This window comes from Camelus dromedarius, chromosome 12 (assembly GCF_036321535.1).
Source record: "Camelus dromedarius isolate mCamDro1 chromosome 12, mCamDro1.pat, whole genome shotgun sequence".
NCBI lineage: Eukaryota > Metazoa > Chordata > Mammalia > Artiodactyla > Camelidae > Camelus > Camelus dromedarius.
The window spans coordinates 12517620-12589708 of NC_087447.1; the positions used below are offsets into that span (position 1 = coordinate 12517620).

At 38.3% G+C, this 72089-nt stretch overlaps 6 protein-coding genes and 1 pseudogene across 6 annotated transcripts; 4 read left to right on the forward strand and 3 right to left on the reverse strand.

Moving 5' to 3' along the window:
- The first annotated feature begins 4364 nt into the window (after window positions 1-4364).
- On the forward strand, window positions 4365-5315 carry LOC105090058 (olfactory receptor 9G19). Its single transcript, XM_010981248.3, has one exon. It carries the CDS (start codon window positions 4365-4367, stop codon window positions 5313-5315), a length of 951 nt encoding a protein of 316 aa, XP_010979550.1.
- An 8751-nt stretch (window positions 5316-14066) lies between these two features.
- On the forward strand, window positions 14067-15020 carry LOC105090059 (olfactory receptor 9G4). The gene has a single exon (XM_010981249.2). The coding sequence runs from the start codon at window positions 14082-14084 to the stop codon at window positions 15018-15020; it is 939 nt and encodes a 312-aa protein (XP_010979551.2). The 5' UTR covers window positions 14067-14081.
- A 1767-nt stretch (window positions 15021-16787) lies between these two features.
- On the reverse strand, window positions 16788-17716 carry LOC105090060 (olfactory receptor 9G19-like; annotated as a pseudogene).
- A 10163-nt stretch (window positions 17717-27879) lies between these two features.
- Window positions 27880-28797, reverse strand: LOC105090028 (olfactory receptor 9G19). The gene has a single exon (XM_010981219.1). The coding sequence runs from the start codon at window positions 28795-28797 to the stop codon at window positions 27880-27882; it is 918 nt and encodes a 305-aa protein (XP_010979521.1).
- A 15758-nt stretch (window positions 28798-44555) lies between these two features.
- Window positions 44556-45488, forward strand: LOC105090029 (putative olfactory receptor 2B8). Its single transcript, XM_064491826.1, has one exon. The coding sequence runs from the start codon at window positions 44556-44558 to the stop codon at window positions 45486-45488; it is 933 nt and encodes a 310-aa protein (XP_064347896.1).
- Window positions 45489-52981: 7493 nt separating this feature from the next.
- LOC105090030 (olfactory receptor 5AR1) lies at window positions 52982-53914 on the reverse strand. Its single transcript, XM_010981221.3, has one exon. The coding sequence runs from the start codon at window positions 53912-53914 to the stop codon at window positions 52982-52984; it is 933 nt and encodes a 310-aa protein (XP_010979523.3).
- A 13564-nt stretch (window positions 53915-67478) lies between these two features.
- On the forward strand, window positions 67479-68432 carry LOC105090031 (olfactory receptor 5AP2). The gene has a single exon (XM_010981222.3). It carries the CDS (start codon window positions 67479-67481, stop codon window positions 68430-68432), a length of 954 nt encoding a protein of 317 aa, XP_010979524.3.
- The last annotated feature ends 3657 nt before the right edge of the window (window positions 68433-72089 follow it).

Genomic DNA, 72089 nt, shown 5'->3' on the forward strand with positions numbered 1-72089 from the left:
GAGTAGCTCATGGAGATCTTTGCTTTCAGCAGCATATCCCAGCGGGATGCTCAGGTTTATATTTTCTCCCAGTGTTGTTGCCTTTGGAAATAGGATTTTTGTGGCATGAATAGAAGGCACTTTTATTCTAAGTTAATGTGAGAAAATCTGGAATTGAGTTGAAATTCAAATGAAGTAACTATCTATGTTCATGTGGTAAGTACTATGTTAATAATTAACCAGGTCTAAAAGGTCAATAGATCACCATATGGACAAAACCAAAACACTTCTCAATATAACCCAACCATAACATAATTCTACTTCATGAAATACAATAAGGTTTTCTCTCCTGTGATTATATTTGGTGGAGAAAGCTGAAATGTTTCCAAATGTCTTTTATTCCGTTCTTATCCTCCTTTTCAGTGAAACAGACAATTAGATGTGTACTTGATAGATGTTTTCAGTCTCATAAACTTTCTGTAGTTACGTGTAGCTCTCTCTGTGGCCCACTGCTTCCCCTCTTGTTATCTTGCCGCAAACTTAGCTGTCCTTAGAGTTGGTCAGAGTATGGAAATACTGGTATGGGTCAATATTTTCATGACTCTGAAATATTTCTTTTTCTATGTTAAGAAGTGCTTGGGATAGGAGCTCTTTAAGAGAAGGAGTACAATTTTATCTCCATTAATCTATATCTATTTATCTCTATGTCTCTATCTCTATATATTTATCTATCCATATCTATTTCAATATATAATATATCTCTGTAGTTATATTTCTATCTATATAGGTCACTTTTTTAACACCTAAGATTTGCATATAAAATATAGATATAGATAGATAGGTAGATTTTATATATAGCTATGTCCTTGGGGTCATACTGTACTATTATAATTAATATATAACTCAATTAAGTATCTGATTAAAGTATCAAACAGAATGACTCAGACGGCAAGTGCTTCAAGCCTGGAGAGGATTGAGAGATCACTAAGAGATCAGCTCCTTTTGGATGACCACTCCTAGAAGCATCTACCTCTTAAAAAGTTCTCCCGTTGAAGGGAGATGTTTGAGAGATGAAGAGGAGAGATCTTTTGTAGGGAGAAGGTCTCTGGGTGTCTCTTGAATCTAACAAGGCATGCAGACAGTCTATGAATGAATGGCAAGTAAAGGTAGCTCAGAAAAACTCTTTTTGGTGTCTACATATGTAAGACTACTATTCAATATATTATATTATTCATTACATTTTAATCATTCTCTTTAAAAGGATCCTTGGGAGAAATGATTCCGAAGTTGGTATCAAGAACAGCAACCTTTTGGTTGATCTGCTTGTCTTTTGAATGCTACTAATTGTGTATATGGGCTACTAGAAAGTTTCGAATCAGATATGTGTCTTGTGCAGAGCTGTGGGTAGGACCTGATGGTGTGCAGTAAGTTTTATCCTTGCCTCCACACTATGTCTGGAGCTTGTTTTTCTTTGTCCATTTTTAAAATTTACCCTATTTATCTGTGCCCTGTGTCTTGCATTAAGACATCTTCAACCCTTTTTTACTTGTAAAAGCATTGATAGATATGCAGTACAGGTAAACATTCACATGTATGTCTATTTCATATTTTAATACCTGTAGAGGAAAATGAGAGAGATTAGGGAAGAAATGTCTTTTGCAGTTTACATTCCCAATTGTAATTCTGCAAGTGAGCTCAGCATTTTCCCAGCTTGCATAAAAGCCATGCATTAAAGAAGAGGGGGGTTTCTGCACGAGACCACGTGAAACTAGGGAGACGTAGCATCCATACAATTGGAAATCCTTGGAAGATAAAGTACATAGAACTGAATGACAAGTTACAGAGGTGAAGACATCATGAATTTACAGAGAATGCAATATATAGTTTTAACTTCCAGTTTTCAAAGTGCATAATCACATTGGTGATCTCATAAAAGTCTCACTGAACTAAGCAAGGTAGGTGAGAAGATAATGTTTTATAGGTTATAATTTTATTTAAAATTGACAGCAGCTGACTCAGATCAGAACCTGTGTCTGTTGATTCTTGATCTTAAGCTGCTTCTGGGAATGTGCTTCATTTAAAAAAGATCTTAGCCCCTGACAGCCTTGAAAGTCTAAGATTTTGAAACATTACTTCTTCCAGTCCTCTTTGGCTCATTATGAATCATTTCTACTTTGATAATAAATGTAGCATTGGTATTTATTTTAAAGCTAAAAGTTATAGATTCCATCCTTTAAAAAGATAAGTTCCAAGAGAGAAATCTTTATTTTTCTAGCTTAATTTTAAGTCTATCACTTAAAAAGAATATTTTTTTTCTCCTCAAGCATAAGAGCTTTTGAAAGCGTTGGATCTAATAGCAGAAATATTATATTTGGAACCCTGACAATCATAATTTACTCCTTTTTTGATTGTGCTGGGTCCCTGTGGGTTGTAACATAGACAGGGAGAGATGGTGCTTCCTCCATTGCAGGCAACATTCCAGTCTCCTGCTTCTAATTTTGAAGGAAAGAAGATGATTAGAGGTTGAATTCCATACATTGTGTATTAACAAACTGCCATAAACTTGGTGGCTTAAAGCAACAAAAATTTATTCTCTTACAGTTCTGGAAGTCAGAACTCAGTATCACTGGGCTAAAACCAAGTTGTTGGCAGGATCACACTCTACCCAGAGGCTCTACAGGAGAATCCTTTTCTTCCCTCTCAAGCTTTCTGTGGGGGCTGGCATTCCTTGTGGTTGTGTCACCTAGTCTCTGTGTCTGTGGTCACACTGCTTCCTTCTCTGGTGTCTGAAGTCAGAACTCCCTCTCCCTTCTTCTTACAGGGATATTTACAGTTGTATTTAGGGCTCATGCTGATAATCTTCCTATCTCAAAACTCTTATTTTTTAACTTAATAACTCTTTCTCCATTAAGTAACAGCCCCAGGTTCCAGGAATTAGGAAAATACCGACTTGAAAAGATACTTGCACCCTAGTGTTCACAACAGTACTGTTTAGCCATGATATGGAAACACCCCAAGTGCCCATCAAAAGATGAATTGATAAAGATGTGTACACATGCTCACGTGCGTACACACACACACACACACAATGGAATACTACTCAACCATAAAAAAGAATGAAATTCTACCATTTGTGGCAATGTAGATGGACCTAGAGGATATTATACTTGGTGAACTAAGTCAGACAGAGAGATACAAATACTGTATGAGATCACTTATATGTGGAATTTAAAAAATAATACAAGCGAATATATATGCAAAACAGAAATAGACTCACAGGTACAGGAAAAAAGCTGGTGGTTACCAACAGGGAAAAGGAAGGAGAAGGGGCAAATTAGGGTTATGAGATTGAGACACAAACTACTACATATAAAATAGATTATCAACAAGGATATATTATACAGCACAGAGAATTATAGCAAATGTCTTGTAATGACTTTCAATAGAGTATAAACTGTAAAAGTACTGAGTCACTATACTGTACATCTTAAATTAATATAACATTGTAAATCAATTGTACTTCAATTTAAAAAAAGAATTTGAATATCTTTATGGATCATATACAGCCTATCATATTCCCCTAAGTCATTCAGTTTGGCCAGTTTTATTTTATTTTATTTTATTTTATTTTATTTTATTTTATTTTATTTTATTTTATTTTATTTTATTTTAAACTTTGATTCTATAAGCAATTCAACCACATTTTGAACACAATTATCCACGGATTAATATTTTTGCTTCCTTTCAGCATACATTTGAGTGTCATACTGGTGGCTATGGTCTCAAATTCCTATAATCTAAGAAAATCTATTATCAAGTTACACATTCTTTTGACTTTATGTATAGATGTCTTCTTGACTTTGTGGAGAAAATTTTGAATAAAATGTAAGTGTTGCCTTCAAGGAAATTATAGTAAATGTACTTCCAAGGATATTCCAGAATATGGTTAGAATAATAAAAGTATGCTTCTCCGTGTAATTCTCTAGTAAAGACAAAAGATTCAAGGATGTGAAGAGAAAACAAAGTCCCTTTTTCATATTTTCCACGTGGTCCCCGATCACCCTAAGTGCAAACAGAAGAAAAGATGAACAAGTCACCATCTCTCAAAAGGAAGACAATTAGATTAAAAATACATGCTTGACACATACTATGTTCTGTGCATAATGACTATATCTTTCAGGACAGCATAGAATAATCCCCAGTTATCCAACAAAAATGATACGCAGCTCAGTATTAACGTGTGCTATAATGAACAATGTTTCTGCATCAGTTGAGTTCTTCAATGATCTAAAATGGAAATGATGGGGAGCTGACATACCTGTATCTTAAGTCATGACATGCTGACTAATCTTTCCACAGAAAGGAACCAAAGAGACCCAAAATCGATGGACGGGAGAAATTCCACCACAGTGAAGGAGTTCATACTTTTAGGGTTCACGACAGATCCATGGTTACAGAGAGCTCTCTTTTGCATCTTCCTCATCATTTATATCTTCAGTCTCTTGGGGAACATCACCCTGATTTCTCTGATCTGTGCTGATTCTCAGCTCCATACGCCCATGTATTTCTTCATTGGAAACCTTTCGTTCCTGGATCTCTGGTATGCTTCTGTCTATGCCCCCCAAATCCTGATAACCTGCATTTCTGATGACAAAAGCATCTCCTTTGCTGGCTGTGCAGCTCAGTTCTTCTTCTCAGCTGGACTGGCCTACAGTGAGTGTTATCTGTTGGCCGCCATGGCTTATGACCGCTATGTGGCCATCTCCAACCCCTTGCTTTATTCCCAGGTGATGTCCCCACGGTTATGTGCCAGTCTCATTGCAGCTTCATACTTCTGTGGCTTTCTGAACTCAGCCATCATCACCAGTGAAACATTTACCCTGAGCTTCTGTGGGGACAGCCTCATTGATGATTTCTTCTGTGATCTGCCTCCGCTTGTCAAGTTGGCTTGTGATGTGGAGGAGAGTTACCAGGCGGTGCTCTATTTTATACTTGCCTCCAATGTCATCACTCCCTCTGTGCTCATCCTGGCCTCCTATTTCTTCATCATTGCTGCCGTCCTGAAGATCCGCTCCACCCAAGGCCGCCTCAAGGCCTTCTCCACCTGTGGCTCTCACCTGACAGCTGTCACCTTGTACTACGGTTCCATTCTCTTCATTTACTCCCGGCCAAGTACTAGCTATGCCCTGGAAAGGGATAAAGTGGTGTCGGTGTTCTACACGGTGGTGATTCCCATGTTGAATCCCTTGATCTATAGCTTAAGAAATAAAGACGTTAAAGGTGCCCTGAGGAAAATGTTAGATAGAGCCACGTTTCCCAGACAGAGGCTTTGGTAAACAAAGTCTGTATTATTATTATTAATTATTATTATTAACTATTATTGTTATCATTTTATTTTATTTTATTTTTTTACAGATAGTCTTTATGTCATTGATAAGAGATTGTGGTCTCAGAAATAAATAAAATAAGAAAAGCTGGAAAACTGCTATGCATACTAGCTGGGAATAGATTCTATTGTAGTGCTGTGATTCTGAGAAAGTTGAAGAGTTGAAAGTGTTTTTGTTTTTTTTTTCAATTTTTAAAATTACTTGACCGTTTGTAAGCTGCTTGTAAGTACAACATTTTAATCTCTAATATGGAATACTAATTCTGGTTATGGAATCACGCTCATGTTTAGATGGATGAAATGGCTTGCTTCTAATCAAGCAATTCATGGGTGAGAAGACAAGGATGCAAACCCAGGGCTTCTGGCTCCAGAGGCATGTAGTTATTTGTTAGGAGGGATAGCTACTTAAGAGGTCATAAGTGAACTACCTACTGTAAAATGCCCTGCAAAATACATTTATTTTCTCTTTTCTTATTTTCACATTTTTGCTTGCTATAATGCAGAGATTTCCTTGACAATGTATGTAGGGAAGAACAAACATCTTTAGAGTCACTGCAGGATTCCAATAAAATAATATTTTCACCAAGAATTAAAAGAACCAAGGGTAAAAGAAGAACTGCTTTATGAAACAGACAGAAATGGACATATAGATAGAGATAGATGAGCAGAGGGACAGACTTCGAAAAGCTTTACATCAAAGAGAGGATTCAGAGTGAAACTCTCTATGAGCTAAACCAATCATTGATACAAGGCCATATGAATGTTTGGATTCCTTTGTTCAGTTTTATGTATGACTGAATGAAAAATTAAAGAATATGTTCATGGGTCACATTTCCTAATTCGAGTAGTCTCTATACATATAAAACGTGGAGTTTACCAACATAAACGCCCTGGTGCTGATAAGCTGTACATCATTTTGCTAAGGTGGCCATAACAAAACGCCGCAGGCTGGTGTCGTAAACAGAGGAAATCTTCTCCTCACGGTTCTGGAGGCTAAATGACCAAGATCCGGGTGCCATCAGGGCTGATCTGTTTTGATGCCTCTCCCCGTTGCACGCACACGGCCACCTACTGGCTTGATCCTCACAGGGTCTGTTTTCTGTACACAAGCATCCCTGGTATTTCTCTGTGTGTCCAAATTTCCGATTTTTTTTTTGTAAAGACACCACTCAGATTGGATTAGGGCTCATCCTAACCACTTCGTTTTAAGTCAGTTACCATTGTAAAGGCTCTGTCCCCAGATGCAGTCACCTCCCAAGGCACTGGAGGTTAGGGCTTTGACATGAGGATTTTGGAGGGTTACAATTGAGGCTGTAGCACCAAGGGTTGATAGGAGTTTCCTGAAAAGTGAGACAGGGAAGCATAGCCTGGACAGAGAGAGGCGCATATGGCAGGGAAAAACCTTGTAGATCACCAGGTAATTCCTAGGAAAGTCTAATTAGCACAATTTGGAGTTTCTATTGTCAGATACATGTGACTACATGTATGATTACACTGTGACTTACGTCCACGTTGCGAGTCCACTTTTAATGAAATACTCCTCATTTCATCATAGCCTAATTCCTATATTATCCCCATAATCCAAATGAACTTTAATTGTGTCTTTGGAGACTGAGATGTCTGTTTCTGGGCTGTTCTGTGGGAGGGGTCCCAAAGGGCTGCTGAGGAAATACATATATTGGGTCCAACAGGGCAGCCCAAGACATCAGAGGAGAGGGCAGAGGGTGTCACTTCCCAGAGTGTCCTTCCTGACCAAGGGTAAGCAGCTGGGCTCTGGGGCAGCTAAGTGGTTTGGCTTCTCTGCGATCTGAGTTGTGACCTCAGACAGTCTGACCTGGCTCTCAAAGGGTTATTCTTATGCCAAACACACACACACACACACACACACACACACACACACACACACACACACACAGAGTCTTCTAAAGAGAATTCCATTAATGATATATATAACCCTCACCTAGAATTCAAATTCAATCTGGTAGTTAACCCTAGGACATCATACACTTCCTTACACAGTGGAGAAAACAAGAGGACAAAAATGGTGACATGCTTTTTGACTAGTGGTTCTGGTCCTCTGAGCTGTCCAAGCTGCTAGAGTGTCATATCTTCACTTCTTGGTACTGATTTTCTGGTACTAGAGGGACACGCTCTTCCCTAGAATTTTAAGTGCTCCAGTGAAGGGAGCAAGGAGCAGAGTTCCTGCAGGGGACACACGACTTGAGACGTCATTCTATACAAGATGCTTTAGCATGACTGGCTCTGACATCTTCTTTGTCATTTATTTTATTCACTTTTTAATTCCAATTCATTTCAAATTCAGGAATTATTTTAGCCCATCTTCCCGTCTTAGTGGTTATGAGTCCTCTCTGTTATTTACTCTCCCTTCTTATTAGTGTATTGGCGATGTCATACACTGACCAGGAGCGTCCACTTGACGGAAGGTTTGTCCTGAACAGTTGGAGCTAGGATAGACGTAGATGATACTTCGGGGAAAACCAGCCTCAAATGATAAAAGTAATTGCCCATTAATTAAGTTTAGAAATATTAATTAAGTGCCAATTGGATGTTAGGAACAGTTTTATACTTTGGGATTCAGCAGTCAGCAAAGCAAAGAAATCTTTTTGCTCTGTAGTTAATGCATTCTAGTGGGGAAAAACATACAACTTAATAAACAAGAGTTAGAAGATGACTGTAGGTCTTGTGGAAAATAGAGCAGGGTCTGAGCAGAATAATAAAGATGGGGATGGTTGGTGGGAAGAGGATATGGAATTTAAAATAGAGTGATAAGAATGGGCAGAAATGTCAGAAAATGACATTTGATTGGGACTTACAAGAACTGAGAGTGTGAGCCTGGCAAATATCCGGGGAAGAGTGTCTCAGGGGAACAGACAGTTCAAATATCTTTGATGCTGGGGCAGAGCTGCTGTTTTTGAGAAACAGAAAGTCAGCAAGGCTGGAAGAGAAGGACTTGTAGGTAATAGAGGGTTTGTTCATAGAGGAACTTGAGGCCACTGTATGGAATTTGACTTTAACTTAGAATAAATTAATAGATTTGTAGGGTTGTTTTAAGAGCAGGAGTGACATGACTTACTTTTTGTTTGTGTGTTTGTAAAGGACTGCATGGACTATTGAAAATAGACTACAGAGGAATGAGCATACAGACCAGCTAGTAGGATTTTGCAATATTCTTGGCAAAAATGGTGGTAGTTTGGACCACGGTTGTATCAGTGGAGATGATGAAAAGTGCTAAGATTCAGGATATGTTCTGAAGGTAAGGGGCACCAGGATTTCTTGGAAGTTTGAAGAGAAGATGGGAGAAAAAGAGAGTTGATTCATTCCCAATTTGTGGCTTGAGAAACAAGAAGAGTAAAATTTCTTACTTAATATGAGAAATGAGCAGATAGATCAATTTGGGGGACTGAAGATTAGGAGTTCAGATGTAAATGTGTCAAGTTAGAAGTATTTATTACTTATCTCTTATAGTTATAGAATGTAAGCCCTGAAAAACTTGGGCATCTTATAGTGGTAGAAATTTTAATTGCAAATCATAACCACAAAATTTATGGATAGATTTTTGGGGATTTGTTGAACCATCTAAAATTTTGTTGTGTTTAAGCCTATGTGCAGTTTTGGATGTCGGGGAGAAGATGTATTGCTTTTGTGAGGTTTTCAAAGAGATCCAGCAGTAGAAAAATTTCAGAACAATTAATGATTTTCCTGGCAAATAGGTTAAGGTATGTACACAGCTCAGATGATTGATTTTTATGGAAACAAGGATGACAATGCAAATCATGGTGTTAAAATAAGATACACTTCCTCTCTCACTTCAACAAAGATGCCTGATGTCTCCAAAGATATATGCATGTATGAGGGTCGTTAATCTCTTCCACACACTGTATTGTTGGAGGTGAGGTTATCTATTCTTATATTTATGGTAGATTCTCTAAGAGGCTTTAACAAACTGAAGTCATAGAAGGTGAGTGCTGGAAAGGGATCAATCGCTTTGGCATGTGGGTGAGACTGTGTTCCAGGGAAGACAGGTGGCACTCTTAAAAGCATACAGGTTTGTAGCTGCTAATCCCATACTTCTAACAGATAAGCAATAAGGATTTACTGTATAGCACAGGAAATTACAATGAATATCTTGTAATAACCTATAATGGAATCTAATCAGAAAAAAATCACTAAATCTCTATGCTGTACACCTGAAAACAATACTGTAAAGCAACTACACTTCAATAAAAAAGAAAAAAAAAAAAGAAACCACACACACACACACACACACAGGTGATTAACTCTGTCCCTGTCACAGGACTCCTCAGTCCAAGGCAAATCAGATTTGCACTTCCAAGCCTGTCAATTTTTTGTGAAATGCATGTAAGTAGGTGATCAAAAAAAAAAAATTTTAACTTTCAGGATTGTAGAAAGATTATGAAGGACACTGTTATTCTGGCCTAAATGGTCTCTTGGTGGAAACTTGGCTTTATTTTTTCTTGAGCTCAGATTTTAAAAATAAATCAAGTGTAATTCATATTTCTCAGAATAAAAATAACTGCCATAAGTTAGGTATACTTTCTGGTGACACACAGGGCCAAGCATGTTACGTCCACAGCTCTGATAGTTCTCTTACTTTTTTTAAAGGTGAAGAAGTGTGGGTTGGGGGCTGTTAAGGACTTTCCCAAGGTGACAGATCTACCAAGGGATGGGATCAGGATTTGAACTCAGGTGCCCTTTCAATTGTGCGGTCATGCGAGGCTGCATATCCCAGCCCCGTCAGCTCTCAGCTAGGGTTGTTGCTATGTCTGTGTTTAGCCATAAGGTCAGTGAGGGCTGGATTATGAAGAATGGAATGGCCCCACTCCCATGTCAGAGGTCCAGCTTGCTGTTAGCTGGGGTCTCAAAAAGGATGCAGCCGCAAGTGTCATCATTCAGCAAGCAAACTGAGGCTTATTTACATCGTGGTAGCAGAATTCCAAAAGTGAGAAGAGAAGCTTGCAGTGTCTTTTGAGATCCAGGCCTGGCATCTGCATGGTGCTGCCTATGTTGTAAACTGGTGGCCAAAACAAGCCACAAGGTCATTCCAAATGGAAAAGTAGCATAACAGAATTTACCCTTGATATCATGAAATCACTGAAGAATTGCAGTCACTTAAGAAGTACGTATTATGTAGATCATTGGTTTGTGGTTAATTTATCACTTTTTCTTTTAAATATTAGAGGTTTGGTACCAAATATAATGTGATTAATTTGTGATACAATTAAGTTTCACACGGAAGTCAGAATGATGACTACGATTCAGGCTTTTAATAGAATGTTCTAAGACATATCAGTTTTATTTATCCACTCTTCAAGATTTTGTAGTGTCTTGTAGTTTTCTTACCAAAGTACACAGGGGATGCTTTCATTACCAACCAATCCTTTGAAAGGATCTTGTCTTTAATATTTTTCTAGTATAAAGTTAAATTACTGTATAAATACACATTCCTGGTTAGAAGAGAAATTGAGATTGAGAATCTTTGAGTCTTTTTTATCAGGATAAGTTCCTGGTTTACATAATTCCTTGTAATTCAGTGAGTTTGAATACCTCTTTCCTACCTTTATCAGAAACTGGCCTCAACAGGTCATAGAGAATGAAGGATTTCGGAGAAGTTCTATATGTAAGAGGGAATTTTTCTTCTCTTTTATTTTTTTCTTAATTTAGCTATTTTTTTAATTTTAAAAAATTTAGTTGAAATGTAGTCAATTTACAATGTTGTGTCAATTTCTGATGTACAGCAAAATGTTTCAGTCATACATGTACATACATATATTCATTTTCATTATTTTTCATTATAAGTTACTATAAGATATTGAATGTAGTTCCCAGTGCTATACAGTATAAACTTGTTGTTTATTTTATATATAGTTGTTTTATATAGTAGTTAGTATCTACAAATCCCAAATTCCCAGTTTATCCCTCCCCACCACCATAGTAACCATAAGTTTGTTTATTATGTCTGTGAGTCTGTTTCTGTTTTATAAATAAATTAATTTGTGTCTTTTTTTTTTTAAAGATTCCACATATGAGTGATATCATATGGTATTTTTCTTTCTCTTTCTGGCTTACTTCACTTAGAATGATGATCTCCAGATCTATCCATGTTGCTGCAAATGGCATTATTTCATTTTTTATGGCTGACTAGTATTCCATTATGTAAATATACCACAACTTCTTTATCCAGTCATCTGCTGATGGACACTTAGGCTGTTTCCATGTCTTGGCTATTGTGACTAGTGCTGCTATGAACTTTGGGGTGCATGTGTCTTTTCAAATTAGAGTTCCCTCTGGATATACACACAGGAGTGGGATTGCTGGATCACATGGTAAATCTATTTCTAGTTTTTAAAGAAATCTCCATACTGTTTTCCATAATGGCTGCACCAAACTACATTCCCACCAATTTTCCTCTCTTTTAATCCATTCTCTGATCTGAGGTAAGAGTAAACCTTGAAAATGTTAATGAGCTTGTGTTCCTTTCTCATAATGGTGGTGACTACCGTTTGTGCTGGTTTAAAGGCCAAAATCCCTAATCTGGCTTCCAGTGAATTTTGTGAGCTGATAACTCTATGGCTTTATTCTGGTTCCTCTCTCTGTGCCATCTTTATTTAGCCCCTGTCAGCATCTTCAACTCTCCAGACTCTCTCATGTGAGGGACCTGATACATGCTTTTCCTTCTCATGGAAATGCTCTCCCTTCTCATTATCCCCAACAATGGGCTGTATTGCACTCATTTTTCAGATCAAATTTATACATCTTTTCTTCTGAGAAGACTTTAAGCTTAGATATATATGCACAAAAACCCAGAACATTAATTTTTTTCAGTTCTTTGTCTCTTTAAGTCAGTAGTCTACTACTAATACAGTAATAATTGGCTCTGTCCAGCTACTTTAGGTCCCCCCCCCCAAATTATATTGCATTAAAAATGAGCTTCATAAGTTCTAGATTTTTAAAAAATTCCTTAGACAAGTGATAACATAGCAGAGATGGTTTATAGTAACCATTGAGGTGGTGTCCATGACCCACCATTTTATCTGCTACCAATATAATAACCAAAAATTCCTGCCAAGATAATTCTACTCAAGCTTGAGCATATTCAGAAGGAAGTTGTACAAATAAATAACAACATAGTACTATAACTGGGGAGCTCCCAGGGTGTGTGTGGGAACCAATCATGTGAGTGATATAGTTTGGTGGAAGTTCTAGTAGGTGAAAAAAAGTGGTGAGGAGGGCGTTTGTAAAGGTTTACATTAAAGCCATTTCTAGAACCTTGGATGTATGACTAGAGCATCTGTGCTTCGTGCGTTCATGAGACAAGATCCATCAGATACTATAAAGAAACGGAATGGTCCTCTTTAACCACAGTGTCATCAATCAAGTCACATCCTCTCTGAACCTATTAGCTACATTTGAAAGGTTAGGATACCCAATCTTTGAAAGATATCTCACGAAGTAACAAGTGAAGACAATAGACCTTGAGGTAGGAAACTTGGATTTGCATTCTAGTTATAACATTGTTTCTAGCTTAGCTCAAAGAGAAGTGTTTTAATATTTAAATAAATCATAATCTTCTTAATTTTAGTTTGCCCTCGCTGCATCTCTACCTGGGGGGAAGTAAGCTGGTCACTGGGGCATTAGCACTAATTCTATAGTGTTTGACATTAGATACCTTCTCTTAGCTTCTCTCTGAGAGCCCTGCAAGTTCAAGATATAAATTTTGAAGGATTCATGGTTTCTCAATTTATCTTTAACACCAAAAATTTGGTTCTTCCTAATATTCACCACCTACTATATCAAAAAATGCTTAAACCATATATACAATATATATGTATACATATATAAATCTCATGTCAACTAGAGAAAATATGGAATAAAAACAGTTTAAAAAAAAAGCTATTTTCATAGGTGAAGAAATTCAGGTTGTCAGAGGATTATAGGATTGCCTTAATTGGGGAACAGGAGAAAAAATACATTTACAAATAAGAGAGGCAAGCGGCTTAACAGTTGAGAGCACATATTTTTGATAAAGAAAGTTCTGGGTCCAAATACCGGCTCTGCTGTTGACTAGTACTGGGAACTTGGAAATGTTTCTTAAATTACGTGAGGATTATAATAATACTTACCATATACGTTGTGGAAAGAATTAAGTGGTTAAGTATAGAACTGAGGATACTCTCTGAGCACAGTGAGTCATGTCTGTACTAGTCTGTTTGTATTAACGGTGGCAGGGGTGGAACAGTAAACTGGCATTTGTGAAGTACCAGCACGTGCCTGACATGTCAACACTCGCTGACACACACGGGACACTCACATGTTTGGGTGCTCACCGTGGGCCTGACGTTTGGCTGGATGCTTTCCTTTATGTCTCCTTAACTCCATCAGACAATCTGTCATAGCTCATCATTTTTCTCACCTGCTGGACGAAACTAAGGGACTTGTCCTGCATGAAACAATTAGTAAGAAACAATTAGTAAGTAAAAGCCCTAATTCCAAAATCAGATCCCAACTCCCATTCCGGTGGTCTTTCCAAGTCACAGACTGAATTTTTTTATCTTTTTATCTAGACAGGAAGGGGTTCATGAATTGTTGACTTGAGCCATATACCTTTATTTCTTTCAAAACAAAAATCACTAAATTTTTTTTTCATGACTGTTATCAGGCCTTCCCCTCTGTGAACATGGAAATAGGAAATCGCACCATCCTGACTGAGTTCATCTTACTGGGTCTCTCTTCAGACCCCCAGTGGCAGCTGATTTTATTTGGAATATTCCTGGTGCTCTACTTGATCACCTTGTCAGGGAACATGACCCTAGTTATCTTGATCTGTGTCAATTCCCGCCTGCACACACCTATGTATTTTTTCATTGGCAATCTGTCTTTTTTGGATTTCTGGTACACATCTGTGTATACTCCCAAAATCCTGGCCAATTGTGTCTCAGAAGATAAGCGCATTTCCCTGGCTGGGTGTGGAGCCCAGTTGTTCTTTTCCTGTGTTGTGGCTTACACTGAGTGCCATCTCCTAGCGGCCATGGCCTATGACCGCCACGCAGCCATCTGTAACCCGCTACTCTACTCAAGCACTATGTCCAGCTCTCTCTGTACCACACTCGTTGCTGGCTCCTACACAGGAGGCTTCTTGAATGCCATCGCCCATGCCGCCAACACCTTTCGCCTGAGTTTCTGTGGCAAAAATATCATCGACCACTTCTTCTGTGATGCACCGCCATTGGTGAAAATGTCCTGTACAGATACCCAGGTCTATGAAAAGGTCCTCCTGGGAGTGGTGGGCTTCACTGTCCTCTCCAACATTCTTGCCATCCTGATTTCCTATTTCAACATCCTCCTGGCTATTCTGAGGATCCGCACGGCCTCAGGAAGGCGCAAAGCCTTCTCCACCTGTGCGTCACACCTCATCTCGGTCATGCTCTTCTATGGATCCTTGCTCTTCATGTATTCAAGGCCAAGTTCCACCTACTCCCTGGGGAAGGACAAAGTGGCTGCCCTGTTCTACACTGTGGTCAACCCACTGCTCAACCCTCTCATCTATAGCCTGAGAAACAAAGATGTCAAGGAGGCCTTCTGGAAAGCAACACAGATCAGAAGTCGCCAGAGATGAAGGTTATCTTTTGGCAGCACGCTCTCATTGCACTTTCCATGTTACAAACATGTTTGTAAGTGTCGCAACATTTCAAGTAAATGCAACAGGTTATACTTAAAAGATGAAACATTGATCAAACCATTTTTAATTATTTATTATTATTTTGTTGTGATTAAACTATTTTAAATCCATAATATCGAGCTGTTTGATGTTCTACAGTATTGTGTTTTGCTTCTTGGCAGTACTAGATTTTCATAAAAATTATCAGCTTGATTATCTGTGAGAGGTTTTAGAAAGAGAAAAAGAGGAATTGGTTGGGTTTTGTGCATATAGTTTGACTTTCAATCTTAGCAGATTTTGTTGTGTGGGGAAAAGATTGGAATGGCTAAATGTCAGGAAATTTTCAAGATTTTCTGCATATTTATTTTCAGCAAGGAATCCCTCTATATTCTTTCATAAAACTCTAACTGAGTATGTAGAAAATGCCTTTGTAAATTTGTATCTTCTGTATCAGTTTAACATTAGGCAAAAATATTTGAGTTGTTTAAATTGAAAACAAACAAACAATTAAACACCTTTCTAAATCTATGGAGGGACGTGTCTCTAGGATGGTGTATCACCCTGCAAGCAGGATTTGTCACAGAGAAGGGGTATGCCACACTCTTCCTCATTTCATACACCACGTGTTCTCCATGAAGGAAAGTAACATCAGGTGGAACTAACAGAAGCCAACCTACCAACCCACCCACCAACAAAACCCCCACTATATTCTAAACTCAGTGCTTTTTTGTCCTACCAGAAGATTAAATATATATGTATATTTAATATTATATCTATTTACTTATTTTTTATTTGCTTGTTTTTTGGGGTTATTTTTGTGTTTGTTGGGGGATGAGGAGAGGCAATTAGGTTTATTTATTTACTTATTATTTTAATGGAGGTACTGGGGCTTGAACCTAGGACCTCGTGCATGTTAACCATGTACTCACCACTCAGCTATATCCTACCACCTCCTACCAGAAGATTTTAAGTACAAAGAAACCTAAAGCTCCATATTCAGTATATGGCAAGTCTAGTTGGGATTTTTTCCCATACTTTTTATAACACTGCTAATTAGAGATTATTAGTTACACATGATGAATGACTAGCTGGTGCCTAAGAAGTCAAAACTTTGTTATTGAAATATTATAGTCATTGTTGTAATGATCACATACATAGAACTCATTTAAATTAAAAGTACAAAGCAAAAAATTGTGCCCACTCCACTCTTTGCACTAGCTCTGATGTTTCTGATCTTTCATTTGCATTCATTAAATAACACATCACTGCCGTCTCTGTTTTCAGCACAACATTATTAACATTCCTTTTTCTTCGACTTCCACAGAAGTTCTGTAAGTACTGGACAAGAAGGATTAGGGATGTATTCCTCAAATCTCCAGAATCAACTTAACTTTTTTTTCATATTCTCATAAATCCAATAAAGTAGAGAAAATAAATTGGGTCCACTTAGAAAAAGAAAAGTAAAATTTAATTTTTTGGGATCCCAGATAGAATATATACACTTCTATTTTGCATTGAACCTAATACTACATTAAAAAAAAAACTATATTAATATTAAAATGAATCAGTATATTATAGATTATAATTGTCACTAAAGCAAAAACTAATAAAAACAAAATCTTTTTCAAACAGGTGTTTTATTAATGCCTCTCCCCAGGCCTCTCCTGAAGCAGTCTATTTGCACTGAGCACTGGTTTGGGAAATATCCGTAGCTTAGACTTTGCATTATGTTACCCTGAAGAGTTTCTTCAGAGCTTATTTCACGTCTTTATTCCTCAGACTGTAGATCATGGGGTTCAGCGTGGGGAACAGCACAGTGTAAAATGTGGACACCAATTTGTCCCTCTCGAGGGAATAGCTGGAACTTGGGCGAGAGTAGATGTAGAGAATGGAGCCACAGTACAAGCCATAGTACAAGAGACCAGGTGGGAGGAGCAGGTGGAGAAGGCTTTGAGGCGGCCCTGGGTGGAGCAGATCCTCAGGATGGCAGCGATGATGAAGAGATAGGAGGCCAGGATGAGCACAGCGGGGGTGATGACGTTGGAGGCCAGGAGGAAGTACAGCACATCCTGGAAGGTCTCCTTCACATCACATGCTAACTTCACCAGGGGTGGGACATCACAGAAAAAGTCATCAATAACATTGTCACCACAAAAACTCAAAGTGAATGTGTTGCTGGTGAGTATTATTGCATTGACAAAACCTCCAGTGTAGGAGTAGACAAGCAAGCAGAGGCACCGTCTCCTTGACATGGCCTGAGCATAGAGCAGGGGGTTGGAGATGGCCACATAGCGGTCATAAGCCATGGCAGCCAACAGGTAACACTCACTGTATGCCAGCCCGGCAGAGAAGAAGAACTGAGCTGCACACCCTGCAAAGGAGATGCTCTTGTCTTCAGAGCTGCAGGTCATCAGGATCTTTGGAGTGTAGACAGAGGAATACCAGAAATCTAAAAAAGACAGATTCCCAATGAAAAAGTACATGGGTGTGTGCAGCCGTGAGTCATTACAGATCAACACCATGAGAGTGGTATTTCCTACCAGGGTCACAGAGTAGACAGCAAGGAACACCACAGAGAGGACCACCTGCATCACAGGGTTTGTTGTGAAGCCCACCAGGATGAACTCAGTGACCGTGTGATTGCTTCTCTCCATGGTTTAAAGAGACCTCACCTACAAATGAAAGAGTGAGATGTTTACCGCAACCAGTACCAAAGGAGGTCATTCTCTGTTACAAACCTGTGAGATATGATCAAGGCCTTGGTTATTGGAGTAAGGAAGATCTGAGCAGGAATCTTGGCTGGGTTAGGCAAGTGATGGAAGCTTTCTGAGCCACAACTTATTTATGTCATTAAAATGCATTTAGTAGTAGGAGGCCTTAAGGCTGTTTGGCCATTTATTCTTGTATTTAAAAACATTTCTTGAGCCCTTGGTGCTGTCTAGGCATTGGAATACAGAAGTGAGGTTGATAAGGTTGACCCTTACTGAGTCTTCATTTGGAAGGGAGAGATACATAATAAATAAACAAGAAAGTATAGAAATATTTTTAGTTAATGTTAGATGATATTAAGAAAGTAAAACTGGCTCATGAAGTGAAGAGGAACTGGGAGTGGAGCTAATTAAATTCAAATACTGAGGGAAAAATGTCTATTTCCCATTTCCAAGCTACAAATGAACAAGTAGTTCAAAGCCCATGAGATGTGGGAGAGGACCCGTGGTTTAGAAGGTGGTGACACATGAAGGGTGGTAGAATATGCCATCCCAATATGCCACTTTGGCATAAGAATTATTTTAAGCTAATGGCATTAAAAAAAATTAAACAGTAGATACCCAAGTACAGTGTGATCTCCCCTTTGCTTTCTGAAAATAAGAAATAAAACTCTTAGGTGAGAGCTGCCCTCCTAATACCAGGAGAAGAGAAACATTCTCATTATCAAAGACAGGAAGCTGAGACCAAAAGAATTCTGCACAAAGAGTTTTTGTTAAAATAATTCTTTTTTTCTTTTTCATCCATGTTGTAGCATGTATCATTATTTAATTCTTTTTTATTGCCTAACAATATTCCTCTATGTAGATACACTATATTTTGTTTACCCATTCATCAATTGATAGGTATTTAATTTTTTCTTCTTTCTGGCAATGATGAACAATGCTGCTATGAACGAATCTTGAGTAGACATCCAGGAGCAGAATTGCATAGTCACATGGTAAATGTGTATTTAACATTTTTAAGAACTGCCAGACTGTCTTTCACATTAGCTGTACCATTTTTCAATCCCACCAGCATGGTGTGAGGGTTCTAATTTTTTCTTAATTTTCACCAAAACCAGTTGTCTGCCTTTGTAATATTAGCAATGCAAGTGTGTCTGAAGTGTTAAAATACTGTGATTTTGATTTACATTTTCCTAATGACTAGTAATGTTGATCATTTTTTCATATGTTTATTGGCTATTTGTTTTTCTTCTTTGGAATAATATCTATTCAAATCTTTGACCCATTTTTAATTAGGTTTTTTGTCTTTTTATTGTTAAATTGTAAGAGTTCTTATATATTCTGGAGACAAGTCTCTTATCAGACATATGACTTGCAAATATTATCTCCCATTCTTTGGATTATCTTTTTACTTTCTTGGTGATGTACTTTCATGAACAAAGGGTTTTAAATTTGATAAAGTCCAATCTATGTATTTTTTTCCTTGCTTGCTTTTGGTGTCTTATCTAAGAAATAATCTAGCCCAATAGCCTAAACCTGTGGTCACAAAGATTTGCTCTTTTTCTTCTGAGATTTTTATAGTTTTAGTTCTTAAATGTAGACCTATGATCCATTTTGAGTTATTTCCTGTAGTGTGAGGTTGGAAATCAATCTCATTATTCTGAGTGTAAATATCTAGTTGTTTCAACACCATTTGTTGAAAAGACTATTCTTTCCCAACTGAATTGTCTTGGCACCCTTGTCAAAAATCAGTTGATTATTGTTTTGGTTTCTTGTTGTCCCTGTAACAAGTTACTTCATACTCAGTGGCTCAAAATAATACAAATATGTTACCTTATAGTTCTTTAGGATTAGAATTTGGACTCAACCTGGGTCCAACAGGGCTGATATCAAGATGTCGGCAGGGCTGTGTTCCTATCTGGAGACTCTCAGGGAGAACCCTTTCCTTGACTTTCAGCTTCTAGACACTGCCCACATTCCATGGATCGTGATCCCTCTCCTCCATCTTTAAAGTCAGCACCAGCATGTCTCTATGACCATTCTTTAACAGTCACATCTCCCTCGGACTCCTTCTGCCTCCTTTTCAACTTTTAAGGATCCTTGTGATTATGTTAGGTCCAGCCTATAGTCCAGTATAATCTATTTTAAAGTCACTTGATTAGCAACCTTATTTTCCACTTCCCTTGTAACCAAATGTATTCACATGTTCCAGGGATTAGAATGTGAACGTTTTGGAAGGCATTATCCTACCTACCAAAACCACAAATGTAGCAGTTTTTTGTTTTTTTGTTTTTCCTGGACTCTCCATTCTACTCCACTGATCTTTATGTCTGTCCTTATATCAATGCCTCTTACTGTAGCTTGTAGTAAGTTTTGAAATTGAGATGTGTGAACCCTTCAGCTTTGTCCTTCCTTTTAAAACAATTCTTACCTTCCTTTCGCCTACACATACATTCTTAGTTACTGTTTCACAATTGCTTCTCTTTGTTCAACTTGTAGAAATCATTTAGATTTTGCCACTTCTTTGGGTCTTTATTTCTTCATGAGGGCTTCCCTGTGATATAAAACTTATATTACATAAATTTGTATGCTTTTCTCTTGTCTTATGTCAGTCTAATTTTCAGGCCCAGACCCTAAAGTAAAAATTTGCCTCCTCTGCACAGTTTTCCTCCACAATCATAGAGGAAATTCTCTCCTCAGTTATTCTGCAGGAGCCTTTGACACATTTATCATAAATCCCAGAGAGAGAATCAAACTGAGCATTAGAGTGAACTGTCACAGTGGAGACCTGCAAATTAATCCATCTGGTTATGGCAAGTAAAAAGAAATAAGTTATTTAGGTCTTTTGGAGTCTAAAAGCCCAGGATTTAGCACTGCTTTCCAGTTTTTATAACTAGCCATGTACAATTCTAAAAAAGACATATCCCAATTTGATACCATCTGTAGTGGTAGTTCTCAGTTCTATCACAGTCACAAATTTCCACTTTACAACAAGCATCTTTTAATGCTTCTTTTATAGTCCTAAAATGAAATTTATAGTTAATGTAACATTTTGGTTCTCTGAGACCCAAAATCCAATCTGGGGGTTGTTCTCCCACACATAAAACAAGCAATACTCTGGACACCAGCAAGGTGTCCAAAAATTCAACATAATTTTAACATTATCTACCCTGAGATAGCATTGGATTTTACAGGAAAAGGCTCAGTCCCACAAGACTGCTCCTTCTCCCAACTTCAGATACCAGTTGCAAGCCCAGGTTGTTACCTGTACTTCTGAACAACTTGCTATAAATCAGAGGTTTCCAGGAGCCCCACCTTGGGTTTGATTAGTTCCCAGAGCAACTCACAGAACTCAGAGAAACATTTTATCTAGGAGTTATGTGAAGGAATAAAAAGACAGCTGGAGAATATTCCTGAGGGGTAAGATTACTTGCGATGATATTGTGCCCAGTTCACCTTTTCATGAGTCTACTGGGTCTCTGGGGTCATGCAGAGATATGAGCCCATCAGGAAATAAACTCCATGAGAGTAGAAATTTTTGTCTGTTTTGTTCATTGCTATACAACCAGTACCTAGAATTTTACCAGGCATATAGTAGACACACATACATATTTAATGAATGAATGGATGAATGAACAAATGAATGAATGAGTTGCAAGAGAAACAAGTCGATAGTATCAATTTTCTGGGTGGCTTCTAATGATGGCATTTTATCCTTCGACTATCAGCAGAATTGTTTGAGATCTCATATGTGTTTTCTGGCACGAGTAACCCTTGGCCAGTTGTATTGCCTGCAGAAAGGAATAGAAAGAAACAAACAAATCTGCCTACAAAATATCCTTACCAAATATTTGTTTGTCCAAATGGACCGAGTCTGTATTGTCAGCTAAAGAATGCCACCATCTGGCCCTACGAGGGTTGAGTCATTAGCCACTGAATTTTCCCATCCTTCAACACACCCTGAAAAGAGTTCAGGGTGAGGATGAAGAATGAGATACTGTGCTCTGGGAAAACTGGCAGGACAGGCCTTCAAATAGATATTTCTGGGAGAAAATTCTATGAATGCAATTTCTTGCATCTTCCCATAGGAAGAGGAGCACTAAGATCACTAAGATGTCTGTGTCTTCTGACCAGCAGCAACCTTCTACCAAGCCGTGTGCTCGATTGCACGACGCCTCTAAAACCACTTATGTGCTGACCTCCCCTCTTGTGTCTTCAGAGCAGCTCCTCTGAGGCATCTAATAGGGCGTCCCTCGTGTCTCTCAGGCAATAGTCCTAAGTCCCCAAATAAAACTGAAACTCACGGCTCTCACATTGTGCTTTTTTATTTCAGTCGACAGTGTCAGAGAAGCTTTTCAGGTCAGCAACAGACTTTCTGTCACAGAATGCCACGGTGGATATAGGAAGCCTGCTTTAGAAATCAGAGCTGACTGTTTAAACCAGAGACAGCTTGGATACCATGAAAAAAAAAATGACTTTCAGGCAATTAACAAGGATTCCACTTCTCCACCCAGAGGCGACACTGCAAAGGCTCAAATTCTTTATATGTAAAGCAAGGATAACTTATCCCTCCTATGGTGTGTTGTTACTGAGATAACTCAAAGGAGGACTAACCACAGTGCCTGGCACATCATAGACACTCAGGTAACCAGTGGTTCTCAAATGTCATGCCCATAACATTCACCTGGCCCAGCCCAGAGCTCCTAATTCAGCAGGCTAGCGGTGGGGCCCAGGAACCAGCTTTCACTGAAGCAGCCCAACGGCTTGTCTGTGGATCAAGTCTGAGAGATGCTGAAATAAATATCATTTGTTTCCTTATTTTTCTTTATATCAGGAGTCCTGCCTCCATTATAATGTTGTGAAGACTCAAAGGGTTAACAAATACAAAGATGTGTTGCATGTTTACATTTTAAAAGAGAAGCTACAGACAGATCTACTTTGAATCCTAACACCAACGGAAGAAGATGGGGCACACATTTCCCTGGGCAGGGACTGACTTGAAGAACTGAGTTCTGTGTTTGTTAATCACAGTCAGAACACTGTGACAATCCAGCTGTGTTTGCTAACTAGCTGACAGGTTGTCCTTCCTAACTAAGGACATATTTTTGTGTTAAATTAAATAATGCACTTTTCTTTCAAAACTGTTAAAATATAACCTTTTATATTTAGAGAGAAGCTTCTCTTAGCTGGAATTCTTCTCAAAAATGCCATATGCCTTTGCGCTGTCTTAAAGAATATTAAACAAAAAAATTTGTACTTTTTTGGATGTCTTTTGCTCTTTAGAAAAATAATCTCTAGTAATCACTGCTGCTTCATCCTGTTACCTCAGTTGCCCGTGAGATATTAACACTGCTGTTTCTTTTGTAAGTGGTTCCTGATAGTAGCTTGCTTGTTTGTTTTTCTGGTGTATTTAGGTTATTATTATTTTTTTCTTTCATCCCTTGTCTTTTTCTGCAATATTAATGGATATTTTTGTCTCTAATAATGAAAAGTGCTACTTCTTCTTGTGAACTCTCAGAAGTTTCAGAAACTTCAGTAGGAAGATGGTGAAGATATTTCAAAAGAGGCCCCTTCATTAGCACATATTGTATCTTAGTATGTGAATGATCTTAAGACTGGTTGTGAGGAACAGGTAACATTTTCCGTCTAACTGTAGCATCTGAATTAGTCAACTTACCTAAAATTCTCAGCAACATCATCACCTCAACAGAGTTCAAATCTGCCTGTCCCAGAATCTTTTATGCCGGTTTCTGAATCCCCAGGGTTGTACTTCCTGCAGCCCCTTAGGAGTTCCTAGGCTTTGCTAATAACTAACAGAACAATTAAATAGCATTGCGTGTTGACAAATTGGGTATTATTCAATGATGGGGAATTTTTTTTTTGAGACTACAATTCCCTGGTGAAATGTAACGTCAAAATTTCCATTGTCATTCTCTCTAGTTATGTAGAAGGCAAAATAAACATGTGTGTACATGCTTGTGTATACTATACATTTATATCCAGATATTTGCATATTAAAGCATATACGCTCAGTAATGCTGATATCTTTATTATCTGCTGAATACCTTTTGTCCTTCCAAATCCATTCTCTACACTTTTAACCTGCTCTTTGCTTCAGGATGCTCAGATGTCTTAACTGTATCAGTAGGTTCCTTTGTGCTCTGTCTGCTTAATGGGTTTAGCCAGTGGTTGTCACTGGCAGGGAAAGAAGTGAGGTCAGAGTGATTTTTCCCTGTCCTCTATTTTTGCAAAGATACCACAGATGTCTGCATTCCTGGACCTAGACCGTACCTCCTGCCAAGTGACCCATTTCCAAGCTCTCTCTCCAGAGCGTATAACCTCACTCTGTTCCATCAAGAATAGAGAAGTAACACGCTCTGAAGTTATTAGTTCTAGGGGTAGTACACTATTTCTTGGGATACAAGTAGAAATTATACATATCTTGTGGTAGGTTGGCTTTTGCTGAAATTTAAATCTGGACTATCCAATGGAAGAAAAGAAACAGGCAGGCAGAAAGCTGTATTGCAATATTCAACTCCCAGAGACAAGAAGGGAGCAATTTCCCAATGTGCCACAAACCCTAGATCATAACCAAATATTTTGTTGTTCAGATATTTGTGGCGATGTCTCATGGATTAGGTGATTCTTATGGAATGAAGTAGGTAAGAAAACAACCAAGGTGATATTTTCCTTGTAAGGAAAAAACATCTGTCTTTACTTGGATAAAAACTACCTCAAGATGATCTAGTAGGGAAATGACACTCCTGGGTAATTCTCCAACGTGAGCTACTTTACAGCCACTGAAAACTTGGACCGATGGGGAAACATGGACCCTTTGAGGAAGAATCTTGAAACTTAGCCAATGTGTACACTGTACATCTTCTTCCAAGGCTTCTTGTGAATGGCTAGCAACCATTTATGAGAGTAATGTTATATTGGGAAAAGGTAAATATCTAGATCTTCTGTGGGTTATTGGATACTGACTCTGAATTAACACTAATCTCCAGTGATGGAAAAACATCAGGGGTACACACTTGACAGTGGGTCTCGTAAAAATAATTTAAAGATAGTTTTGGCTTGCATGCATCTCTCATTGAGCCCAGTCAGAATAGATATGTAGATGATTATTTTTAAACCCAGACCCAGACATCGTATTGGGTATAGCTACATTCAATAAAACAAACCCCTCATTTTAGCTCCCTGTCCCTGACCCATGGAATGAGGCTTACTGTTGTTGGGAGTTCAGGTAGAAATTTCTGTAACTGCTTCCCCTACACCCCCTCAGCTAAGACAGTGTACAAAATGCAGTGTTGCGTCCCTGGGGGCAAGTGCTGAGATTAGTGCTTTCATCAAAACTTGAAGATGCCAGGTTGGGGATCTCAGTCCATCACGTTGAACCCCTCTCTTTGTCTGAGGGGAAAGGACTGAGGGTCTTCAAAGGGGAGGTCATGAGTGAACAAGGGCAGAATGCTTCCCCAGCGAAACACCCTCAGGTGCTCTGACCGGTTGGAATCCAGGAAGTACCCTGGTCACGCTGGGCTCCTCCTGCATCGAACTGATAGGGACCACTCTGCTGGGCAGGGCAATTGATGCCAATCACCAGAGAAAAATTACTGGAGGCTGTAAAATGCGATCAAGAAGTAGCATGGCTGGAACCCAGGGGATTTAGCAGTGTATTTCCTAGCATCCTCTTAGCCTTCTCTGTCAAAGGAAAGGTACCACAAACAAATAAAAACAAGATAATCAAAGACCCAGTTCTAACAGTAAGATAATTTGGACAACTTACCAGGTAACTTTCATTCAACTGAAGTGCTGAGAAAGTGTGAAGGGACCAGAGCCATGCAAGAAGGGAGGTAGAGAGAGAGGTTTGTTTTGTGATTATAACAATGGGAAGTTACAGTAAATTTCAGCTATATCGATCCTATTGCCCACCTCCTTTTTTTTTTTTTTTTTTTTTTTTTTTTTTTTACCAGATACAACACTGAATGTGAATAAAAAACCCCATATAGTGTGATTTTGGGGATCCCAAAAGTCCTGCTCTCCAGAAATGTCCACTGTCCATCACATGCTGTGAAAGACCATAAGTATCATTTTTTTAAAATAGCATGTGTAAATCCAAGGAAATTTTTGCGTGCAGAAGTACACTCACAAACATTTGTACTTACAAAAATTTGTATTAAAGCTCATATATCTAAAAGACACAGTTTAGAAACTACTTTCTTTTAAGACTTTAAACTTCATTTGTATTTTGAGTAATAAAATTCCCTTAGAAATACATGCTGTAATTTCAAATTAATGTTGAAGATTCTTCTGAATGCTTTACAACCATAAGCTGCAGACGGAACATTCCCAACAGTGAGTAAAAACACTGACTGCCAAATTTACACTTAAACATATTCTAAAACATTCTCTAAAATACTAATGCCATATATTTAATTAAAGTTTTATTACTGTTTTTTTAATGTCTTCCTAGGATCATCATTATCTGTATCTTACCATCTTACTGGAGTCTGGTAACATTATTTAGACTTGGTTTTGGAGTTGAGATTACTTTTTCATACACAAAATATTATGGCTATACACTTAGGTCAGTGAAATTTACCGTATCTGGGTATATTGAAAATTATTTGGAGAATGGGACTTGGTCACTTCTGTTGAAAGGATTTAAGTAGGAGATCTTGACAAGCAGTTTGAGTATCTTTATTGTAGTTAAATATCAAGATTTACAATGCTAGGATGTTTCAAGAATAGGTTTATTACACCAGCGTAACTTTTTGTTTCTGACATTTCCCCATAGAATGATACAGTTAGAATATATTTTATAGAAAATATTTTATTATTAATGGGTAATAGATATCTTTTAGAAAATGAGAGTCTGCATTGGCATAAATAGCTTTTGGTCTTAGAACGTTGTCTAAATCAAGCATCTTAGGGTCATACAGTTGGGCCTAGCTTCTGTTGGGTTACTTCGTGTTACAACAAGAAGTGATGATATATGCTGGATTTAAATTTCAGGTTAATATATATCCCTGCCTGTGCTGATTAGTCTTTCCTGCTCTGAGTGGAGTTGCTGCATTTTGGGGAACTACTTGCTGACATTTTACTTTCTTGCATTTTTTAAATTGCTTATACCTATAGAAATAAGGACGTATTCAGGATTATTGAAATTAATTACATTAACATTGTTTCAGTTTTAAAAATCAAAATTTTATGCATCTCATCATATTTCCTCACTTGCCTAATCACTCCCTTTATATATTCCCTATAAAATTTTTCTCTTTAGAATAATGTGCACCCATAGAGTTTTATTTCTCAAGTTGTTTCACCTCATTGTAGTTATTATTATTATTTATTAAAGTGATTGTGTTTTGATGCTCAAAAAGTCACAATTTGGAAGCAGAAGTCCATGGACATTCACTACTATAAAATGCAAGAATAGCCCAGTGGGTTATACAATGATTCACAAAAATCATATCTATGGGAACTTGACTGAATTTTTTCCCTAATTGCATAAGATGGGTAAGAGATGTAGATTGAAGAGGTCATGCTTGCTAAGTCTAGTTGTACTGATTATTTCATGGATGTCTCTGGATATTTGTCTTAATGATTTTGGGGGAAAAATATGTATAAAATGCTTAAGAAATTTGGTTATGGGTATGGAAACTGATGATTTCCACTACTTAATATTCATAGAAAAAAACTGAAAAATTAATTCAGCATTCTTTTTCTATTCCTAGGAAAAACTATCTAGATACTATTTTATGATTATCAGCCAGTCAAAAACCTTCATATGCTAAAGGAGTGTGCTGTTATCTCACTGTAATAAGATAGAAGGGAGGTTTTGGTTTCAAGTTCTTTGTGTCTAATCTAGAGTTACATGAAATTTAATGAAAATCCTTCTATTATTATATTTAAATTTTATCCTCCAAATTGCCTTAATTTCCTCATTTGGGTGTCTTGAATGGCCAGGTATCAAGAGTGCAAATTCTTTAACAGTCATAGTGAGAATTCTTGATCATGATGGAACATCATGGCTGCACTTCTTGAAATATAATTACCTGATGAAAAATTGTCTTTGCATCTCATTAAAAGGAGTGAATCTTCATTTATTTGAAGAGTTTACTCAGAGCCTCCTTCACATCCTTATTCCTCAGGCTATAGATCATGGGATTCAACATGGGAAACACCACAGTGTAAAACGTAGAAACTATTTTGTCCCTGTCCAAAGAATAGCTCGATCGTGGACGAGCATAGATGTAGAGAATGGAGCCATAGTACAAGGTGACAGAGATCAGGTGGGAGAAGCAGGTGGAGAAGGCTTTGAAGCGACCCTGGGTGGAGCGGATCTTCAAGATGGTGGTGATGATGAAGAGGTAGGAAGCCAGTATGAGCGCAGAGGGTGTGATGACATTGGAGGTCAGGAGGAAGTACATCAGAGCCTGGTAGCCATCCTTCCTGCCACAAGCCAGCTTCACCAGGGGAAGCAGATCACAAAAAAAGTCATCAATAGTGTTGTCATTACAGAAGTTCATGGTAAAAGTTTTTTTGGTAATGATGGAAGAGTTAATAAAGCCACCGAGGTATGAGGCTGCTACCAAAAATGCACATAGCTTAATGGGCATGGCCTGAGAGTAAAGCAGTGGCTTTGAGATGGCCACATAGCGGTCATAAGCCATGGCAGCCAACAGGTAACATTCACTGTACCCGAGCCCAGCAGAGAAGAAGAACTGAGCTACACAGCCAGCAAAGGAGATGCTCTTATCCTCAGAGATGCAGATCATTAGGATCTTTGGGATGTAGACAGATGGATACCAGAAATCCAAAAAAGACAGATTCCAAATGAAAAAATACATGGGTGTGTGCAGCCGGGAGTCATTAAAGATCAACACTATGAGGGTGGTATTTCCTAACACAGTCATAGAATAGACACCAAAGAACATGACAAAGAGGACCACCTGCATCACAGGGTCTGCTGTGAAGCCCAGCAGGATGAACTCAGTCACTGTGTGATTGCTCTTGTCCATGGTTATTGGAATCTTACCTAAGAAGAGAAAAAAATGAGAATTCAGTTTTAATCACTGGCCTGAATACATAGAAAATATGTGAAATAATCTATGATCCAACAATGTAAGTTTTCATTTTAGAAAGTATTTTCATTTTGTAATAAACCACTTAGACTTTACAATTATATATATTATCAAATGATAAATTTGGGTACATTAGTCTTTTCAATAGTTTATTTGAGCAAACACTATTTGAATCACACAGCTATCAAATGAATTATGAGTACCCCAAGGAGGAAAGCTAGGAGAGATATTTTTATAGAAAAAGGCACAGATCAAAGCAAGACGATCATTTGATTGGCAATAGATTAAGCAGTTGACAAATCTGGGAAAGCCTACCTGGCTGTTTGTGATTGGTGCTTCTTAAGTTTCGTTTTCTGGGATTCAAGGGCATTAACTCTGGCTTAACGTTTTATTTTGCTTACAATAGTTATCAGGGTATAAATAAGAGCCACCGCAGTCTAATGGCTCACTTGTTTAATGACTTTAGAAATGCAGTTCCAAAAGTCTGAAGTTGGGTACTGTCCCCCCCTCCACCTTAGGAATGATTGTTCAAATAAAGGATGTACTTATAATTTCTGTTTTCTTGTAGTTTAGCCTTCTTCATCATGCCAGTCTGCTTTACTGCTAAATGTGTGATTTCTTAGCTTAAAGTGTTACTTGTTTGTAACTGGAACTCTGAACATCACTTATTTTTAATATATTTTGTGAAGAATCAAGCATTTTTCTTTTAGCACTTCCATATATTGTGACACCCTGAATCCCTATAAATTCTTATCATAATAATACTTATAGGGATAAGAATATACTCAGATTATAAGAATAAAAAGTGAATATATACAATTTTGGGGAGGAAATGTATGCAGGAAAATAATATAGAAAGATGGGATTATAAAAGGCAAAGGATTAACTATTTTTTCCTTATTCTATCAATAAAAATATAATTGGCAATAGTCTAAATAGCCAATTTTATTTTATTTTATTAAAAAAATTTATTGAAGCAGTCAGTTACAATGTGTCAATTTCTGGTGTACAGCATAATGTCCCAGTCATGCATATACATATGTATATTCATTTTCATATTTTTCATTAAAAGTTATTATAAGATAAATTGAATATAGTTCCCTGTGCTATACAGAATAAACTTTTTTAAAATCTATTTTTATTTGCATGTAGTCAGTTTTAGATGTAAGCAATTCATATACAGTACGTAAGCAGTATAGGAGAATAAACTTACAAGTTATATAGAACTTTTAATGCACTATAATGTTTTTATCAAGAATTTTTATTTTAATAACAATTAGGCAAAAAATTACATATCTTAGAATACGACCACAAGACTTGGCATTCCATCCAATGACAGAAATGTGCTCACTTTCTTCAGGATTCCCTGCACGTAGACTCCAGCTGTGCTCTTGAACTGGATAGACAGGAATATATCTAGTGTCTGTGCATCCATGCACTGAAGGAACAGTTCCAGTCACACTAACTTCCCACCAACTAAAGTTGCTTTATAGCTAAATAAACAAAAGTTTCAGTGAATATGACAGTTATGTGTATGCTCGCCATCTTGGAACTTATAAAAACACTGTTTGTCCAAGGTTTTATTAGTGTTAATAAAACCTATTTCTGAGTAAAATGTAGGACACTATCTGACTGTCCCTCTGAGGCTTTTGCTACCATTTCTCTTCTAAAGGTCCCTGTGTTTGTTCAAACCCACACACAGCTAAATTCAGTGATGGTGCTTTGCTTCTCATCTGACTTGATCTACCAGTAGTTTTTGACAGACTTTATCCATTCTTCCTGCTAGAAACACTCTTTTCACTTGGTTTCCAGGTCATCAGACTTGCCTGGGTTTTCTTCTACTTCTAAAACTTCTTGTTTTCCAGTAGCTTTAGAATTATGGCCTCTAGGTTTGAATTTTGGAATGCCCCAGAATCAACCCTTGAATCTCTCCTCTTTTCCATCCACAGTCACTCTGGTGGACCATCTAGTCTAATGACTTTAAGTGCTGTTCATATGTGAGCCCCCCCGTTGTGTGTGTATGTCTCTCTCTCTCTGTTTCCTCCTGACCATGCCTCTTCTCTAAACTCCAGATTCACAGATCCAAATTCCTGCTTAACATCTCTTACACGATGTCCACTGGGAAGGTCAGGAAAAAATGAGTTTCCAATAGTCCATCCGAGGCTGCTTTGCTCTCAGACTTCTCCACTGTAGTAAATGACATCGTGTCAGTTTAAGGATAATCATTGGATATTTTTTACTCTTGTTTGTCTTTTGCTCTGTAGCTGACTAATCAGTGACTTCTTGATTCTACCTTCAAAATATACCCAGAATCTGACCCACTTTCCCACCTCCGGTGGTTCAGCCCTGCACTGAACCACTGCTATCTCACATCTGCATCACTGCAGAGCTTCCTGATGGTCTCCCTGTTTCCTCCCCACTTCTGTCCTTACCCTGCTGAGTCTCTCAGCCAGAGTGATCCTGTGAGAACACCAGTTAGATCACGTCACTGTTCTTCTTCAAACACTCCAATGACTTCACAGTTTATTCAGAGTAAAAGTCCAAATCCTTACAGAGACGTACAAGCTTCTTAGCTTTCTGCTCCCGGCCCCTCCTGTTCTCTCCTTCATGGTTCACTCCGCTCCAGCCTAGTAGCAATGCTGCCCTCTTTTCAACTCCTAGAATAAACTGGTTTCACTCAGAGCCCTTGACAGTTACTCTTCCCCGTGGATAGAATGCCCTTCCTCGGGTTTATTTATAGAGAATCCTCTCCCTTTTCTCAGGGGTCAGTTGCCACTCACATTACCCCTTTCCAGGTGTTCCCTGATCACCTTGGTGCAGTCCACTTCCCTGACATTCTTATACCCCTTTCTACTTTACTACTCTCCCTAGTGCTGCTCACTCTCTAGTATTACATATTGCTCATTAATTCAACGTATTCTCCTTCCCCTCCAATAGAATATCATCTTTCCCACCTACTTTTGATGCAAAATGTATATCAGTTCAACATTTATCTCATTTAAATTTGTATGTTTACTATGACGTTTTGTGGGCTGTTTATTCTAAGTTGGGTACCGTCAATACAAACTGAGAAGTTTGGCGACGGAGCGAAGTCTTTAAAAACACGGATCCAGGAGAACTAAAAGGGGTTTCCTGTGAGAAAAAGTTGAAAACTCTTGTACTGAACCTTAAACTTAATATCTTCTGTTTCTATTTGTTTTATGATTCTCATAATTGTGCTAGAATTTATCACACATTAAAATAATATCTGAGCATTTTGAATACTTTACTCTGAGTCAAGTACTGTGCTTAATGTTTCATAGGCATTATTTTATTTATTTCCTATTATTTTAATTTAAGGATTAACAGAAACAATTTTACAGAAGACCAAACTGAGATTTCATAAGTAGTTAGTAATTACACAATTAGTAAGTGGTGTTGTCTTACTCCAGAGACCTGGTAAGTCACCTCACTTAATATCTGATATTAGATTAACAGTTGTTTGTGGGCTTCATGGGTCCTTCTCTTTTTGGTTTCAACACCCTAACTCAAAACCAGTAGGATAATTCTGAGAGACTCATGCTGTCACAGGTAAGTATCTCACACATGTAGCATCAGATAAATACTTACTCATGGCTTCCAAATGGTCTTCCGTCAGAGTCCTGTGTCTCTTCCGTTTACAGCCAATTCTGTTTATAAGTACAGAAACATTCTGTTCACCTTTCCCAGGACCGGGACACTTACTGGCAATTGTCATAGTCACAGCCAACAAAGGATGACACCATGGGTCCAGATGACTTATCTTTATTCAAGTTCCCCAGTGTATTTGATCCTTAAGCACCTCAGGGGTTCATAGCTTTGAAAGTCTCTGAAAGGCAATTAACTAAAAAGTGTGTTAAACTCAGTGCCAAAGAAGAGAATTATTTAAAAAATTAATGACACTAATTACTATATTTTAGAAATTATTTTTTATAAAATATCTTCCTGAGGTCTTTATTTAATTGGCAAACACCTATGGAGTATGAATTGCCGTTTCTACTTCAGACAAGGAAATAGATCATGTCAGTTAATTAACTTGCCCGGCGAAGTGCAGTCAGGATTTGAACCCAAGGCGATCTGATTAGAAAATTCATAGTCTTCCCCTTAGACCAATTGTGCTTCAAAGACTTAATACTTGAGTCTCTATTCAGCTAACATAATAGTGCTTCAAAAGTGAACTGCACTTATCCTGAGTGTTTATAAACATAGGTTTTGCACCAAACATATTTGGCCTCACTTTTCATCAACTCATTACCCAACTTTTAAGTGACAAGAAACCTGTCATATTGGCTAATGTCCTTAAAAGCAACTTGTCAAGTTTCCCCATTATTTATCTTAGTAATATTTATTGAGTACTCAGTATGCATCAGACACCACACTGAATGCTTTAAAGTCATTGCATTTTAACTTTCACAGTAATCTTGTGAAATAAATATGATTATTATCCCCATTTTAGAGGTGGGCTATATGAGGCACAGAAATGATTCTACGTGCATTGTTCAAAGTCACAAAATGTAAGACTTGTACAAGGAAGATTAAAGCTATTCCTCTCTGTGCTAATCATCTGTCCCCAAATCTCCCTAATTATGCAGCATTTACTGTGTTCTAGCTACTCTGCCAGGCACTGTGGAAAGTGATAGAACTGAAGTATGGGGCGTGGCCTTAAGAAGGTGCACTTTACTGGGAGGCACCAAATCTTTGTAAACAGACAAATACAACAAGTTGTGATGGAGTTACCTGTTGTGCCTGATAGTGAGAGGCAGGCCAGAATGGAGAGCTTGCCAGGAAGCATTGTGTGTGTGATTAGAGGTTTTTCACAGGAGGGAGAAACATGCTTGTGAGTTTGAAGATGCGTGGACAGTTACCATGCCTGAGGAAGACATTTCTGGTAAAAGGCACAGCCACCAAGGCACTGAAACTGGAAATGGAATGGATGGTGGAGGAACTGCCAAAGTCCGTCAGATCCATCAGGAGCATACAGTGTACTGCTTAGCATGACGTTAGATGAGAGTTCAGAGGTATTTTCATGCCACATTAACAAAATTCTCAAAGACAATGCCTTCACTTGGACCAACATTAAGATGCTTGAAGTGTCAGGGGCTGTGGCTAAAGGCTTGGTGGTGTTAGGGAGGCAGCTACCACTGCCGGAATCAGTATGTGCAGAGCCAGGCTGATTAATGAATGCTAAACACTCTACTCCATTCCTACCAACATCAGGATTAGGGGGATGAGGAGACACCCTCCTAGAGACTCCAAGTGACCACCAGTGATTATAAACCAAATCAGTGGCATGGCTGAGTCTGAGACTTGGTGCCTCTGACTCCACATTCTATGCTTTTTCTCCCACAGCAAATTCCTCCAAAGCCTTCTCCTGCCGTGACATAAATCCTCCTTCTCTTTAGGTATTTTTGCTGTTAGTCACCTCTTGAAGAGAAAGGGGCAAATAACCCTTGATTTCTTAAGCATCAGGCCCTAAGCCTGAATTCTGTGGACCTTCTCAGCTGAAAATGCTCAATTGAGTCCACAACACAAACACACACAAACGAAACAGTGCACACATTTTCACCGTGTTTCCCTTTAGGCTTAAACATGGATGCTAAGTCACAGGTTAAAAGTTTTACCTTAAGAAAGGAGTTCTCTCCCAGTCAGTCTCAACCGGAAGGCTATGACCACTTGGCAGTAATGCTAAGCTGCTGCCCAACATTCATTTTAAATGCATCTTTTGTCTTCCTATCCCCAGGATAAATTTTTTTTTTAATTGGACTTTTCATTAATTTGAGCCTGAGTATAGATGGCCCTTTTTAGTTTGCTGTCCCCTAGGGCTCTTGTCACAAAGCTTATTCCTGTGGTAAATAGTTCTCAATGGCAATTTTGTTTTTGCATGTTTGTGTCAATTATAGTTTTATTTTTTCATTCCTCCCCTTAACGTAAATTGCCATTTCTCACCACAAATAGTTGGGAAAGCCCAGTCTCCCTTTTTACTCAGTTTCAGAAACTGCCATAGATTATAGTGAGGTATAAAAACGAAGCTTTGAGGCTCCTGTCATAACAGAATGGAAATGACTGTTGAGTTGTTATGGGAATAAAATAAGATTTCTGTGCCAACAGTAAGTCTGAATCACACAACTTACCAACCTCTGTAGCAAGACCTCATCCCGACATTCTAATATTCAAATCAGCAAGTTCCAGAATCTTTGATAACAGTCGATCCCAAGGGTTTTACATCTATGGCATTCCTCGTGGTTTTGTAGCTTGAGGGAATGGCAAACAAGGCAATTAAAGCAAAACTATGCATTGACAAAGTCAGGTCAATTTTACTTAATAAGACTTAGACAGGTTTTGTTTGGAGACTGAGATTTCCCCAGTGATAGATATATTCAACCATAATTTTCCTTCACGTTCTGTATTGAGTTTTGCCGAATCCAAATATGCGTATAGAAGGCATGTATTCACTATGTACAACTGAATATTAGTAAACACATAGGTATCAATATATCTGTGAGGTGCTTAGATATCGTCCATCTGTCCTTCTAGATAAACTGCCATCCTTCGCCATCCTGTTCCCTGGTCTCCAGGAAACCAACCTGAATGAACTGTATTACTTAAGATGGCCAATGGAGGGAGGAACTAAAATGAGAGAAAACGCTGGGTTCGGAACACTTATTTCCAGACTCTGTCCCCGCACAGGTGGTGACGGCCTCATTAGTCCCTAGACCGACGTCCCGGCTTTTATCTGGTTTCTCTCACTGCAGACTCTCCTTCTCTCTCTGGGCTCTGGTAACTGCTCTTTCCCCTTCTCCCTTCAGGCCTAGATGTAGTACGATGATGTGTCAAAAGACTAGTCTATCCTTTGTCATTTTCTCATATTCTGTTCACATATTTATAGATATTCCCTTTATTAAATTCCCAAGTTGCCCAATCTGAGTGGGCCATTTGGTCTCTGACTGGTGACATAATTAACATTAGCTGTAGCCCTGGAATCAAACCTTTAAGCTGGGTCTCTGGGATTAGTTTGCTCACATATTTAAAGAATGAGCAAATATATCACCTGCCAGAGAAATGGGACACTGGTGAGCGCTGGCATGTGGTAGCATCGTGATAATTTAAATGATCATTAGTAACGTCATAGCATGTCTGCTATTGGAGAGCAAAGCACTGAAAGATGAGTTAGTTGTAGCACTGATGGTGCCCATGATGTTGGCTGTAGAAATCATGGGGTCTTCTAAACTGAAAACTGCGACTATCCTTCCGTGAACATGCAAGGGCACTTGGAGAGCCTCAGCAGTAGGTTTGAAGGAGCTTCTCATCTCCTTTAGTCCCTTAGGAAAGATATGGTTGAGGTCCAAGCCACGGCTTGATTATAAGGACTGCAGACAAGCAATACCAATTAAATTCCAAACATCACCAGATGTTTTATGGTAAGGGAAAGGACCTGATGGAGGGGGGAATTGAGATCATAAAATGATGGTGATTCGGACATGGGGCAGACAAGAATGGAGCTAAAAACAAAATCTTTGCCTGAAGAGGCAGTTCCTAACTTCCCCCACCTCAGAGAGTCAGCTTTTCCCTGTACAAAACTCTTCTAATGACTGTACTCAGGGAGTTGCCTTATGAACTCATGTGATTCTCCTCAACAGCCACCCTCACCCCTCCACATTGCCTCTGTAGTGAATATTGCTTAGCCCAGATGATGAAATCAAATACTTGCTCTTAGAGCAAATACACACTAAAAAAGGTTATGAGACTTCATTGATCTCCATTAGTAAGAATCTAGAAAGCATGCGATTGGCTTCTAAAAGTGGTAAACCAAGGAGAATGAAATATAGGGATTATTCAAACCAAAGTTATCAACATAGGTGCACCCATATGAGATTCAGGAATTCACAGTGTGTCCTCAAGAACACAGGAATTTATACTATAATTAAGCATTCAGTCTGACTGATTCTTTTGAACTGTTTAATACTTACTGAAGAGAAAAATATCCCCGATGCAATGATGTCAAAGCATGTGGATAACATCAGTACCATAGGCTTAATTAATTTCTTCATTATGTCTCTATTTAGTGTTGTAGCTTACTAAGTTTATTTATATGCTTATTTGTAATCTTTTTGTGTTTTAGTAATATTATTTGGACCTTCCCTGTAGTTGAGGTAAACTTACAAGATAAAAATGAGTAAAAATTTTCACAGGCTAGCAGTGATTTCTTATTTGGAAAATCAAACAGTTTTCCTAAAGTAAATAAAGCAGGAGCAATGTATCAAATGGTTAATTTTTTTAAATAAAATTTTAAAGTCAATCTGACTTTTATATCCACCATTTTAAACAAAATTTTGCTTTTTTTTTTGTAAAATGATTTCTCCCATTAAAATTATTTTTTAATTCTCAGCCAACATTAAAAAACCTGCTTTATGTTACTATTTTGTGTTAATTTAATACATGAGAATTACTCATGAATAATTTAATCTTGTAATAACTTTATTCTAATTGTAGAACTTTATTCTAATAATTTATTAATTATTCTAATTAATAAATGTACTCAATATTCATCTATTATATCAGAAATTGAGTCCACATAATTAGCTTTCATTTAGGAACTGTTATCTAATAACTTTGTCTCAACTTGGCTCTTCTGTGTGACAGCTGTCACTGATTATTATTAGTAGTAGCATTCATCAATGCTGACTATTCTTGGTTTTTGTAGAGCTTCCAATTTTACTGGAACTTCTTGGAAAATGGGTCTTTAAATGTATGATTTGCTGCTTATACCAATAAAAATGAACATATCTATATTTATCTGAATTTCTGTTTCTATGCACTATATATTTAGTCAAATCACACTTTTAAAATTCAATCAAAATGAAATAATCTATTATATTTATTCTTCTTATATTCTCTATGTACATTTTTCATCTTTTGAGAATCCTAGACATCCTTGGCTTTTTTTGGGTCAATATATTACAACTAAAAATATTATTTTAGTTATTATCATGATTTAAAAAATATGTATATATCCAGGGCATCACAAAGTCATCAGCACCGGACTCTTGAAGTTAGTTTCTTTTGTTCCTGACTCTTATCATTTATAGAAGCATCCACGTTTCCTAAACACAACAGAATATTTAGGCACATACGATTTATTCTCTCACTCTAAAACACAGACTGAGCTGTCCTCCAAGAATGTTTTATGCTTGTAGGTGGGGAGTGTTAGGGATACAGATTAAGGACCCAAGTCTGCACTCGCAGCACGTCATGGAGTGCAATGGGTCGTCTCCGTTTGGCACAGAAGAAGGGTAGTCTGAGACGTGCAGACGTTTTCTTAGTTTAAGGCAATCTCACCAGTGTTTATGTGCTTTTCAGATCTCTTACGAACGACACAGAACAGGCCAAGTGATCTGACCCTTTCAGATCTCATCCTAGCAGAGCCCTCTCTGTTTCCCAGAGTCGTGAGACTCACACGAGGAAGCATCTGCTAAAGGACACCACGTCTGCCGTGTGCTGTTTCTCCTTTGCCCACTGAGCAGCTTCTACCACAGTGAAATCTCAGGGGGATGACACCCAGTGGGGATCCAGTCTTGGAGTCCCCAGCTTCATGAAGAAGGCAAAGTGGGATTGGACGTTCCAAAAAGGCTTAGGCAGATGTTGTACATTTTAGATTGTTTTCACGCAACAGTTCTTAAAAGTTGGAATACAGTAGGGAAAAAAGTGGAAGTAACATGGAACTCCTTAAGAGAATGCATATTGGGGGCTTAGGTTTGTCTAAATCCACAAATCCACAATTGTATCCTTTTCCAGTAGAAATATTGGGAAAATAAGTTTTCAAGGGCTCCCCTGGGGAGCTTTGGAAAAATACCCATATCTGAGTCCGACCAGCAGAGATTCTTAAGGCCTGGGCTTGGTATTAAAACCAAACAAATGAACAAATGACAGCAGCCAACTCTACTGCATCCAGTACTTGAAAATAATTGAGATTAATTTATATTGTTATTTGGAGACATTATTTGACTCAGCTGCCTCTTTGTACATGGAAAAGACTTAATTAATATTAACCATTTGCTTTTTACTCCCTTCCTTTCTTCCTCCTTTTCTTCCCTTGAGCTCCACGGCAGGGGAGCAATGCAGTGGTCTAGATATTTTAACACCCATTTGAAAAATGAATAAACCAAGGCTTATGAAAGTGAAATATGTTTGAGCTCACCAAATCAGTAAATGCCCCTTCTGGCCTTCCTGCTTCCTTATAAAAAGTTTGCGTTTGCTAGCTATGCCGTTGAAGATGGTTCCAGAGTTTGCTATGATTAGGGAGAAGAGACCTTAGGGTTCAAATTTGCTATGTGGACAATTGACAGTATACAAGGATCATAACCATCTCTAAATTCCAGTTGATTCCAGGAAATGGCTCTGTATATGGTCTGTGAAGCCTGCATTTTAGGTTTTGCTGTTTTTGTGATGAACGCATCCATTTTCATGATTGTCAGTATTAGGCAATATGGAAGGATGAGAACACTGAGGACACTTGGAAGGCATGGTTTAATCATGGTGAAGGTCCACACTCAGGGGAGGAAGAAGAGAGGGAGCAAGTAACAACCACATCAGCCAGGAATCCCTCAGAACAAATGATTACATTTTAATTACTGGTCTGGGACATTGTCCCTCAAGAATCTAAAATTCAGCCTAACATCCTAAAATGAGAAAACTCAGGTAACTTAGGGATTTTACTGTGTATTCATTCATTAACTCTCTTTTTAATCTATAAAAGGGCTGAGTTGTATTATAGCAGTATCTCATTTGTGGTTATAGGAGAAGATTTATTTTATCTCTGTGAAATTATATTTTTTTGCATGTGGATATCATGTCTATTTTGTCTTTTATGGGCTTTTTTTTGCATGACTATGTGGTAAAGACAGGTATGAAACAGATTATTTCTACACATCAATGATGTTAGGGTATTTTTTATCTCTTGTGCCTATGATTACTATTGCTTATTGAGATATTAAAAAACAACAGTAATAGTAAAATAAAACTATCAGTTATTTAACTAAAGGACGTTTTGGAAATGGGTCAACTCAAGTGCAAAGTATGGCTTTGCTATATATCCTTACAGTGAGACAGGTATATAATCTCTAGGATCTTCAATTTTCTCATATTTGAAATGGATGTAAATATATTGGAGTTGTTGTAAAGATGTGATTTACTACCAGCAAAGTATTTACATATCTTTGTCATGTAGTAGAGAATTATAATACGTAGCATTTAGTTTCTTTTGGTGATTTTTTTTTTCTTTCCACAGAGAAAGATTTTTTCTCAGGGCAGGAGGGTGGAAAAGTGATTTTATTGTCTCTACTAACCATCAGAATTGATTAACTTTTATTACGTTTTGCAACATGACATTCTTGCTGATGTTAGGAGTTGGCCTCTCTTAGAGCATGGCCTTCCAGGAGCCCCTGCTATCATATCTTCCTCTTTATTTCCATGTGCTGTTAAAACCAGATCCCAATCTTTTGCTCAAGAAAATTTGTGAAACTAATTCACAGTAAGTGGTACATTATCATCTATGGTGCAATTTAAAAAAATTTTTTATTTAAGTATAGTCAGTTTATAATATTGTGTCAATTTCTGTTGTAGAGCACAATGCTTCAGTCATACATGAATGTACATATATTCATTTTCATATTCTTTTTCACCATAAGTTATTACAAGATATTGACTATAGTTCCCTGTGTTATAAAGTATAAAATTGTTGTTTATCTTTTATATATATATTAGTTAACATCTGCAAATCTAGAACTCCTAATTTATCCTTTCCCACCCTCTTCCCATCTGGTAAATGTAAGTTTGTTTTCTATGTCTGTGAGTCTGTTTCTGTTTTGTAAATAAGTTTGGTTTTTTTTTTCCAGATTCCACCTATAAGTGATATTATATGATATTTTTTCTTTCTCTTTCTGGCTTACTTCACTTAGAATGACAATTTCCAGATCCGTCCATGTTGCTGCAAATGACATTATTTTATATTTTATGGCTGAGTAGTATTCCATTATATAACTATACTACAGCTTATTTATCCAGTCATCTGTCGATGGACATTCAGGTTGTTTCCATGTCTTGGCTATTATAAACAGTGCTTCTATGAACATTGGCAATTTATAAACACTGTAAGTGGTATTTTTATTCAAATGATTATCCCTTTTCTAGCATATTTTCATAACTCAGAGGTGGATTCATCAGAAAAATATTTAGGGTCTTCCTAGTAGTCCTTCCAAATATTCTTCCTTAATAAGGGAGGGAGCAGAATCATCCCTGTGCTGTCTTTACTCTTACTCCTTAAACTTCTTAGTCCTTACGTTGATTTTTTTAACAATAAGTTTCATTGATTGATGAGCTGATAACCAATGAAATCACAAACTTTGGCAATACTAAACACACGCAGGGATTGTATGCATTTGTGAAGGCTCTGAACACCTCTACAGTGATACATCAAGTACTTCTGATGTGGTTGTGTCTAATATTCCTCTACTCTTAGAGCACAAGTATGTTTCTAGCAAACTGAGTGATGTGGCGTTTATGTAATATTGTTTGCTATACTATTTTCACTATGTGTCAGATTCTATGTCAAATTTACTAGATGTACTTTCTAGTGTAACCCTCAAGGTAATTCTGTGGATTAAGTATTAGTATAGCTCCCATTTCACATGGGAGAAAATGAGGCTTAGGGAAGTTTGGAAACCTACATAACTGACCCAGCAGAGAAATGGTGGAGTCAGAATCATATTCTGATTGTCCTCGTCCACAGTGCTTACTATGTACTAAGGAATGGAAAAAACATAAATGAGTTACAGGATCCCTAGAAACCCAAAGTCAATTGGCAAGATCGACTAATACATTTTTATTCACATACACACCCCCCAACACGTACAACAATGGAGTATGTTCAAACGATGGAAGTGGTTCAGCGGAGGGGACTCTGATTAACTCTGGGTGAGTTAAATGAGGGAGAGTTTCAAAGAGGATGCCATGCATGCCTAGTATTTAAAATATTAAATAGGAGTTTTCCAGACAGACAAGAAGGCATTTGGCAATAGTGGCTTTCATCTTGTGAAGTGAAATGGAGGGTGTACAGTTTACTCAGTGATTCCTGTTTGATTGAGATGATTATATAGAATCTACTGGTAATTATAAAACATCCAGGGCTTCTGCAAACCCATATTTAATTTGGTGGGTTTGCTTTGTACCATGGGCATTATATTTATTTACAAAAGTGTCTTTATTCCTCTTGTCTTTATGAGGGAGATGCGGTTCTGTGTGTTCTTACAGAAACAAAAACAGATTTATATCCTGAAAAACTGACAATTGAATAGAGTCAAGGTGGCTTTGAGGAGTTTCAGCTGTAAAGTGACTAAAAATGCTCTTTGAGGAAACTGTGCATTTAGAGGAACTATGAGACTATATTTTTGATTAAGTCGTCAAACTACAGAGTGTTTAAATGTTGAACTAATATATTTATGTTCCTTCATGGGAACAAATTCTACATAAGCATGCATGCCTCTGGAACCAAGACTTTTTATTTTTGTCCTGGTTTTTACTACTATAGATATAAATATAGATATATTATATACACGTTTATTGTGGGTGCTTGTATATATATTCAGAAATTTTTCAAGTGATTTTGGACAAGTTGTTTACTGTCTTAAAGACTTAGTCTCTCCATCACTGGCCTGGGGTGGGGATGAGGAGTGTCAATAATTCCCGTTCTGCACATGAAACAAAGATCCCCTAATGAAGGGGATCTTTATTTTTAGGCTATTGGGCTTCACATGTATTACCTCATTTACCTCGTCCATCAGCTCTGTGTATGAGGATGTCACTCTTGCCCCCTTCCTGCAGATAAAGAAAGTTAAGCACAGACTGGCCATGTGACTTGTGCAAGGAGAGCCTCCCGGCTGGCTCATGGTGGAACCAAGTATGTGATTTCGGCTCTCCAGTGGCAGAGTCTGCGTGCTTCCCTGCTAATCCCGCGATCTGGTTGTGTGCCGCCTTGTTGTCAACTGAGAAGCTCACTGTGGATGTCCTTTGCTGTCATCATAACCACCCCTAAACATTAACAAAGCAGTTTTTATTTTCAGCAGGACTTCCTAACCATTGTTTGGAGGGCCTGGAAGGGAGTTCTGTAACCACCCTTCCTTCCTACTCTTGGTGTAAACAGGACTGTGACTTAACTCCTCTCTCCTCTCTCCACGCCCATCCCTCCTTTACTCCTGGGCTTCATATTTTAGATCACTTAGTTTACCAGTTCATGCTTTATTTGATTTGAAAATCCCTGTTTAAGTCAAAAGACAAGGAAGCTCTCTAAAATATATTATCTGCAAATTAATAATATTTGAAAAATGATGCTTTGCATGAAGTAGTCTTTTTCATGACCTGCAACTACTTGGTTCTTCAAATGTCTTCTTCATAAGATTCCCTGCTCCTTCAGGAATCAGAATGCTTCCTTCATCTCAGCTTCCCACTGGACTGTGAGGGTTATGAGAGCATCAAAATGTCTGTTGTGTTTAACAGAACAGGCTCAGCATATGGTACATACTAGATTACCAAAAATATAGTTTATAAAAGGAAGAAAGAAAGAAAAAGGGTGGACAAATGAATGGATGAATGATTGGCAGCTTCTTTTTGCCCTTACAGCTCTGCCTGCCTCCAGGACTCTTCCTCACCCCATGTCCTAACTTCCTGCTTTCATCTGCTGAAAGCCAGTTAACCAAACACATTAACTCTGCCCCTAAACTAAATAAGTTGGCACAGGGTGGGGGCTAAGACGTGCTCAGTGACTAGACCTAGTAACTTTAACTTGTCTGGATCTTTTTTAATAATCTTTTTTTTTTCTGAAATGGTTTTTATCAGAGAAGTGAATTTTGGCTGCTAAGGGTAGCAATACTGTGTGTTACTAGGGCTATTAATAATAGTTGTTATTTGTGGGTTGTTTCCTATGTGTAAGCATTGTCTTAAATTCTTTATACACACTATTCAATTTAATCCTCAAAAAATTGGTTCTGTCATCATCCTTATTGTAAATACAATAAACCCATCAAAGACCCCCGTTGCATGGAAGTGGTGAAGCTGGGAGAGCCGGCAGTTAGTGTGAGCCGTCACGGGTTTTGCTGTTGGTGTGCACAGTCTTTGTTCTTAGGGTTTCAGGATGTCTAAACACTAGAAAGTAGAAAGTTGCATCCGGGTGATACAGGAGCGCAAGCCGCTGTTCTGGCCTTTATTTTTAGGTTTGTGGTCAGCACATCAAACAGTGTCTTCTTTTGACTTTTACTTGAGTTATTCTGTGTTGAGTGTAGAACAAAGACATAATCAGATCTTTTTGAAGAGGTGAGCGTGAGCAAGGCTTTGAAGAAGGTGTATGATTTGGAAAGATTATGAGCAGCCAAGAGGGCCTCCCCTCAGAGTAAAGGCAAGAATATCTGTTTAACTTAATCAGTATTTGAGTTTGAACATTCTTTTGGAATATCCTCTTCAACAGCAGAGGGAAAGCTTTCTGCTTATAGTACAACTCAGATATTCAAGATATAATCTCCTTGCTGTCTTATTTTTATCTTGAATTTTCAACATTGTGACGTATAGGGCATTTGATTTTTTTTTTTTCTTTAGGTGAGTGAATGCTTCTATGAGAGGGAGGTGACCAAGAAATGAATATGATAAAAACAAACTTCACTGTGACTGAATTTGTGTTCCTGGGGCTCTCATCTCAGCCAACAATAAGGCTCATTCTTTTTATTATGTTCTTGTTCTTCTATTTGTTAACGGTGGTGGGGAATGTTATTATTATCATTATTATCCAGATAGAACCACGTCTCCAAACCCCCATGTACTTCTTCCTCACTAATTTATCCTTTCTGGATATCTGCTATACATCCACCAATGTCCCACAAATGCTGTCCAACATGGAGGGGACAAAGACCATCCCTTTCTCCAACTGTGCTACTCAGATGTTCTTCTCCCTCTCCTTAGGGATGACTGAGTGCGTTCTCCTTGGTGTCATGGCTTATGACAGGTATGTAGCTATTTGTCATCCCCTTCATTATACTCTCATTATGGACCAAAGCACCTGCATCCAGTTGGCAGCCATTTCTTGGTCCAGTAGTTTCCTGAGTTCCATGGTCATCAACATCCTCACCTTGAGTTTGCCCTACTGTGGGCCCAATGTCCTGAATCACTTTTTTTGTGAAGTCCCTTCCATCCTGAGGTTGGCTTGCACTGACACCTCACTTACTGAGATGGTTGTCTTTATCTTCAGTGTCATCATTGTCTTCATTCCTTTTCTCCTCATTGTTGTTTCCTACGCCCGAATCCTTCTATCGGTCCTCAGGATGCGATCAGCCTCCGGGAGGCACAAGGCACTGTCCACCTGTGCTTCTCATCTGACAGTGGTGGCCTTATTCTATGGAACTGGCATCTTCATGTACATGAGACCCCAGTCAAAGTCCTCCAGGGCTGGGGGCAAGATCATTGCGGTGTTCTATACTGTGGTCACACCCATGCTCAACCCCTTGATCTACAGTCTAAGGAACCAAGATGTAAAAGGAGTTTTAAGGAGAGCTGTTGTGAAACAGAGGACATGAGAGCTCTTAGTGCGACACTGAGGTTAACTGTTAACCTAAGATAATGGACTTTCCAATATGAAATGATAGAATAAAGAATGCCTGGGACAGTCAGCGTCTGCCCTATAACTCATAAAAGACACTTGGTTCCAGCTGCAGACTCAACAAGAAACATGTCTCCCCCAGGGGCAAACCATAACTTTCAGAACAACATCCTTTATTGAGTGACTACTAATTTCTCACTCCTTGAGAAATCTTGGTTCTCTAAAATCATAAACTCTCTGAAATTAATTGCTTCAAATTATATCAGTACGAAGAAACATCTTACTCCTGCCTGAAGGATGTAAAACACCTTGATGGGGAGAAGCATTCTCAATTTTCAACTCAGGTGCAGAACTTCAGATAAGGGTCTCTGGTTGCAACATGCTGCATCGATCTTAATTTTGTAGTTTCCAAGGAAAGAAGACCCTGCATCTACTTTGTGGTCTAAACCTAATTTTGACCCCTTTATACATAGCCCTGCTTTGCAACAAATCTCTCAAAATGTTGCTTCATTTAAATTTTATCTTAACCCTACCCTTCCCCTCAAATCCTAGTGTGTGGTGTTTTTCTTTGCAATGGATCGATAAATCTGATTTTATGTGACTGTAGGCTTATTCCCAGTGCTCTTAGGCTGATTGTGTGGACAGAGAGATAGCAATGATGAGAAGTGGAAGATTTGGTCAAGTATTAATAGATTAACTAATTCATTCACTACACATTGTTGAATGACCTTAGAATATAATTGTAAATAAAATAGAAATAATTCCTTTCTTTACATATAGATAAGTATTTGTAATACACATATAATATACACACTTACAATGACAAATTGTGATGAATGGAATAAGGGGCATGATTATCAAGGGGTGGTGACAGTCAATCATAGGAAGGATGACCTTCTCTGAGGAGGCTGCACACAAAGGAAGGAGAGGTAGCAGTCAGATCGAGAAGAGCTTCTGTTTGGAGCATGGTTGTGGACAAAGACTGGAAATGTGAGATGGTTTGTTCATTTGAGGGGATAAAGGAAACTACTGAGAAACAGGAGGGGTGGCTGGGGAGGCAGACAGGAGACGGACCACGCAGGGCAAAGCTGCTTATGGTCAGGAGCAGGGATGTATTCTCAGCAAAGTGTAAGTGTTATAAAGAAGGGTGGTATGACACCACTTATGTTTTTGAGAGGTTTTTCTGGATGCTGTGTGGGAGAAAAATGTACATATATGTGTCACAAATGGGTGGAAACAAATATTTCCTCTGTTTTGAAGCTTTTCAACCAGTGGCATCTTTAGTAAAGAATTATTCTTCAAATTAAGAGAATAGCAAAATATTACTTCGTATTAGTGTACTTAATAAACTTAAATATGGCCTTTGACTAAATTGTTAAATTAGACATGAGCAATTCCTAAAATTTTCTCACTTGTTTATTTCATGATTTAGATAAAATAAAAAGAATATAATTTCCCTTTTGCAGATATCCAACAATTAAATGCCACCATTTCTTCTAACTACATACAAAGGTTGTATACAATTAGCAAATACATAAGTGAAGTCTCCTTCATGAGATAAGTAATGTAGACATCACTGGTTTAAAATTGACTTAAAATGTAAAAAGCAAGCAAGCAATCATCTGTCTTTATCTAGATATCTCTATCCTCTCTAGAATAGATTTATTATGAATTGATGATAAAGTTTATATATTATAAACCTGTCAGAATTTCTTCAGAAGTGGCTTTCACTTTTTGGATGTGGCTGATTAATTTTAAGGATAATAATGCAATATTGAAACGTTTTAATGTCATCATTGTAGGTATAGAGGATATAAAAAACACTCCAACCATACATTATGTTACCAGCTTTCCTAATGGGTGTCTTTCCCTTTAAAGTGAAAAACACTAATTCAACATTCCAGTTAGTAAGTATGAGGATTGTAAAGCATTGAAAAGGAAGGAAGTCCCGGTGAAGCTAATTATTTCTCATTAGTACCATTCTTCCAGCATAATCTGAAAGCTGAACTGCTTCTCTGATATCATCTGTTTTACCTCTTGCCTTCATTTATTCCTATAGTGGTGCCTTTTTAGGCTATTTGAACTTACCATGATTCAGCTCGCCACAGTCACAGGCAATGTGAATCTTCCATCAAGTGCGTCACAACACAACACCGTCTAAGTCCTGACTAATCAAAACATCAGGCTGAACACATCCATGGACCAGACACTTACAGAGCTTCCCCAGTTCTAGCTGTGCCTGCCACTTTCTACCATGTTGCACATTTCCCTGTTTTACAGAACACTGGACTAGGACTTAGCAGAAGTGAGTTCTCATACTCATAAGGGGTATATGTTTTAATGTTATAGCAGATTTATGTGTAAATCTAGCCCAAAGGACAGCTGCCATTATTTAAGCCCCAAAGTGCTTAAATACACTACTTAGGATTTCCTTATACTTTAATATTTGGATTAGAGCACTTTTGAGAGTGAAATGTAGCATTGTAGATACTTATCCCAGGACAATGGGCAAAAAATAAAACTCCTGAGCAAGGGGGGTCATTGGCCACGGTAACACTCTCTTGCTTAGTTCTCACAGAAACCCCATGTTGTAGGCATTACTGGTACCATTCTACAGATGGGAAAAACCCAGAAAGTGAGTTCAGGAATGATTTCTAGAAGAAGTGATGGTTGATTTGTGACATAAAGCAGAAGCACGTGTTTTCTAGGTGGGTTAGTGGTATTTGAAGCATAGACTCTTATAAGCAAGAGTATGCAAAGGGAGGAAGTTTTAGGTGTACTTGAGTTCAATGTAACTTTAACTTCTGGGAGGTGGGATGTGGAAGGAAATGACTAAGATGAAGCTGAAAATGTAGAATTTCAGGTGTGACCTATGGATGGCATTCATGCTGTTGATTTCATCATGGGCTCCCATTCCAGTCTCCAGAACCAGGCTCATTATTCTCACTAACTTTGCCCTAACACAGCTAAACACACAGATATCAACACACCTGCTTCCAGAACCCCTCACATGGCTGCACATTTTTGGTGTCTGGTTGTTTGAAGCAATCTAGACACCAAACATTTCATCTCACTCCTTTCTTTTCACAAACATTCTTTAAGTGTTCATTATGAGTTTGCTATGATGAGGAGGACACTCAGGTACATCTCACACAGTGTCTGCATTTTAAGGCATTTACACATGTATGTGCATAACTATAACATCCACACACAATCACAAGAAAGTTATAAATGAAATGATTTTGCTGTTCAGAAGAGTAAGTGTTTTTTTTACCAGCCTGGTAGGTCAAAGAAAGAGGGCTCCTGGAGGATTAGTATTTTGCTGGTCCTTGAAGGAAGAGCCAAGTTTGGACATTCTGAGACATGGAGTTGGGATATTCAGGGAAGCAGGGAGTAGAAAGGGGAGAGAACTGGTAAAAATACAGAGGTGGAAAAATGTCAGGGCCATTCAAGAATTAGTTTTACAGGAGAATTTGTTGCACAAAGAGATCAGGGAGAAATAATACCACGGAGGGTTTAAGGAGGAGGGCTTGGAATGCCAAGCAAAGGACTTTGGCAATTTCATAGCTTCTGTGTTAGGGAATGGGGTAACTATGGGATAGGACAAGGACTCTTAGACCCTAATTATTCCAGGTAGCCTCTCTATGGCAGAGATTGAAGGGAGAGACTTCAGCTTACATTCCTCCCCTGGGAGAAGACCACACATAATTATGGCTAAAGGTAAGAGTTTTATTCAAGTTTTATGAAGAAGATCATACCATCTTATGCCACTAAACCTATCTGAAGTAGCCAATGTCTACTTGGATTTACCCACCTAAAGGCTGTGTTGCTACGCTGGTTTCCCCAAAGGTCGTTCTGTGGATGGATATGAGACAGGACTTCAGGGAGCAAAGAGGAATCTTCTCCAGAATTCATGAGTGATAAACTCCCTACTCCCCAAGTTATAAATTCCCATGTCCTAAAATTGGTGCCAGATCTTGAGCTACATTCCAACTTCACCATCAAACCTTCCCACTGGACAGCTGGCCAAAATGGCCCATGGAAAAGTCCCATGGTTTCCAGCCTCTTTACCTCTCTTCACTATGTTTCTTCCTTCTGGCATTCCCTTTCTGTTTGCTTTCCTGTTTAATTTCTGGATCATTCTTCAAGAACAGCTCACATGCCCCCTCCTCCATAAAATTCCCTGATCTCCCAAGAGGAGGTGCTGTCTTTCAAGTGTGACTTCCCACAGCACTTTGTCTGCAGAGCTCTTCTGGTATTTATTATTTTGTTTTCCTGTAATACAGGATATTTGCATTTAATTTATCTCCCTATGAATGTCAACTCAGTAAAGTCAGAACATCTTTATCTATATCTATATCTATGTATCTAGCCACCAAGTCTTAAGTCTTAAACACAGATTGTTTAAAAAAATCTCACCTGAGATTTTTCTTGAGCGTGGAAGAAGCAGAATTTAATTTCAGCTTTTTTCATTCTGATGCCTTCCATCTTAACCACATCTGCACTGATTTTTGCCTTTTATAACTCCTAGTGCAGTAATTACCAGCTCGTTTCTGATTAGAGAAAACAGCAATTCATAGGATTTTTGCAGTCCATTATAGAGAGTATGATTGAAATGTCTACTTTTGCTATGTTTTTAGTACTGGCTAAAATTTTTAATGTATAAAGGAGAATTCAGGCCTTTTCAAACATCAGACATTTATTTACCACTGATTTGAGCAAACCAAAAGAATAGATGATGTATAAATAATAGCCCTCATTTCACTGATGAATAGATTAAAGTACAGAGACATTATGGGATTTATCCGACGTGATTACTGGCAGGACTGGGACAAAGACTAACGTGATCCAACTTCCATCCATTTTTCTCTTGTCATTATAAGTTGATATTTGTGCTTCTAACACCAACTATGCAGGAAAAAATAGCTTCCTTATTTTATTGCAACACATTGACCCAAGATGACAGATTGTTAAGATGTAAATGAAGGAAAAATAGAAGGAGCGAATGTTTATTAAATATCTCTTATGTGACAGATTCTTTACAGGGATTACAGCATTTCTTTTGAAAAATGTTAAAAAGTAAGTTATTCCCATTTGTAAGATGAAATTTAGGCTTATAGAGATTAAGTAACTGGCCCAAGGTCCTACAGAAAAAAAGAGCAGAATCTGAGTGAGGGCTTCTCCAAATAGTCCAAAGCCTGAATTTTGTCATAAGTCAGAGTGGAAAGTGCAGCCTTTTGATCAGTTTTTGATTTTACTACTTAACTTTGACAAGTTTGTTGTTGACTTTTCTATATGTCGGTTTTATCATCTTTAAAATGAGAATAATACATATATCTAATGATTGTAAGAACGTAAACAGATTTAAGGTGCTTTGTGTATCGACTGGATACAGCAATAAATTAAGAAAAAAAAAGTTAGTCCTCTAGCAACGAGGTCAGTGAGTAGAGATCCAGAAATGGAATTCAAAGATCTTCCTGATTCTGAGGCAACTGCCCTTTCAATTAGGACATAGACTACTTGGTTTGTAGTTAATGAAAAAGGAAAGCTCTAATTTCTTATTTTTCACACTGCATATAGATTTACACATTGGATTGCATTTTTAAAAACCTGAAGGCCAAATCTCTGGACTGTTTCAGGACTGCCCACTCCACACCTGTCTGTTAACCCCTTTACTTTCTCCATCATGTGACATCAGGGATGTTTTTAGGAATTCATATTGTGACTGAGTGATTTTGAACCAGGTCAGTTTCAACTCACACATAATGACACCCATTAGAAAGTGTGGTGAATCCCGAGTCTTTCATCACTAAAACTCTTAAGTACCTTTCATGATGAATGAAGTTGCTCTTATACTTCAGGGCAACCACTGTGTTTCCCTGACCTTTGACTATACTGCACGAGAGGAAAGGCTGAGATAAAAACATTATTAATTGCCAGTATTTGAAAGAGATGGTGTGATGGAATTTCAGCACATCTGCGAAAACCTTAGCTCTCCTCAGATCTCAGTCTGCTGCCTTTACCTGCTGCTGATACCTGGCAGTCCTGTTTCTTAATTCAAAAATTATAGCCTCGAGAACAGGCAAAGAGGAGTTATGTCCTCCTCTATTGTCAGTCATTGATACATCAGGGTTGATGAAATTATTCTTTGCGAAGGTGGAAAGCATGAAGACTCTTGGCCGCCATGGAAAAGGCTACTGTTTAATTGAGATTAGAAGAGGGGGAGAGAAAGGCATAGGGGAGATCAGGGACTGATCAGGACAATCAGTCCTGTAGACATTACAGTCTTGCTAAAATTAGCCTTAGAGATTGATCTAAATTGTATCTTTCTTATAGAAAGGTCCAGAGTCCTAGAATCCGAGGCCTGGGAGGAGGTCAACATACAAGGTGGACAAAAATGAGATACCCACCTCTTTTGAATAGACCAAAAGGTCCAGTGATTATTAGGTGAAACCAACCACCTGACATAAGGGAAAACTGAGGACAGAAAAAAAAAAAAGGGTGCTGTCAATACTCACACACCTAGTTAGCAGAGCCTAATCTCAGCTCTTATTCTTGGGCTTTGCGTGGCTTCTGATTGTATTGGTGGCAGCAGCTTCTGAGAGATAACAGAGTAACTGGAAGCACATCGAATTCCTGTTGTTGCCACACGTGCGTCTTATGTTTGTGTCCTCTGGAGGCACATATCTAGCATTTGTAAGTTTTTGCTGAACACACGCGTGATTGGATTCTGGGATACATTAAGTCACCGCTCACACCAGCCCCATTCCCACGTGTTTAACTAAATTTTCTCTGACTCCCTTTCATAGTAGATACCTTTTCAACATTTGATCTATCGTTCCCCGCGACCCTGAAAACAAATACGCTTTAGAGTGATTAGCTATTTATTGCCCTTCTCAAGTCCTATCTCCATTTCTTATGGACACGTGAGTCAATTTTAAATTAAAAAAAAAAAAAAACTAATGCATCTCGCTCAGCATGACTTTCAAAAATACTAATTTATATTTGCTTCATACCATAGAGTTAAAGATTCCTGAAAACCCTCCAGAATTTAAGATTGACTTGCAGGGCATTATGCTCAGTGAAATAAGTCAGACAGAGAAAGGCAAAGACTGTATGATATCACTTATATGTGGAACCTAAAAATACAGCTAATGAGTGTAACAAAGCAGAGTAAGTAAGCTATAAGGACATACTGCACAGCACAAGGAATATAGCCAATATTTTATAATAACTATAAATGAACTATAACCTTTAAAATTTTTGAATCACTATGCTGTATCCTTAAAAATTATGTAATATGATACATCAACTCTACCTCAGTTAAAAAAACTTAAGATTGACGCAGCAGGTGGCTGGTAACTTGTGTAGTGTTTATTGGAAAGTTATTTGCATTTTCCACCTTCTGACACCATCTTTCTGCCACTATTATTTACATGTGGTAATAACAGATTTTCCCTTTTTTTGTTTTTATTGAGGTTTTTTTCCAATTAGTTTTTTGAGAGCAGCTTTCACATCCTTGTTTCGTAAACTGTAGATCAAAGGATTCAACATGGGGATGATAACAGTGTAGAACACAGAGGCCCATTTGTCTTGATCCAGGGAGTAGCTGGATGTTGGCCTCAGGTACATGAACATGACTGTGCCATAAAAAAGTGTGACGCCAGTGAGATGAGACCCACAGGTGGAGAAAGCCTTAAGGCGGCTTTCAGCAGAGCGCATTCTGATGATGGCGATGAGGATGAAGGTGTAGGAGATGAAGATGATGAGGACGGTGCTGAATTCAATGAAGCCACACAAACTAAACAGCAAGATCTCGCTGATGTAGGTGTCTGAGCAAGAGAGGGCTAGGAGCGGTGGGATTTCGCAGAAGAAGTGGTTGATGATATTGGAACCACAGTAACTCAAACTGAAGGTGAGGGAAGTGTGTGCGACTAAACTCACCAGACCAGCCAGGTAAGAACCCAGCACAAGAGCCAAGCAGACTCGCTTGGACATGAGAGTGCTGTAGTGGAGGGGTTGACAGATGGCCACGAAACGGTCGTAGGCCATGGTAGCCAGGACATAGCACTCGGCATCCACAAAACCTACAAAGAAAGCAAACTGTGTGGCACAGCTGGAGAAGGAGATGATTTTGTGCTTTGCTAGGAAGTCAGCCAGCATCCTGGGGGCAATGGCTGAGGAGTAGCCCAGGTCGGTAAAGGAGAGGTTGCAGAGGAAGAAGTACATGGGTGTGTGAAGCTGAGTGTCTGTTATGATCAGGATAATCATACCAACATTCCCCACCACGTTGACCAGGTAGACCAAGAGGAAGACCACAAAGAAGATGATCTGCAGCTGAGGGTCTTGAGTGATGCCCATAAAGATAAACTCAGTCACCACTGAGTGGTTTTCTTTATCCATCTTTCCCATTTTATGTGTGCCTGGATTCGCTTTATCATTTGCGGTGATTCTTAAAAAGTTTCCCAGTAATTAGATTCTATGACCCATAGGGTAACTCAAATGACTTTGGTAAGGGCAATGGTCTTTTGTCTTCTCCAGAAATCCAGTCAAATAAGCGAAGATGTTAGTGTCTTAGGGATGGCAAATTCTGCTTCTCTGAAGAAATTGGTGCCCTGATGTCATTTATCACATGGTACCAAATGTTTGACCTGATCTGTGCAAGTATCTCCCTAATTAATTAGTAAAAAATAACAGTTTTGGGTGTCTCTTTCTTCTTTCTAAAACAAAGCAGATAATGGATTAACATTAACTCTCACTGCAGATAGGCACACACACTAAAAAGGAAAGACACAGGGATCTTAACATATAACATATCACTCACACACACACACATGCACACACACACACACAGAAAGAGAAATACTTGGAGCAGAGGGTGAGAAATATTAGAAAAAGTAGTGAATAATAATTTTTAAAAAGCCAGGAGTTAACTGAATGTCAGCTATATGCCAGAATTTTTAGTGCTTTCACACATTATATAATTTCATCCTCACTATCAATCTATTAAGTAAATGCCAGCATTATCTCCATCTTGTATCTGAAATGAACAAGGCTAGATACTAAGTAACTTTAGCACAGTCAACAGCCAATAAACAGCAGAGCTGGGTCTGTCTGAGTGTGGAGTCTACTCTACTTCATTGTCTTCTGTGAATGTGTGATTTGATGGAGTTGATGTATCTTTATTTTTGTGTCTGTCCTCCTTTCTTCTGCCTCGCCTATTATGCATGGACACAGAATTAGTCTCTGGTTTCCCTGATCTTTAAAAACACCGAGAAGTTTGGCCTGAAGCATAATCAGTGTGAAGACTCAGCTGTGTCTTTGGACAATCTTACTGCCTAGCCAACAGATCGGTGCACAGCTCAGTCTGGGTTTAAGACTCAAGGGTCCTTCTCTCAGGGGAAATAGAGAAAGTGTTATCCAAGTCTGTGGACAAAAGAAGCATGGATTTGGTAAACTTTTTCCTCTTTGATTGGAAGGATATCTTGTCCATTGAAGAATTCTAAGAAGGAAGTGGGCAAAACCAAACCAAACCCAATCAAACCAAACCCAAACATGGAGTAAGTTAGAAATAAGTAGCATCCTCTACCTAAACCTGAAAGGAGAAGTCATACTGTGTCTTCTCTAATTGGTTTACTGCTTAAGAAAGAGAAGAAAGCAGAGCAGTATAAGGCATCTTTCATGGGGGCGTGGCTATCTTAAATCCTGGGATGATTGATAGTGGTGCCCCCATCCTTAAGTTTCTGCACAGAACACGAGCACCTGCAACAGAGAAGCTGCTCTGAAAATGAGTAATCAGTACCATACATTTGTCTGAAAGTTTATAATTTGCAAAGTACTTATATTTATCCCTATTCAATTCTTTTTTACTATGTTGTGAATGTGTGCATCATTTCATCATACCTTAGGTCAATTAGGAAACAGAGAATGAAAAAACAAACCTTGGAAAAATTATTTGAAAAAGTACAATTCTCATAAAGAACTTGTACCCACAATATAGAAAAAGTTTAAAATTTAATAATAAGAAAATAACCCCCAAAGAATGGGCCAAATGTTTGAACAGACACGTCAGCAAAGAAGATATGTGAATGACTAATAAATGTATGAAAATGCTCTAATCATTTGTATTAGGAGCACACAAATTAAATTTATTGCTGCACTTTTATCAGAATGGTTATTGCTAACTGAGATATTCCTACATGTTTAGTAGAATGGTTAAAATTAAAAACATGTGGGTCATACTGATCATTGACAAGGAAATGGAAGGACTGAAAATTTCATCCTTGTTGGTGGGAATGTAAAATAGTGCAAACACTTTGGAAACCTCTTGACAGTTGATACTTGCAACACAAGGGATGAAACTCAAAACAGGAGTATCTTACATGATTTCATTTATAAAAATCTAGAAACTACATGCTAGTCAATAGTGACAAATAGTAGATCAATGATTGCCTGGGTACAGGTGTGTGGGAAGAGGAGAAGGAGGGAGGGATTACCAAGGGGCATAAGCAAACTTTGAAGGATGTTGGATTTGTTTACTATGTTGATTATGATGATGGTTTCATGGACATATATACGTATTAAAATATATTAAATTTTATACTTTAAATATAAACAATGCATTGTACATCAGGTATACCTCAACAAAGCTGTTAGAGAAGAACAAACTACCTTTCCCAACTTCATTTCAGCTCATTCTCACCACATGTGACTGCATACATTATTTCATAGGTTGTATTAATGAGGAAACAAAAACTTGGGCTGAGATAACTCGCAAAGTCACACAGTGAGTTAGTTGCAGAACCAGCCATGGAATCAGAACCTGCCAAATTCATCTATAGCACTGTGTTCGTCCCCACCATCTAAGTGCTTCACATAAGAATATAAAAATAACTCACCATGAAAAAATATAAAAAGGATCTACCATAGTCCTTCCCCTCTCAACTTGTACTTCCACTTTAGCAAGAAGGAAAATAATCCTGTTGTTGACACTGGAAGTACTCCTTTAGTCCAGATTCATAATTTTATAAATGAGGAAATACACCTAGACATCAAGATTCAAAATGCAAGGGTGATCCCCAGCTGTAGCAGTTAGATGAGGGTGAGATGCCTGGTAAGAACACAGCCCGGGGAGTTGGGACTGATCCAGGGCTGAGCATGTGCCGACCTATTCATTTCACTCAATTGGAAAATGTGATTAGAAAACCATTCTTTCCTCCCTTGTAGATTCAACATTCCAGTTAAATGAGGAAGGATGTGAGAAGGTGCTTCATCAATCATAAAGCACCCGGCTTGTTTTCTCTTACAGTGAACAGACAAGTCCAGGTTTTACTACTTTCTGCTATTAATTTCTAGCGCACTACTTATCTTCTTGGAGTCTTGGTTTTTTCATTTGTTAAATAAGATTAATAACTTTATGCAAAATGGTTAGATTATACATACATATTTAGTCTCTCTCTCTCTCTTTCTCTCTCTACACACACACACACACACATATATACATATGGTGTGAATTTAGTGACTTTTGTTAAGTGCTAATGCATCTAATGCATTTGGCAGTTGTGTGTAAGTGAAGGTGTTTTAATTCAATAGATGAGTGTGTACTCATGACTCCCTGAAATAAAAAGATTCAATGCTTATTTCATAAAGGTGATGTATCACGGACTGCCTTAACCTTTAGGAAAGGTATGATCTTAATTCTATAGCATTTCCATTGAATAATAAAAACAAGTAGAGATGAGGCTATAAAATTCAAAATCAAAGCTGGTTAAGACAAAAGAAGAGAAAAGAAAACTTCTATATTTTTCTTTTTAGTCTCATATAACTAAAATTCAACTGATCTGACTCTTGAGGAAATGGTCGAACAGTGAGTAAATAAGCATATTTCATGGTTAACAATAAATTCTAATATTTAAAAAAGACCAGCAAAAGCATTGTCTTACAGAAGCAAATATAGGCAAATGTATTTTAGATTTCTATGTATTACTGCTTTTGCGTGTTTAAGTGAAAAGAATACTGGGGCTATAAGAGTGTGGAATCCTGATTAGAGTACCGGTTTTTTCTACAAATTAATTGTTTCAACTTGATGAACTGCTATGTGAGATGCAACTTCCTTGTCTGTGAAAGGAATGGGCCAATGAACGTTCTATAGAAATTTCCAATTCTAGCATTTATTTTGAATTCTGACTTATAATGAGACACCCAAAAGCCAAACCCATGGTCAACGACTCTTTTTGAAATTTTAAGATGGTATGAAACTGGTGCCAAGGAAATCCATGCCCCAAGGAGCACTGGGTAGTATAATGCCCCACTGGCAGTAGGTCATGCGTCTCTCTTTCTGGCCCAAATACTGACCTGTTTTTCACCTTTGGGGAAAGGTCGAATGTCTCCTCTTCTCTTAATGTGCTGTGCTGAGCAGAATCCAAAGACAGGCAATCACTCTAGCAGTTGTCTCTGAGCCACGTGCTCATTCCACATTTGCTCCTGTTGGCGGGAGGCGTTTAAGCGTCAGAGTCACGAATCTTCCCCAGAGAAAATGTGATGAAATGACTTCTGCACTCACAGGAGGCTCAAGGACTTGATGAGCTGTCATCCCCTAAGGAATTTCACTCTCTCTTTCTCCAATTTTAATGATAAAAGAAGGAAACACGAGGGAATTCTTTTCTCCCTCTCTAGAGGTGATGGTGGAGTCAGTAATGAGTATTGCAGGCATGGTTTTCACAAGCCCGAAGCTGCCTTCGTGGTGTAACTTTGATGGCAATTTAGAAAGGTCTGGTTGGTGTACAGTACAATGTCCCAGTCATGCACATACATACGTATATTCGTTTTCATATTTTTTCATTTAAGTTTATTACAAGATATAGAACATAGTTCCCTGTGTTATACAGAAGAAACTTTTTAAAAATCTATTTTTATATATAGTGGCTAATATATGTAAATCTCAAACTCCCAAATTTATCCCTTCCCACCCCCTTTCCCCAGTAAACATAAGACTGTTTACTATGTCTGCAAGTCTGTTTCTGTTTTGTAGATGAGTTCTTAGCATCTTTTTTTTTTTTTAAGATTCCACATATGAGTGATATCATGTTGTATTTTTCTTTCTCTTTCTGGCTGACTGGACTTAGAATGACAATCTCCAGGTCCATCCATGTTGCTGCAAATGGCATTATTTTATCTTTTTTTTTTTATGGCTGAGCAGTATTCCATTGTATAAATATACCACAACTTCTTCATCCAGTCATCTGTTGATGGATTTAAGTTAAATTCTATTTTAACCTGAGAGAATCTAGCATAAGGAACTGAAACTTAACATAACAAAAAACTAGTGAGACTGATCTTTTCTGAGAGTCTAATTCAGTGGGCAGGAATAGGAACGAGTGGGGCTTCACGAAATGAGTTTATTATTTTTTTTAAAGGACATTTATTCACCAGAGACTTTGTGGGGTACTTTCCACATGTGATCAACTGAGTCTTCTGATGATAACACTATTGCCTCTGGTTTCAGATGAAGTGAATGACTCATTGATTTATAGGTTAAGTGACTGAGTGAGAATTGCTTAACTTTTCCAGGACACACAACTTAGCATTAATAGTTTCAGAATGAAAACACTCATCTGTCTGAGTACGGTGCTCATGCTGCGTCTCCTTTGATAAGAAGGGCAAGAAGACTGCCACTCATTAGGCAAAGATTCCTACCCTAGGAAGAGATCTAGGGCAGCTTTCTAGACACTTTTGCTTTTTCACCCCTGGTATATATTTACAGTGAAAACAGGATGAAAGAAAGATAAGATTCAAATGTCAAAAACATGATTACATGCTTTAATTCTTTTTTAATTTCAAGAGATGGCATATAAATTTGTTTCAGCTCTCCATTGTATAAAGAAAATGGGAAATGAGTGGTTTTAAGAGTCTCCCTGCCAACACAATTTTTTTAAAAGCCACTTAATTTGGAAATTCAATTTGACCTGAGATAAATTTTTAACCAAGAAGAAAACATTAAAAAATAAAGTCAAAGAAGCTAATAGAAAATCTTTGTAATACTTTTCCATTTCTTCACATTTAGCCTATGTGTGTCCTTGAGGAACTCTTGTAGGCAGTATATAGTTAAATCTTGTTTTCTAATCTAGCTTCTTTAATTTTATTCTCAAATCTCATTTTATGATGAAAAGTTAATTTCTAACAACATTTACATATTTTCTTACTAAAAAAATTTGTTTTCAAGTTAAACTTTGATTTAAAATAAATGTTATTCACTCATGTCTCCAGCTGCATAGTAATCCATTGTGTGGCCGTAGCATTGTCTATTTATCAAGCATTCTGTTGAGAGACATTTGAATTGGTTCTGATCTTTTGCTATTGGAAGAAAATAATGCAACAATAAATAACCTAGTGCATATGATTTTTCCTACTCTTACCAGCACATTTCCTGAGTGAGTTCCTAGAAGTGGAATTGTTAGGTCAAAGGGAAATTTAATGTGCAATTGTGCTAATACTCTAGTTTTCCCCTGGCAATGTATGAGAGTGCCTGTTTCCCCACAATCTTCCATAAAGTTTGTTGCCAAATGTTTGTATTTATTTCTCATCTAAATTTATCTATCTATTCCCTCTCTAGTTCACTGTCTATATTTGCCAATCTAAGAATTGGCAAAAAAAAAAAAAAAACAAAAAAAAAAACAAACCACAAAATGGCTTAAAGACTTCAACATAAGACAAGACACCATAAAGCTCCTAGAAGAGAATATAGGCAAAACATTCTCTGATGTAAATCATAGCAGTATTCTCCTGGTCAGCCTACCAAGGCAATAGAGATAAAAGCAAAAATAAACAAATGGTACCTAATTAACCTTATAAACTTTTGCACAACAAAGAAGACTATAAACAAAAGAAAAAGATAGCCTATGGAATGAGAGAAAATATTTGCAAATGATGCAACTGACAAGGGCTTAATTTCCAGAATATACAAACAGCTCACACAACTTAATAACAACAACAACAAGAAAAAAAAAAAAAAAAAAAACAACAAATAACTCATTCCAAAAATGGGCAGAAGACCTAAAAAACATTTCTCCAGTTAAGACATACAAATGGCCAATAGGCACATGGAAAAATGCTCCATATTGCTAATTATCATAGAAATGCAAATCAAAACTACAATGAAGTATCACCTCACATCAGTCAGAATGGCCATCATTAAAAAGTCCACAAATGATGAATGCTGGAGAGGGTGTGGGAAAAAGGGAACCCTCCTACATTGTTGGTGGGAATGTCATTTGGTGTAGCCATTATGGAAAATAGTACGGAGATTCCTTAAAAACTAAAAAATAGACTTACCCTATGATCTAGCAATTCTGGGCATATATCTGGAGAAAACTTAAATTTTTATAATGGTACATGCACCCTAATTTTCATAGCAACACTATTTACAACAGCCAAGTCATGGAAGCAATCTAAATGTCCATTGGCAGATGACTGGATAAAGATGTGAAATATTGGAATATTACTCAGCCATAAAATGGAATATTTTTCCACAGTGGAAAATTATTCAGCCATAAAAATGAAATAAGGCCATTTTGCAACAACATGGATAAGCCTAGAGATTATCATACTAAGTGAAGTAAGTCAGATGAGAGAAAGACAAATACCATATGATATCATATATGTGGAATTTAAAAAATGAGACAAATGAACTTATTTACCAAACAGAAACAGGCTCACAGACATAGAAAACAAACTTATGGTTATGGGGTGGAAGTAGGTGGGGAAGAATAAATTGAGAGTTTGGGATTTGCAGATACTAACTGCTATATATAAAACAGAAAAACAACAAGATCTTACTGTATAGTATGGGAAACTGTATTCAATACCTTGTAATAACCTGTAATGAAAAATAATATGAAAAGGAATATATAGTGTAACTGAATCACTATGCTGTACACCAGAAATTAACACAACAGTGTAAATCAACTATACTTCAATTTAAAAAAAATTGGCAAGTATTCTCTGAGGGTAGTCATATTTATATTTTTTTCTTATTAGGAATAATATCATGCCAGCATAAATTTTTTGTCTCTCAGCTCCAAAACCATCCATCTCTGCTTTGCTTTGTTGATACTGGTCCTCATACTATGAACATTTCCCCTTCTCCAGCTGTCCAGTACTATGCTAATCAGTAGAGAATGCTGGAGGAACTCTGCTGGAGGAAAAGGCTCTCTTTTTCATACTGATATGCTCCTTCCTGTGGCTGGATGCTGTGTGGTAACCAGCGGCATATGGGATGCTCAGTGGTGCGCACCATTCATCAAGGTTGACCAGCACTCCCGCAAGTAGTTTCCCGTCAAGTTTTGTTACTGCCAGAGAGGTGGCTTTCCATCAAGTCTTGCTCGTACCTCAGGGTACGGCTGATCAGTGAGTTTCGGTGAAACCCTACTGAGAGGTTTCTTGATTAGTGGACCCAGCCAGAGAGTGTCCTGGCCACATAGTGGGCCATAGGCATACCCAGCACAACTATGTCCAAAGGAGCCTTGGAAATGGGGGGCCTCTTCCAAGTTTGTTCCTGTCTTCATGTGCTGCCTCAGCCCCAGAGGTAGTGGCTGCCCTTTGTATCTATTCTTCCTGTATACTTTGGACTTTTCTTGACCACTCAGTATTAGTTAATTCCCTGTTACCAGGTAATAAATGTTTAAATTAAATTTTACCTGATATAATTACTGTGTAGTTTTTCTGTTTCCTGATTGGATCCTGGCTGATAGAAAGGTTGAACATATTTTCATATATTTAAGAGCCATTTGCATTTCTACTTTTGTGAAATGTTTATTCATGTCTTGTAATCATTTTTTTCCCAGGGCATATCTCTTCTGTATTTTGATTTATTCACAGATTCTTTTATTTATTAGTTTTTAGGTATTAGAGACATCATCTGTTTGTCTAGTATATAAGGTGTGAGATTTCCCCAGTTTATCATTTGTCTTTTGATTTTGCTAAGAAATTCCTTACCATGAAATAATTTTCTTCTTTTCCTTTCTTCCTTCCTCCCTCCCTCCCTTTCTCGTTCTTTGTCTCCTTTCCTCCTTCCTTCCCCCTCCCCTCCCTCCTTCCATACCACCTTTCTTTACCTTCCTTTCCTTATTTCATCAAATTTATCAATTTTCAATTTTACTATTTCCAGATTTTGAGTCCTATTTATACTCTATTCAGATGCAATTAAATTTAAAACTTGGTGTATTTGACAAGATAAAATGAAAAATAACTTGTGTATTTTTAAATTATGCTTCCATTTACAAAGGACTGCACCATGTTTTCTCCTAGTGCTCGTGCTTTTTAATGTTTTTAAATTTTTATAACTCATTGAAATTTTACAGGGTTTACTTAGTAAGTGGAAAATATCAAATTTTGTCTTTTTCTACAAGGCTATCAACAATAGTTGTTTAATAAAAGTTTCCTTTCCCCACAGTTTTGAGACACTATTATCATATACCGGATTTTCATTTCATTTTATTGGGTCTGTATCTGTATTTTTCTATTCTGTTCCCTTGTTCTTTCACCAGTTCTGTAAAATTGATTTATCAGTAATACACTGTTTTAATTATAAGCATCCTTACATATTTTACGCCAGTAAATCAGGGCCCACCCGATTTGTTCCCTTCTTTTCAGGGATCTCATGTCTGTAACAAGAATAATATCACAGTTTGTTCCTATATAAGAACTAATTCACTCTTAATTGAGGAAAGTATTTATTTACTTATTAAATAAAATTCACTATTTGTCGATCATGTTTCAGACTCTGTGTTGAGAAGAGCCTACTGTATTTTCCCTCCAAAATACCAAAAAAAAAAAAAAAAAGCAAGCGGTTAAGCATTAAAATAATGCGAATATTGTCTGAATTGCTAGAGACAAAGCAACCCATCCTTTAAGCTTTTGTGTCCCCCAGCATTTAGTGCAAATTGATTACATTGTACTGAGAGACAAATTAGAGTGTCTTCTCAAAGTGGCATAGATAATGTAAATGCTCATCAGATGTTGATCAGTTTGTCTCAGACTCTGTACCTCTTATATGGAAGATATATTTTAGGCAATAGTAAAGCTTGTAAGTCTCCATCTAGACTTCACAGGCTCATGACTCTTTCTTACTCTGGACAGTAAGGAGGAGAGTCAGGATGGAGGGAAGTCTTATTTGTTAACCATCTGTCTATATTTATTTGATGCAACAATGCATGTTGTTTGATTTACCTACGGCATCACCCTGTGAAGCAGGTTATCAGTATTCTCACACAGAAACGAAGGACCTAAGGCACAAAGCGATTTAGTGCACTATCTAAAGTGACACAATCAGAGAGGCACGGAGCCAGGACTGAAGACCAAGCCCGTCCTCGTCCTTGCTATGTCCCTGCATCCCCTCCAGTTTGCCCCTCACCGTGATTCAGGCAGCAGCATAACTTCTCATCTGTACTCGAAGTCTTTAGAGAAGGCAAGACCAAAGGCTGAGCGAACCTGCTCTGCTTTGGATTCTTCCAATGCGTCTAAGGGGACCAGGCCGCCAACTATCAGAAGAGACAGAAAAAACAATGTTTAACAATGGTTCGGAATACGGGACTGAAAATTCATTTTTCCACTGGGCCCGGGTGTCCTGAGGGTAAAGGAGAGAAATATGGAAGGGACATGTGCTTTCCTTTGGTTTCAGAGGGAAACAAAAACAAGTAGATTAAAATGAGGTGACATGAGGGATGAAGTCCCCAGAGACCAAAGAACAAGAAGTGACTCCTACTTAAAATAAGCCAGGATGCCCGCTCCAGACTGCGGTCCAGAGCCCCTGCAACCGGAAATAACCGCACACAATATCACAGCTGCACCGCAACAATGTATTCTGTATTTTGAATTGTATTTTTACCGTGACGTAACAGATTGGGATACTGTAAGGAAAAGTGAAGGAGAAAAGACTCAATCTCTGCTGAATGCAGGCGTGACCCTCTTATGACAGGGAAGATGTAAAGCATTTCAGTTCTCTTATCTCTTATTAGAAATGACGTCTAATGTCCATTCCAACTCTGCCTGCTGCTTAACCTGGGAGAATTAGAGTGACTGCCTCCTCTAAGAAGAATATTTGTTTTTCTTTTTTCTGCTTTTTTTTTTTTTTGATGAATTTAGTCCTTAGACAGGAACAAGCAAAAGGATCAAAGGTAAGAAGAAGATATAAAAAGTTCTGTCCATGTAATTTACTGACCTGAGGAAAAATTTAATATCCTGTTAATTTCTCCAATCTATCCAAGACCCAAAGTTCCAAGAGCACGGAATGTTAAATAAATACTCTGTCCATTTTTATTAATAAAATTTTATTAGTCGTTAGGAAGATTATAAGGAGCAATAAAGACTATGATTTCAAGACCTTTTTAAACACCAGCAATTCTCAGGAAATCTCACTATGATTTTCACAAACTCCTAGAAATTGAAAACCCAGATGAAGGATCTCTGGACTAGAGGGTTGACTGCAGACTGTCAGCCAGGGGAAGGGGAATGTTTCAGAGAAAACAGGAAATGCATTTGCTAGCGTAGAGGAAAGGTGGAAGCATGTGATCCACAGTGTTAGATGTGAAACAAGTGGTATTTTGCTAAAAATACTATCTAATGAATGTGAGTTCTGAGAAAGACAATTTTCACCCACTGTAACTGTATTTTCTCTTCAGGAGGTGTACGGATTTCTCCCAATGTAACTGTGTCCTAGTGCATCAATAAAGTTCTGAGAATTACAGTATCCATTGCTCTGTGTGTTAGTGCTCACATTCATCATTGATGGGGTCCTTATAAATCACCTCAAATGTTGCATTGGCTGGCTATAAATCTGTAGGTGATCTCTGGCACTTTGGGCAAAGGTCACCAATCTTTTGTGCCTCCCATCTCCCATGTGCATAAAGAGGACTACAACACTGCTTATCTCATGGGATTTAAATAAAACAGTGCAGGAAGAATACTTAACACAGTGCTTACAGAACATGGGAAATGCTCAGCACAGTTCAGTACTTGTTACTGTTACCCATCATTGCCTTACTTTGTGCGTCTAGCACACGCACACAGTCTGGGGCATTTTATTCTTTTCACTATTTCTGAGAGAAAGGTACTCTCAGGGAAGTTTTCTGGTTGAAGATGAGAGGAAAAGATCTATTCCTTCTTTCTAATTCCTTCTGCTCTTCTTTGAAATTCAAACAGCAAGATTATCCCAAGGAAGAGGACTAGGCTGTACCTCTGTCCAGTGAAATCTGAAGGGAGGCAAGGTAGTGCTGGGGAACAAACAATGTGGCATCAAGATACCCAGGGTTCACTGCTGATTCGCTCCTCTACTTCACTGACCTCCCTTAACAGAAGGTCGTCTTATTAATACTCCTGGACTCATGTGTATCTCCCTCACTGGTCTGTGGTGAGGCTTAGATTAGATACTGAGTGCAATGACACTTTGAAAAGTACTGTAATACTGTACAAACATGCCAAGTTCTATTGCTGGTGAGGGTACTGAGCCCCTGACCCAGGGGGAAGCAGGTGGAGCAGGGCACAGATAGGCACTTCTGTGTGTGGCAGTGTCTGTGAGCTTTCTCCCCAGCTGTGCTCAGTAGATCCTTTAGCTCCAATATTAGCGCACGTATTGGGTTACTTTGATCCCACATTTAAATTCGAGACAATATCAAATAACTTGCTGTTGCAAATGATAAAGGATTTAACACTTTGATCTATAATTTGACAGCTAGATTAGCACCAATCTATCTACTGTTTAATAATAATCTGAGGTCATCGAGGTAGGGAGTTAAAGTGGAAATGGAGAAGAATTCCCCTGGAGCTGTTGCCTAAACTTTTACTTGAGAGATCTAGGCTGGACATGTATATTGATTTTTCCTCCTTCCTTTCTTCCTTCCTTCCTTCCTTCCTTCCTTCCTTCCTTCCTTCCTTCCTTCCTTCCTTCCTTCCTTCCTTCCTTCCTTCCTTCCTTCCTTTTTTCCCTCCTCCCCTCCTTTCCTCCCTCCATCCTTTCTTTCTTTCATTCTTTCATCTTTTACCTTGTATCTTTTTTTTCTTTTGTCCGGGATTTCACTTCATTACACACTGCAAGAGTGAATTTTAGTTCCACTTAGATGACCTAGTGTAGAATTATTCCCCAGATTGAATACAGTGGCTGGAATATTCCACATGCTGGTGGTGATGTGTTCTGGTTCTGTGGTGTTAGGTAGGAGTTTTCTTTGTTGCGTCTGATCTATTACTTTCATCTGGGACGTCTACTCATTCTTACAACTTGATTCTCTAAATTTTGAAGACAATTATCCAAAATGCTCAATATTTAATTGACTTTTTTATGTAAATGCTGATACTGGGAAATTAGGATAGGGTTGGAACCATGCTAGCTGTATGGGAACACCCTGTCTCCTGGCTTGGCCTTCAGTTTTTAAAATTTCTCCCAGCCCCACGAAATTCAAACTTCTTTTTTATTATTATTATTTAGTTTAGTGACTTATTATTGTTTAGTGATGTTTATTAATTTTACTGACTTTCAATATTTTGTATACATTCCATTAGCACTGTGGAGGAATAGTCAGTGGCCTGAATTCATTTTGACCTTTTTTCTCTAGAAGTTGTGTCTAAATGGTATATTAATAAACCACTTAATTTATTTATCACAAATAATGATGCATCTTAAGCATAAGTTCCTGGAATTACCCAATAAATAGTTAATGCCAGAAGTAATCTTAGTTAATGGGTATTAAGTCACTCGTGTCAAGGTCATTTCTTAGTGTGCAACACACCTAGAACTCAACTGTCTTTTCATGTCTTTTGACTTGGCATCAAGTCCAACACACTTCTTAGTAAGTTTTTCACTTTGCTTTCTTCTGTTAGAATTTGCATGTGTACACACCAGTAAAATGGTGTTTATAGCTCTGTCGTGTATCCATCTGACCAAATGCCATGTTCTGTCTTCTCTCCTACTGCAGCTCAGATGACCAGATATATGAAAGAGGTCCAAGGCGAGAATCAAACAGAAGTGACAGAATTTATCCTCTTAGGACTCTCAGACAATCCAGATCTACAAGTTGTCCTCTTTGGATTGTTTCTGTTCATCTATATGGTAACCATGGTGGGTAATTTGGGGATGATCGTGCTAATTAAGATTGCTCCCTGTCTCCACACCCCCATGTACTCCTTTCTCAGCAGCCTCTCCTTTGTTGATGCCTCTTCCTCTTCTTCTGTCACCCCTAAGATGCTGGTAAACCTCGTGGCTGAAAATAAGGCCATTTCTTTTAATGGATGTGCTGCCCAGTTCTACTTCTTTGGCTCCTTCCTGGGGACTGAATGCTTCCTGTTAGCCATGATGGCGTATGATCACTATGCAGCCATTTGGAACCCTCTGCTGTATCCAGTTCTCATGTCTGGGAGAATTTGCTCCTTGCTAGTGGCTACCTCATTCCTAGCAGGCTTTGGGAATGCAGCCATACACACAGGAATAAATTTTAGATTGTCTTTTTGTGGCTCTAATAAGATCAACCATTTCTACTGTGACACTCCACCCCTGCTCAAACTCTCTTGCTCTGACACCTATATCAGTGGCATCGTGACCATGGCTTTCTCCAGTTTTATTGTCATCAGCTGTGTTACGATTGTCCTTGTTTCCTACCTGTGTATCCTCATTGCCATCTTGAGGATGCCCTCATTAGAGGGGAGGCACAAAGCCTTCTCCACCTGCGCCTCTCACCTCATGGATGTCACCATATTCTTCGGGACAATTCTCTTCATGTACTTGCGCCCTACTTCTAGCTACTCAATGGAGCAGGACAAGATTGTCTCTGTCTTTTATACAGTAGTGATCCCTATGCTAAATCCTCTAATCTACAGTTTAAAAAATAAGGATGTGAAAGGGGCCCTACAGAAGATCTTACAGAAACAGATACTGTAAAGCCATATTACACATCACCCTGTTGCGGAGAAGAAAATACGTTTTCACATTAATTGTATTGTCAGGTTGCTTAAGCTGTTTTCCTGTGTTAAGGCAGATTGTTTAAAGTGAGGTATGCTTCTTAATCTCTTGGTGTCTTAAATGTGTATTCATGGGCTTATAGGATGAATCAATATACTGGGGGAAGGCGGTGTCTGGTGAAGTATCAGTACTTGGAATTGGCTGACCTGGGTCTCAGTCTCAATGTCAATATTTAGCTTTTTCACTCAGTTTTTTTATTTACAAATATTGGTGACTTTGATTGGCACCTGGGCAAACAGACCGGGAGACAGATACTTGCATGCAGGAAGTTGATTGGAGAGCGTTCCCAGGAACAGTATGTGTAAGGGAGTAGGAGAACCAGGGTTGGGTAGAAGTTGAATTGTGATGAAGTCACAACAGAGGACCTAGCCAGTTCCACATAGAACCCTGGGGTTGAGGTGATCCTCTAGATATATTCCAAATTGTGAAAAAAAGGCCAGGTATTTGTAATGCCACAATGACAGGTTTTGGATATGGGTCCCCCACTGGAAGGGGGTATAGTCTTGGGCATGACAATTCCGTGCAGCAAAGATTATTCTAAGAGTGAAACTCAGCTGTGAGATATCAGTTGCCAATACACTTGAGAAGCTGGGGAAATAAATAAATCAACCCTGAAAGGCAAATCTGGATGATGTATCACAGCATCTGTTATAAATAGTGACAGTATTCCCCTCACATGGATGTCAGGAGTACCAAATAATACAGTCTTATCGGGTGTTATAGTAACATGAATACCACACCAATAGCAGGGGAATATTTTACTGACTTTGCAAATTGGAATATTTTGAGGGTAGTAATCTCAGAGTTAAAGTACTTTAAAATTTTATCTTTAGCCTTGTCAAAGTTTATATAGTTTTCAATAAACATTTATCAAATTAAGTTATCTATCTATAGCTTATTATAGTAGGGCTGGGAACCATCAATCTTAGAGCAATGGGGAAAAAAAAGACTTCTTTGATAGTATGGCATGTTGAAGAAGGACTAAATAATGATTTAGAATCAGGTAAATGTCTATTTCCTATTTCTGTCCACCCCACTGTCTACTGAAGACAAGAACAGAGAACACTAGTGCGCCACATGCCCCAGGTGAGACCACCTCATCCCTGAAAAGCTTGTGAGAGACCACGAGGGAAGAGACAACTCATCCTGTCCACTCAGAGCAGTTCTACGGTCGCCCTACAACCTCCTCTGTCAACTACTAACCATGGTTTCTCTCAAAGACATTCAAAGCTATCATGGCTGGCACCTTCCTTCCTGCTCCCTTTTATTCTAACTCGTCCAGTATAATATCTATCCTTTAACTGCTTCTTATCCACCAATCTAAAAAAAAAAAGATATTTTATCATTATTCATCAGTATTCTTATATCCACATCTCACTGATTGCCCAACTGAGATTCCATGGTCCATTATATAATGACTCATTCTCAATCACTTTCCATTCCATGGTTCTACATTTTCTTCATGTATGCATCTGATTGAATCCCAACCAGTTAAACTTAATTGTTAACTTCACTGTGTCCTCTACTTAAGCTACTTAGTGCAGTTAGAAAAAACCCTCAGTATTCCACTGTCTATTGCTTATCTTTGGGTGGGAGCCAGTGCTGGCTGGGGTTAACTGTGGGTGAGACAGGGTGGGAGCCAAGAAGGGTGCTAGTACTGGATGGGGCTGCCTGCCAGCTGGGGTGGAACAGAAGCTGGTTTGGAGGATCTGTCCATGGTAGGAGGCTTCCTCAGGAGGAAGGATGTATGATGTTGGTTAGGTTGATGGAGAGTGACAGAAACAGTCCTGCCAGCTCTGGGCCAGCGAGGTGGAGGGAGAGAAGAAAACAGGTGCCCACCAGCACTTCCATTACTAGGGAGAGTTTCACCAGATCCCTGCCCCTCGGGCACATATTGTAAAATTAATCAATGGATCTTCTCATATGGCACAGGCACTTTTCAAGCTGCTGCCTCTGTACTGGGACTCAGAGTAGTGAGTTTGTTGCAAGCCCTTCAAGACTGAAGTTTCAGTTTCCCACAGCCCTCTGGCTCCCCAGACCTAAGTCCTGCTGGTTTGCAAAGCTAGATGTTATGGGGGCTCATCTAGTGCAGATCCCCCAGGCTGGGGAGCAGGATAGGTCCCAGACCCCTCACCCCTCAGACTGGACCTTTGAGGTTGTGATATCCCCCCTGCTCTGGGTCTCCACACCAGGAGTGTGGGTTCTGACCAGACCATGTCTCTGTCACTCCCACTCATCTCCATGTGGCCTTTTCTCTATATCCTTAGTTGTAGACAATCTGCTCTGTTGGTCTTCAGGTCATTCTCAGAAATAGGTGTTTTGCTGTGGGTGTAGTTTTGGTGTGTCTGTGGAAGGGCGTGAGCTCCGCATCTTCCTACTCTGCCACCTTAATCCAGACTCCTCCCCACTCCCCCTCAACAACAACAACAACAAAAACTATTAGTGGAAAAACCAGCATGTAATACAAACTGAAGATACACAGGTGAGAAAACAAAGTTCCTGATTTCATGAAACTTGTATTCAAACGAGGAAGGCATCGTTGTCTGTGCTTAATTTGTGTGCATGTGTGCATAGGCATTTGTGTGTGTGTGTGTGTGTGTGTGTGACATAGATATGAGTGGTGCTTTAAAGAAGTTAAAGCAGGCAAGAGAATAGGACTGGTGTCAGAGATGAGCTCACTGTGGAAATAACACTTGAGCAAGGCCTGAGTAGGGTGAGTATCACATGAATGTCTGTGGAAGAGCATTACACGTACAATTACAGTGAATACAAAGGACCTGAGGCAAGACCCTCTTTGGTTTACAAAAGGAATAATAAAGAAACAAGTATATGCGGACCAGAGTGAGCAAATGAAAGGAAGGAGAGAACTGCAAACAGGAAGGTGTTTGGGGGGGTGGGGGATGGCAGATCAGATAAGCCTTGTAGCTGATAAATAGGCTTTGGACTTTATTTTTTTCATATCACCTTGTAATAGCTGTTTTCCCCCCACCCCAGACTGACAACTGCATGAAGAAATAAACAAGATTGACTTTGTTGGCTACTATATCAGTACCAAGGTTGCTTCTGCTACATAAAACAAATTCACTGAATATTTGTTGAATGAATTAATGAGTGTGGTGTGAATTATATTCCAGTAGAAAGGAGTAGGCATTTTATTTTAAGTGCAATTCTGAAATTTAGAGGCAGGATCTAATCAGTCCTGTACCATTTAATTCAATGTTGTGCACAATGGAGGCTCAAGACTGTAAAAGAGATTTTGTATTTCTCTCAAAGAGTAAGTTACTCCCCAGGGTATAAATGGTTCATTGGGGAGAATATAGTTCAATTATGTCAGTGAAAAATAAATGAATGTTTTAATTTTGGATTAGCACATTTCAAGCTTCAGACTTTCTAGTGTTTTGTAGAGATGATTAAATCTCAAGAGCATTGTCACAAACTTAATAGGCTGACCCTCTGCCTCAGATTCAGAAGCAGCGTTGTTTCTACTCTTTCTGCTCATAGTTAATTAATTAACTATGCCCTAATTCTACCACAGCTGAATTTGTGATGCCACTTCCATTTTCGTCAAAGCTGTGA

Bases quoted from the DNA above. Each gene is read 5' to 3' on its own strand.
- LOC105090058 (XM_010981248.3), top strand. From the start codon at position 4,365: ATGGACGGGAGAAATTCCACCACAGTGAAGGAGTTCATACTTTTAGGG.
- LOC105090059 (XM_010981249.2), top strand. From the start codon at position 14,082: ATGGAAATAGGAAATCGCACCATCCTGACTGAGTTCATCTTACTGGGT.
- LOC105090028 (XM_010981219.1), bottom strand. From the start codon at position 28,797: ATGGACAAGAGCAATCACACAGTGACTGAGTTCATCCTGCTGGGCTTC.
- LOC105090029 (XM_064491826.1), top strand. From the start codon at position 44,556: ATGAATATGATAAAAACAAACTTCACTGTGACTGAATTTGTGTTCCTG.
- LOC105090030 (XM_010981221.3), bottom strand. From the start codon at position 53,914: ATGGATAAAGAAAACCACTCAGTGGTGACTGAGTTTATCTTTATGGGC.
- LOC105090031 (XM_010981222.3), top strand. From the start codon at position 67,479: ATGACCAGATATATGAAAGAGGTCCAAGGCGAGAATCAAACAGAAGTG.